Source organism: Pelodiscus sinensis, chromosome 5 (genome assembly GCF_052426305.1).
Source record: "Pelodiscus sinensis isolate ZL-2025 chromosome 5, ASM5242630v1, whole genome shotgun sequence".
Taxonomy (NCBI): Eukaryota; Metazoa; Chordata; order Testudines; family Trionychidae; genus Pelodiscus; species Pelodiscus sinensis.
This window is the reverse complement of record NC_143056.1, coordinates 117,700,752-117,771,998: the sequence shown is the minus strand read 5'-3', so window position 1 is coordinate 117,771,998 and position 71,247 is coordinate 117,700,752. Positions and strand designations below refer to the sequence as shown.

Here is a 71,247-nt window from a genome sequence, read left to right as displayed (position 1 = left end):
TTAATTCCTGAAAACTGTTGGTCTCCTAAGACAGTGTTTCTCAATGTCCATTCCCTAAAACTTTTAGGACTGTGGCTGGTCCCTGAGATTTCCCTGACACAGTATAGGAAGGAAACTGGTCCCTGGGATTAAAATGGTTGGGAAACATTGTTCAAAGAGAAAAGCCTGAGAGGCTGATGTCTTTTTTCATGGCGTCATTACTGCTAAACACCTGCTTGAGAACTCAGAAGATGTAACCTCCCTCATTCCACAGAATCACAGAGCTAGACTTCTTTGCCTATTTGAATCCTTTTCCCTCAGGTACAAAGACAACGTTCCCACACTCGTCCTCCTCGGCTTACACTCTAAATAGATAAAACTGACAAAAAAGTGGAAGGGGACACAGAGAAGGGAGGAGCCCAAAATCACACCTCTCTTGCAGAGCCAGGAATAAGACCTAGGTTCCCTGGTTCCCCGCTTTGTACCTCCATGTCACTGCCTTCCTATAGTTAGACGGTGCCCTGAAACCTGATCTCCACCGGAAAGGAAAAAGGCAGGCATTTCATTTCAGATTTTGTTGGGGAGGGGAGCCACTGTCCATGCTGTGATGGGGGGAGTAGAGCAAGAGCATGGTGGAGCAGACTGAGGACAGTGGCTTCTGCAGTGTTACTGAGCCGGCTCAGTACAAGTCAAGCAGTAAATTGGAGTGGGGTGCCATCTACCTTACCCCCCCTACAAACATCACTTCTTTTCAGGAGCTACTAAGGCACTGGAAAACTCAAGGTTTTTTATCAGACCACAGCAGTTAGCTGACAGGAGCACTGTATCTAATTCATATATAAAAGAAAAAAATAAATAAACATTAGTCTCGGCTCTGATACTAACATATTCTGAGATCTTGTGGCAAGTCACTTAAAGGACACTGGTTTATCCTTAAAATGTTAATATATAGTCTGACTTTGTTACTAACTCTGTGGGGAGAGAGGGAAGGAGGACTCCTGGGCTCTATCTTAGCTCTAGAAGGGGAGTGGGATCTAGTGGATTACAGCCTGGGACAGATCCATTTGGGCTCTATATAAGAACATCAGAATGGCCAGACTGGATCAGACTAATGGTCCATCTAGCCCAGTATCCTGTCTTCCCACAATGGTCAATGCCAGATGCTTCAAAAGGCACAAACGGAACAGGCAACCATCAAGTGATCCATCCCTTGTTCCCTGTTCTCAGATTCTGGCAAATAGAAGCTCAGGACACCCCCCCCCCCCCCCCCCCCGCCGCCCATTCTGGATAGTAGCCATTGATGGACCTATCCTCCTTGAACTTATTTTGGTCTTATTGGAACCCTGTTATAGTTTGGGCCTTTTCACCATCCCCTGGCAAAGAGCTGTGCATGAAGAAATAATTTCTTTTGTTAGTTTTAAATCTGCTGCCTATAAATGTCATTAAGTGAGCTTCTTGTGTTATGTTAGTGAAGGAGTAAATAATATTTCCTTATTCTATTTTTCTACACCATTCATGATTTTCTAGACCTGTAACATATCCCCCCCCCACCCTATAGTCATTTCTTTTCCAAGTTGAAAAGTCCCAGTCTTTTTATCTCTCTTCACATTGAAGCTGCTCCTTACCCCTCATCATTTTTGTTGCCCTTTCTGTGCTTTTTCCAAATCCAGATAGGGCAACCAGATATGCATGAGGTATTCGAGATGTAAGCGTACCATGAATTTACATAGAGACAATAGTACATTGTCTGTCTTATCTATTCCTTTCCTAATGATTCCCAATATTCTGTTAGCTTTTTAGATTGCCACTGCACATTATGCAGATGTTTTCCGGGAGCTATCCACAATGATCCCAAGATTCCTTTTTTGAGTGGCAACATCTATCTCAGAGCCCATCATATTTGACTGTATAGGTGGGATAATACCTTTCCATGTGCATTACTTTGCATTTCTCAACAACGAATTCTGTCTGCCATTGTGTTCCCCAATCACCATGTTCTGAGAAATCCCTTTGTAATTCTTTGCAGTCAGCTTTGGAGGTAAATATTTTGAGTCATTTTATATCATCTGCAAATTTTACCATCTCACTGTTTACCCCTTTTCCAGGACCTTTTGGCTGTGTCTACATTGGCCCCTATTCTGTAATAGGGATGCAAATGTAGCACTTTGGAATAGGCAAATCCTCGGGGGGATTTAAATATCCCCCGCGGCATTTGCATTAACACGGCTGCCGCTTTTTTCCGGCTTGTAGATAAGCCGGAGAAAAGCGCCAGTCTGGACGCGATCCTCTGGAAAATAAGCTCTTTTCCGGAGGATCTCTTATTCCTATTTGAAAGTAAGAATAAGAGATCCTCCGGAAAAGAGCTTATTTTCTGGAGGATCGCATCCAGACTGGTGCTTTTCTCCGGCTTATCTACAAGCCGGAAAAAAGCGGCAGCCATGTTAATGCAAATGCCGCGGGGGATATTTAAATCCCCCGCGGATTTGCCTATTCCAAAGTGCTACATTTGCATCCCTATTATGGAATAGGGGCCAATGTAGACACAGCCTTTATGAATAAGTTGAACAGCAGTGGTCCGTGCAGACCTCTAGCGCACACCATTATTTTTTCCTACTCCGTTTTTTAAGTGGAGTACCCTGCAATGTCTTCATGATCACCTAACAATCTTTCAATTACTTGAATGACAAGCTCTTTATTATCTTCATCATCCTGCCTCCCTCTGTTTATAAACAAACTCCCTGTCCCAAAGGCAAAGCTGGGAGCAGCATAAACTCTGTTACAGTTAAGAACTGCCTCTGGAGCTAGGCCCTGTTTGTTAAGTAGACCTCAAGTATGAAATCCAGGGGTTCAGTCTTTAGGGAGGGCTGCAGACTTCTCTAGTTACCCATAAATGATGCCCATGGAAAGAGGCTCCACAAAATAAGCTCTTTGTCAGATAGGTAGTGCATTACTGTTGTTCTATTAATTTCCCTCTCCTCTTTAAACTGCCATTGGCAGAGGAGTCAAAGGTACAATCAATATGGCTCCAGCACATACATTACGAACATGCAGAATTTATGTTCATTTAAAATGGAAAACAGGCTCTATAAATGCAAGGCTCTCAGAGACCCTGTGGTTCTCACACACTCGGTGTGATGCATCTATCAGAGGTGGGATAGGATCACCTGATGGGACTAACACATGGGAAGATATTAGTAAAACTCTGGACACAAAAAGGAGTCTACATTCTTCATTTCCCTTATGTCCAGAGATGCAGCCTGAAATTAGACTTCCAGAATAAAAAATTGACTGTGATCCCAGCCTCTCTGATCTACTGCCTTTTTGTGTAATTGGTGCATTGAAGGATTTGGCTTTCCCCAAAGGTCTCCTGTGATAAAAGTGCTGGTGATTGAAGTATGATCTCTTAACGGTAAGTGCTGATGCATCATTTATTAGTGCTTAGAGCTGGGAAATAATGGGTGGGGGGGAGGGGAAAGGAAGCTGAATATCCTGTGCAAAAGTCAAGGCCATAACATTTGCTTCTGGAAAAAAATATCATCTCCGGATCCAGGTTTATCAGGTGGTGTTGGTATCTGTGCTGTATTGTACCGATGCTGGTGCTGACATGGGTTTTCAAATTTCTCTACACTCACATCTAATCATTGCCTCTGCCCCCACATCCCAAAACACCCATCCATTCAGAAACAGGCACCCTGCTTCCTTTCCATCTGGCTGACCCTGGAGACCAAAGAATGCTGGGCCAAACCATCAGCTGATGTAAATAGGTGCGGCTTCAGAACAGTCAATAAAGTGATACCAATGCACACCAGCTGAGGATCCTGCCCACTGTGAGGGGGTATAAGTAAAGACAAGGTGTGAAGATACAAAACTTATATCAGTCTTTGGCTTGTATGTTGTAACCTGAGCCCCGTCCTCCCCAGGTATGTTTCTCTGAGGCTACGTCTAGACTGCACTCTTAAATCGGAAAAAGATACGCAATTTGCGCTATGCAAATTGTGTATATTTTTTTATTTAATTTCGAAAGAGGCTACACAGCGCCAAATTTTGAAATAAATCTACACAGCACCAAATTTTGAAATAAAGCGCTCTTTCAAGCCACCCCTTATCCCTCGCAGAACGAGGTTTACAGAGATGGCAAAAGAAGACGTCTGGTATTTCGAAAAATTTTTCAAAATAGCAGATGCATTCCTTGGATGTGGTATTTCTATTTTGGGATACTTCCGGTACCCTGAGTGATAATGTCACTTCTTTGGTACAGGGGCTATGGCATTTGACACATTTTGGGGTTACTGCAGTCTCCACACAGCAAGAGAGCTATAGACCTGTCTATCCACACACAAGCAGGCAGGCATGAAGACAAAGGCAGAACAGAAAGGGGAGTGTTTATTTCATTACTATACATCACAAGGGTATGAAATGTTTTTAAAGCAACAGTAAAGCACACTAACGGGCCAATTTAGCAAGGTATTTAAACATGTGCTTAGCTCAGCACAAGGGGTCCTAATGAAGTCAATGGGTGCACTTTTGTGATGTAAACAATGTGTCTTAAGTTTTCTTTACATTATTTAATGCAAGTTTAAAGAACAAACTGCAGGGACCCTAAAGCTTTCGGTGCATTGGCTACACCAGGAAAACATACAACTGTGGGCCCCAATAAAGAAACACCTCAGTTGTATTCAGAATAACAGCCCTGGACCTGCAGCCTCATGGACTCCACTGAGTCTCCACCCAGCATGGTGCTTCTTGAAGGACTGGGACCTAAATCTGCACTTCAAAACTTTGCATCAGGGGACAAAAAGGAAGTCGAATAGGACATTTACTCCAGTATATTTTCCTCATTCTAGCCTTTTCTTACCTTAAGGGAAAGCCCTGCAAATTGTAACAGAGATAGAGATACATGCAATAAGGTTGTGTAGAAAAGAGCCTAAAATAATATAGCAACTAATAAAGAGTGAGGTCTTTTATGCATCCATCCACACATACGCACACGCTCTCTCTCATCCAAAATAATTCTACAGCAGGTGTATCATTCTCTATTCAACTATAGAAGGGCTAAGACTACAGAAATGAACACATTTTCTCTTACATTCTAAAGGCCTTTCGCAGGGGAGTTCTTTGCTACATCCAGATGGTCTCCCATTCTCTCTCTTACGCTTCCCTCCCCATCATGGCCTGAAATATTTGTCGTCACTGTCTCCTTCCCCTTCCGTGACTCTGTCCTGTACCTCTGAGGAATGTTACATTTGCAGTTTTTATTCTGCCAAAGAACTGAAACTACTCCAGTGCTGCTCAATGACTGGTCCTTGGACCAATGTTCCCGCTAATCTTTTCCATCCACATGTGGATTTTTTCCATCCAGGTGTGGAATAAATTTTAGGTACACCGAGGCATGTGTGAATGTGTACTACCAGTAGAAATAAAATAACTTTGCTGTGGGCGCTCTGCTAATCTGCTAGGCAGCTTTGAATCTCTCCTGAGTGGCTGCATGAGTGCACAGCTTACAGGGAACCCTGCTGTGGCCTGTTGCTAGTTCCCAGGATCTCCCTGATGCAGTTTGGGAAGGCAGCAAGCTGGGCCTGGGTATCAAAAAGGTTGAGAAACTCTGGTCTAGTTCATCCCCTGCCAGAGCAGGACTGTGCACCACGGTCTGGTTCAGTGTAGTTGTGTCTATTATCTCAAGTGAGAGGGGATTACGTCACTTCCAACAGGAGGCCATCCCACAGACTGACAGACCACTGATTCCAATAGAACATGCGGTCTCCTGATTTTCAGTGTATATTTTCCTTTTCCTCAGTTCAGCCTAATTCTCCTAGCCATCCACCCCCTCCCCTGACCGCCACATCAAGTCTGTTCTCACACTGGGGCTTTATATCTTCACACAGGCTGTGTCTACACTGGGCCACTTATTCCGGAAAATCAGCCGCTTTGCCGGAATAAGCTGCGAGCTGTCTACACTGGCCCTTGAAATTCCGGAAAAGCAACGACGCTCTACTGTACAAAATCAGCTGCTATTCCGGAAAAACTATTCTGCTCCCGCTCGGGCATAAGTCCTTATTCCGGAACACTGTTCCGGAAAAGGGCCAGTGTAGACAGCCCAGTAGTCTATTCCGGAAAAAAGCCCCGATCGCGAAAATGGCGATTGGGGCTCTTTTCCGGAAAAGCAGCCTGCCAATGTAGACGCTCCTTTTCCGGAAAAACTGAAAACGGAATAGTATTCCGTTTTAAGCTGTTCCGGAAATTCATGCCAGTGTAGACACTGCCACATTGAGGCTGGCCTGAATCTGTGAAATGCTGAGTCCCCTCCATTGGCCCTGGGGCCAAGATCAGGCAGGATATCACCACTGCCTGATATTGGTGTAGAAGGAGTGACTTGGCCACTTTTCTTCCTTATCAGCAAACATTTCCTCTTGGGGTAACTAGAGGGCATTTACAAACCTTGCAAAAAAAGCAGAGAAAGCCCCGTTTCACTCCATGTGCCTGCTAAGGCTTCAGTCTCCTGCTCCAATCTGGGCTATATTTGTTTTTTAATCAACGGTTGGTGTAGGCATAGAACTATCTGGTTTCATTCCCTTCCCCCAACATGAAATCTTGTCTCAACCTTCTGTTGTTACGGTTGCTTGGTGGGGGGAGAAGCATCCGTGTTATTAAAGCAAATTTAAGCTAATGAACACCAGGGGGATGCAGGAGAGAGAGAAAGAACCAATTAATTGGCATGTGTGTGTCCATCCCAAGAAGTGTTCTGTGGGAAGCGAGACTTCCATGCCACCCTTGTTTGATGTTGGCAGTGGCCCTGAATTGTCCTTGGGACAGCTGTGGCAAAGGAAATGCTCAGCACGTATATAGTCCTTTACATTCAATGCACTTTACAAACAGCAGTGTGTTAAGCCTCCTCACATCCCCCGCAAGGAAGTGGGGGGCATTCTCATCTCTAGTTTGTGGATGGGGAAACTGAGGCACAGAGCAGGTAAGGGATTTCCCAAGGTCACCTGGTGAATGGTATTCAAAGTATCAGTAGTCTAGGCCACACTGGCTACCCAGCAGTGTTATTTCGGAATAGCGTACTGCACATCTATACAGCAAGCCCGTTATTTTGAAATAAATTCAAAATAACGGGCTTCTTACTCCAACTTCTGTAAACCTCATTTCACGAGGTGTAAGGGAAGTCAGGGAAAGAGTGCTCTTTTTGACATAACTGTCGTGTGAGCAGCACCAAAAGTTGAAATAAGCTATTTCGACTTAAGCTAGGCAATGAGTGTAGCTCAGGTTGTGCAGCTTATTTCAAGTTTAGTCCTGCAGTGTAGCTGAGCCCACTGTCTCTGCGGTAACAGAGCCCCCCAGGGCCTGGTTGGTTCAGAAAGAGTCTCCCTAGCATTCCTGTGGAAATCACAGTCAGTGGCATTAGATGGGGTTAATTGATCTGTTTCTGTGATGAAATCCCTCTGTAGGCTGGCCTGGTAAAAGCTGCCTGCCTAAACACATCCACTAGATTCTTGCTCCCGAGGCTATCCAAATGATGACACAGTCAGGGCCACCCAGGAGCCTGGTGCTTGGTCTCATTTGCATATGCATTTATCTAATTGCTTTTATGGGGAAAAATACCCTCCTAGCCCTCAGACTCTCTCTTTCTTGACAGATGATTAGAAACTGCTTACTGAGTCAAAATACAGGACTATGTAGCACTTTAAAAACTAACAAGATGGTTTATTAGATGATGAGCTTTCGTGGGCCAGACCCACTTCCTCAGATCAAATAGTGGAAGAAAATAGTCACAACCATATATACCAAAGGATACAATTAAAATTCTTCGCCAAAGAATCAATGCCCACAAAACAGATATTAGACAGGATCACAAAGAAAAAACAGTTTCTTGCCATTTCAACCAGAAAGGACACTGTCTCAATGACCTAATCACATGCATCCTACTTCAGAAGACATTCAAATCTGCACTTGAAAGGGAATCCTCTGAACTGGCATTCATGCTAAAATTCGACACTCTCCGCAGGGGACTGAACAAAGACCCCAACTACTTTACCCATTACAAAGATAGCTTCCCCAATTATCACCTCTAATACCATTAACTCACAGACATCTCTCCTTCCCCACCTCTAATATCATTAACTCACAGGCATTTACCTTCTTCCCCTCCCTCCCCCCCCCCCCCCGCATTCCTCCTCTGTTCTGTAATGTGATTTGTCCTTTTCATATGTGTTCACTTTTTTTAATTGTATCCTTTGGTATATATGGTTGTGACTATTTTCTTCCACTATTTGATCTGAGGAAGTGGGTCTGGCCCACGAAAGCTCACCACCTAATAAACCATCTTGTTAGTCTTTAAAGTGCTACATAGTCCTAGAGATAGAGATGTGCTACATAGTCCTGTCTTTTGTTTCAGCTACACCAGACTAACACGGCTACATTTCTATCACTGCTTACTGAGTGACTTCCTCAGCAATGAAACCCTGCAGCCCAAGCTGGGAAGAGTCCCAGAAGGTTTGTGGACATGCAGGATCCTGTTACCTTCTGACAGTGTTACCTTACAGACAGGAAGAAGTCTGGAGCCCTCAGAGAAGAGCAGCAGGCTGGGCAAGTAGCCTCTTAGAATCAGACTCTGACTCCATTTCTAGGATGATCCAGCAAAGCAGAGAGCAGGACACAGGCTGCAGTCTACAGGCTAGACATCCCTGAACTACTGCACTCTGTACGCTGCCTCCCAGTTTGTGCATCTAATTCCATTCCTCCCGTATGATGGTTTTCCATCATTGTAGTGAGCAGACCTTGTGTTCACATTCCTGGCTGCTCTCCAAGGCTGCCCTTATGAGTTAGCTGAAGCAAAATGCAGGACAATGTAGCACTTTAAAGACTAACAAGATGGTTTATTAGATGATGAGCTTTCGTGGGCCAGACTCACTTCCTCAGATCAAATAGTGGAAGAAAATAGGCACAACCATATATACCAAAGGATACAATTAAAAAAAATGAACACATATGAAAAGGACAAATCACATTCAAATCACATTATGAGTTAGGGAACCCCGGGCAGAATCAGGCCAGGAGCTGCTTTCACAATATCAAGGGAAGGAAACAAGTGGTTTCATGCCTTGCTGGTCCCACTGCTAGAGGAGAAGGCGAGGCCGAGTGGCAGAACTTGCAGAGATTGGGATGAGGGGACAAAAGAGCTGGGGCACAAGTGGCTGGCTGGTGTGTTTGAGCTTAAAGCCAGTCCCACAGGTCTCTCTGTTCCTCCAGTTTGCACTGGTGCTATGTGATTCCTTCTCTTTGGAGCTCTCCCCATCCCCATCCTCCAGACATCACGCTAAGGACCAAATCCTGCTGAATACAATGGAAGGACTCCCACTGAATTCTGATTTAATCTCACACACACGTTCTTAAAAGACTGACTTCCTTTTCCACTATTGGGCCAGATCTTTGACTTAGCATAAATCACCGGTGCTCTCCTGCATTCAGTGGAGTCACTGATTTACACCACTGGAGGCTCTAGCCCATGCCTTTAGCTAAGTTCCCTTATGTACAACCACAGGGTGCTGTGTTGTACTGACCTGGGAGGCATTAGCACACTGAACACAGGAATGCCAGCCAGGATTCTGTTCCTAGCTCTCACATGGACTCCTTTTGGGACCAGCCCCAAGTCACCTCAGCCTCAGTGTTTCTGTCTGCAAGCTGGGGATAATACAACCCCCCCCCCCCCCCCCCCCCCCCCGCCCAGCAGCAATATTGCCAGGCTGAATTAAGTTAGATTTGCAAAGTGCTGGGAGGCTGCGAAGTACCTCTTAATATCATCATACACCCTTGCCCGCGGCAGCCTATCTGCAGTAAGGATTCCCCAGCGCCTCGAAGCCCTCTCCTACAGCGATGGGTGTTGCCCCACACAGATCTCCAGATGCTGAGAGATTCTGGCTACACAGGGAGGAAGTTATTGGTCCTTCTACTAGAAAATCCAACTGTGTTAGTTATCAGAACTAAGGACACTATCACCAAGCCCACAGCCTGAGTGAGAACTGTAAACCTCCCATCACTGCTTATCCCCCTGGCCAGATTCTTCTGTGGTGCCCATCCCCTTGGTATCAGAGCGCCATGGATACCCACCCCATGCACAAAACTTTTCCATTCCACAGATCTTCGCCTCCCTGGGTATGATTAACGCCACAGCGGGTAAACGGGGGTTGCTCTGCTGACTTCAACAGCCTAACGCCGCTTTGCATCAGCTGTGGCTCGACTCCCCATGCAATCTGTACTTACTTTCAAAGAATAGGCCAAGGCGATGAAGCCGAGGCAGCAGAAGTTGAGGTATACGAAGTTGAAGATGGACCAGAGATAGTAATCGTTCACCTCGGTGGTGTCCGGGTAGATCTCAATCACGGTGGTGGGGTTAGTCATTGTCTTCTTCTCCACCGAGTGTTTGCACTGGACAGCTGGCCGCAGGCTGTCCCCTTTGCAGCTCTTGCTCTCCATGAAGCAAGCAGCAGAGGCGGGTGCGAGGGCGGGCGACGCCGGCTGGATGGCAGGGGGCTTGGGAAAGCAGGCAAAGCCCCCCTCCGGGGGGGGTCTCTGGACCCAGAACGCTCCGTCAAAAGGACACGGCGGGCCCAAGGGGGGGTCCTGTGTTCTCTCCGTGGTGGCTGGGGCCAAGTGGCAAAGCGGTATCCTGGCGAAGTGAAGTCCCCTGTGGAAGATGGGGGGGTGGGGGGAAGGAACCCGACGGGGATGGCAAGCAGGGGAGGGGAGTGAGGAGGCAGAAGGGGCAAACCCGGAGCGGGAGAGGCGCGACAGGAGAGACAGAGGGGCAGAGGCGAGATGGGGGAGAGGAGAGAGGGAGCCGGTGGCGGGGAGGGGGCGGAGACAGAGAAGAGTGTTTACACTCCTGGGCCACAAAGGAGCATTCTCCCGCACACTGAGCGCTCTGTTGTGCGCAGCGGGGGCTCCGCGCTGCTCGCCATGCAGCTGAGCGCCCCGGCCCCTGCAGCCTGCTCCGCCCCCCGGACCGGCCGGAGAGTTCGAGGCGCTGCTGACATGCCCCCCGCCGCCTTCGCCCCTCTCCCCGCCTTTGCGGTAGCCCCCCAGCAGTCACCTACGTGGCTCTGCCCTCCTGGGGCATCTCGCCCCCCGCCGGATCGGGGGAGAGCGGCCGCTCTGGCTTCTTGGAAAGCCAGAAAGAGGAGGCAAGAAAGAACAGGGGAGGGGGAGGGCAGGCGGCGGAGAGAGTTTCCAAACAGACTCCGGGCCCGCGTTACCCTCCCCCACCCCGTCCGCCTGTCCGTCCAGCCATCCATCCATCCATCCATCAGGGCCCTGCTGCTCTCCGGCCCATCCCTGGATCGAAGCTGCTCGCTGGGGGGAGGAGACATGAGTGTCAGTGCAGCCGGCCGTGCAGCCGCCGCAGAGCAGCCCTGGCTTCGCGCGCTCTCTCTGTTTTTCTATTTTTATTTATTTATTTTGCTGAGTCCTCCGCTCCCTGGGATTCCTGATGCAACTGATTTTCCCATTGCCTTTCACCTGTCAGCAGTTTTTCCTGCTTGGCCAGCCCCCAGGCGAGAGGAGGGTGAGGGGGGGACCTGGGAAGAGGCTGTCTCTTGCTCCCTTCCCCATCCCCTTAGCTGGGTAATTAAGAGGAACCATCTGTCTCTAGCCACCCTTATGTCCAGCCATCCGCCCCCTCAGAGAAGATGCCAGAGGAGAGGGTGAGGGATACTCACAGGGAGGAAGGCAGCCAGAGAGTTGCTGCATCTCCGGCTCAGCTCTGCCTCCGGCTCTTAATAACCAGAGTTGGCGGAGGAGGGGAAGCAGGGGTGGGGGCGTGAGTGGGAGAGGTAAGCTGGCATCCCCCTGAAACACACAGTGCCAGGTGCACATGCTCATGACAGGTTCTGGGCAGGCGAGCACCACTTCATCTCAGTCGCGGATGCCCCTTCCTCATGCCCCCCTAAGCCCAGAAGCACGACCTTCTGGTTCATGCTCCCTTGCACCTACCTGCCAGGAAAGCACATCTCCCAGGCGTGTAGCTCCAGGGCGCAGGCATGTGTGCACATGCCTGCCAGGAAGATCGCCGCACACAGATACCACCCGCAACCCCCACAGAGAGCTTTATGGAGAGATTTTGGTGCAGCCTGAAATATGGAATGACTGCTGCGGCCTCGTTCAAACATAGACACACCATGTGGGGGCTGTCTGGTCAACCCAATGCTGGGAGCACAAGTCTCATGTGATGAGGATGTTCAGTGGAGACAGCAGCGTTGTGGGTGTGGGTGTGTGTGTGTGTGTGTGTGTGTGTGTGTGTGAGAGAGAGAGAGAGAGATCCCCAGGCCAACAGCAGCTGTAAAGCATGCAGGAAACAGTGGAGCGGAGATGTATGGACATACAAAGGATGGGAAAAAGTGGGAAGGAGATCTGGTTTTCTGCGTGTATCTCTTGTTGGCATGGGTTCAATTAAATGGTTCCCATCTGTGTTTTCTACCTATCCTGAAAGCTACATTGAAACAACCTGGCTCACACAACTTCACAACTAATGACCGCACTATAGGGTGGCCAATGCAGCAAGGTAATGATTTCCAGATGATCCAGGAGAGGATAAAGCACAAAGGTGGTGCTTCAAGGCCACTACAAGAGGTCTGCGGAGGTGGATTAGACATGGCAAAGACATTGCATCCATTTCTCTTTGGCTGGGGGCTGCAATTTATGGCATTGAGTGGCACAAGGAAAGTAGTAAAAACGAGGGGATGCGCGTGTTGAAATGATCATTAAAAATAGAACCGTAAGGCCCATCAGTGGTAACGTTATGAGAGTGGTTCACCAGTGCAGCTTCTGAAGTAAAGTTCTCCTGAGAATAACACAGAACAGCTACCAAGGAGAAAACAAAGAGGAGAAATAAAGAGGTTATTAAAAATTAACAGCAGGAAGCCACAGCGTTCCACATGAGGCTTAGTGCTTTCCATACAAGTATTGCCATTTATGATCTGGAAAAGGAAATGTGCAATAAGGTGGCAAAATAGTGCAGTGACATGCAAGTACTGAGGTAAGTCAAGACAAGAGAAGGTGGGATCTAACAGCCAGCTGAATGGGCAGATTCTGATTACTGTTGACCAGTGCAATGTAATTTGCAGTGTTGTAGCTATGCCACATGATCGTTCGGCTCTGAAGAAGCGTGGCTCAGAGGGCTGGCCTCGTTTGCCAACAGAAGTTGTGCCAATAAAAGATATTCCCTCCGCCGCCTTGTATCTCAGTGCAACGTTATGTACCTAGAAAGGAATCACCTGAAGAGCTCACGCATAGGACCGGGTTCTACATTAGCTTTATTTCTGGAAAAATACCTGGTCATTGTGGACAGTTGACTCAAAACCTCTGCTCAACGTGGAAACAAAATGTTATGATGTTTAAGGAAAGGAGTGGAAAATAACATTGAAAGGTGCTAATGGCTGCCACCATGTGAGCCTATGGCTACGGTCTACACTACATTAGCATTTTTGTCCAGAAGGGGTATGGGGAAATAAATCACATCCCTTACTGACAAGTTTCACCAACAAAAGCACGGCCGTGACAGTGATTTGTCAGCAGAAGCCGCCCTCCCACCAACAGAGTTACAGCCGCTTGTTGGGGGTGGTTTAATTATGCTGGCCAGAGAGCTCTCTCTCTCTCCTTGCCATAGAGCAGCTGCACAGGAGCCCTCACAGCCACAGAAAGGCAGCTGCACTTCAGTAAGTTCCCTAGCCACAGCCTTAGATCCAAAGGCAATCACAGGACTCTGTAAAGCCATTCTCAACCCTCTCAATAGAAGGTGCAATATAGTTTCTTTATGGGCTTAAAAACAACTGCAAACTATTAGGTTGGAATTACCCAAGGCCAAGGTGAGACCTAAGCCATGTTCATTGGGGGTTGCTCCTACTGTATGCACGGGGAACAAGACTTTAGTGCACATTCTTTGTAAATAAACATGATTGCTTCTTCCATACCTGTGTTTTATAGTTAATTTCTCCCCCTCATAATACAAATTTGAAAAGTCCCAAGTACTGGACCAAAGGGCAACAATATTATTGTGCCATACCTATGAGTAGGATGTTCTCATTTTGAACACTGTGCTCAGCGCTGATCAATTAAAAAAAAAGAAGAATAAATAGAAGGGGATAAAATACAGGCAAGGAAAATGATGTGACATGGGGAGACTTCAATAGGAGAAAATATTGGAAAGACTGGGATAGTTTAGAAGTATACAGAAAACAAAGGATATGCTATTTAATACTTTGTACAATTAACCTGTGAAACTCACTGCCACAAGGTATCATGGCAGCAGGATTCATAAAAGGATTAGTCATTACGTGGTGAATGAGAATATCTATAGACACCCTTAGATAGGGAAAAATTATAAGGGATAAATTGGAGGGAATTACAAATTGCCCTTTATAGCATTATTTGCACCTTGCTCTGAAGCAGCTGGTACTTGCAACTATTGGAGACAGGATACTAGACTAGATGGACCACTGCTCTGAGCTGGTGATGTAGTCCTTATGTTTCTATATGGATCAGGCCATCAGCTCACCAGCATTTGGAGTGCAACCCTCCAAAAATTACTCTGTCACTCACTCCTGTGAAACCTAGAACTTGTTCTGAGGAAAAACAAAGAAGGAGGTGAGGAGAGAAAACTGGAGAGAAATGATGGCACTGTGGAAGGGGGACTGGTGGAGAGACAGGACTAACAAGACTGCTGTGGAAGTCAAGAGGAGAGAATTAAAGGAGTGGGGGCTGAAGGAGAGGCTGGCTCAGAGAATGGCTGAGAGAAAAAAACCCTCCGAAGGTGAAAGATGGAGTAGGGAAGAAAGGCCAGTTCCAGACATGTTAGAAAGGGCACGAGAAAAAATAAGCAACTAACGGAACTGCAGGCAAAAACCTAAGCTGGAGAAGAAAACCTAATGACTAGGAAGAAGAGGAGAGAGCACAGCTAAGGAGACAACGGTTTTCTCTTTGCTAAATATCATGGTCCATTTGCTTTATACAATATTCTGGCCTAGTAGCTGGTTACTGTTAGAAGCTGAGGCTGGTTTCCCTCCAGCGAAGCGAGTCTGGCGTGACATGTGAGGTAAATTAGGGGACCTGGGTTTTTTTTCTGTGAGAAATCTAGATGGAGAAAGGGATGAGCTCTGAGAATCAAAGTGGGGAAATTTAGAGCCGCCCAGCCATGAGGCCCAGCCTAAGGGCAAGGCAAGCAAGGGGGTTGCCTTGGGCCCCGTGCCGCACTGAGCCCAAATACAAGGGGCTGCAGATGGAGCTGGTGCTAGACAAGCTGGTCACCTGTGTCACTGTGGGGCTGCTGCTGCAGCTCATCTTGCTGGCCTTTGTGCAGGAGATTTCCTTAGGTAGCTACCCGGCCAGCCCCACAGCCTGACGCCCTGCCACTGCCGCAGCCAGGGTCCCCCTGTTTTCCCCGGTAGGCATCTGGGCTCCAGCCCGGCTACATTGGCAAGATGCTGGGAGGGAGGGAGAGGGGGGGCTGGCTAGGCTTACATGTTTGTTGGCAGCTCTAGGCTTGTTTGGTCCTAATGAGCTGGGATGCAGCCCTGAGCCACTCACCCTTCTCCCTGTCTGCCACAGATTGTGTTTGATCTGTATGGAGGGGAGAGTCACACAGCTCAGCAGAGAATCTGACCTGGCTAGTGTCTTGTGGAATATATCCAGTGGGTGACTTATGTTGCCCAGGTTGGACTCAGTTGGGTTTGACAAACTAGAGCATCCACCAGCTGGGCCCTGCTGTCAGCGTGCCACCTTGGGCCCTGCAAACTCTTTGGCTCGGCCTGCCAGCCATAGATACCTCCCTGTCACCAGACAGCCTGAACCCTTGGTGCTGCATGGCCTGTAGTGCATGACAACTCCTCCCTGCAGAGCTTCCCAAGCATTGCACCATCAGCTGGCCCCACTGTCATCACAGCTCAAGCGCTGGGGTCCCATGTGTTGGAGACAGCGTTCATACCGAGCAGGTGGTGATGAGGAAGGAGAATTCTAAGCACCAGCTTAGAGTTACCCTGGCTTGCCCCAGTGAGTGACCACAGCTTGTCCCCGGGTACACAGGTTATCCATGCTGGACTGATCCAGCTTGTAATTGGACAGTGAGCTATCAGACTCCCCCAGGCTCCAGTGGGTACAGGTGAGGGGGAGGAGGCTCAAGGGTAGCCTCCATTCCCCCTTGAATGCTTCTCCGCAGTGCTGCTGCTTTCTCCTGCCCCTGCTACCTGGGCAGGCACCTGGTCTTCCTGCTTGTGCCCATAGTGCCAGCCTCAACCAGCAGGGAGGAGTCTCAGCAGGGGAATCCCTAACCCCTGGTCAGAGTCCTGCCAGCCCTATGTGAGAGCTTGAGAAACCAGCTGCCGCAGGAATACATCCACAGACAGGGGCATCTGACAAAAACAACTCCCCAGGGAGCCATTTGCAGTTTTCTTCTTTTCCAGACTCTAACAAAAAAGAAAGGCAAGACATTCAAGTCCCACCAGTGGGATGCAGGCCTGAGAAAGCCTGCCTTAGGGGGTCATTAGGATAGGCTACATGGCACGGCTGTTTACTACCACCGCAAAAGAGACTGTTTACCCGGGTGTGGCTGGGGAGGTGTGATGGGGGTGAGTTGATACCTCCTGCCCAGATCTGACTCCATTCCTTTGCAGGGAGGTGTTCTTTTGTGTCAAGGTGACAGCTGAGCTGTGTGCTGAGATTGATGTGGAAAGCAGCACCTGGAGAAAGCAGCCAGCAGCAGCCAGGGCTGTATTTCCATTAGAAAGCAGGTGCAGATGCCATCACAAATTATGTGAGCAGAGCCCCAGAGCTGCAATCTCCTCTGCTGCAGCTCCCATTTCCACTTCTCACTAATATAAAGCCTACTGTGTTTCCCTCAGGAAGTCAGAGTTCCTCTAACAATCTAGCACAACTGCTATATGAGGGTGTGTTAACACGGCACCCGTAGCTCGAAATAAGCCACTCAATGTGATCTAGGCAAATTGCATAGCTTATTTTAAGTGTATTTCGAAGTAGCTTATTTCAAAATTTGGTGCTATCTACATAGTGCCAAATTTTGAAATAGAGCGCTGTTCTGAATCATCCCTTAGTCCTCGTGGAACGAGGTTTACAGGGACGTTGGAAGAGCGCACCTGTTATTTCAAAAGCTATTTTGAAATAATGGGCGCACTGTCAAGATGCGGAAAACACTATTTCGGGGAACTGGAAGCATCCCAAAATAGTGCCGCAGTGTAGACATACCCTAACTGAGCATTTACATTTTACAAGAGTCCATAACGTGCCATCGGGCCAGAAGATGCTTAAAATGCCAAAGGCTGTCTGGTACCACAAGTTCAACTCCCAGCATTGACTCGTGCCTTCCTCCCTCCTATAGAAGCCATAGGTCTGATTCTCAGTTACCACTGTCCCTGTGCTTAGTGCAGGTCTGGAGGAGAAGGGAGCTGGGCAGCTTTACACTGTATTCATACTCTGTCCTCCAGGGTTATTTCTGAGACCTACCTGGCCACCAGTGAAAGTTAGATCAGCCTCAGAGCTGCTGTGAGCTTCACCTCTGCTTCCCCTCGACCCCCTATGGTTCACAGGAAGTAAAGAATAGCCAGAGAGGGTACTGCACCTTTGCCATTCCCCTTCCCTCCGATCCACACAAAGAGCTGGGAGTGGGATAATAGCAAAACTCTGATGCCAGGCATGTCCTGGCTGGAGAAGCCCCTGTAAAGTGGGTAGTCTCAGAGGGCTCTTTCCATCCACTGTAAGGTCCCTTTATGCTGCCAGTGTGTACCTGAGAATTGGGGATGTAAAATCCAGATGAGTTAACTGGTTAAATGTTAAATTTAACTGGTTAACTGATTAAACAGGGACAAGTGGGGGGTGGGAGGGGTGTCATTCCAGACCACTGGGGCAGCCCCAGCCCACCACAACCAGGCTGGAAAGGCCCCTGCACCGTGGGCAGGGGCTGCTCCAGACCCAGAAAGCTGGGGCAACCCTCTGCACATGGCAGGCTGTGAGCTTGAGGGCTGCTCCTGGGTATCAGTTAACTGTTACCCAGTAGTGTAACAGTAAGGGTGATGCTTACTGTGTAACCAGTTAACTAGTTACCTGTTCATATGCCAACTGAGACTGGAGTCCAATATGTTCCATGGAGCTTACTACATATATGTGGCTCTTTTAGATGAGACTTTAAAAACCAGAACCCTGTCTGCTCCGCCTTGGTGCCATAGCACCACATAAATGTGCTTATTGACCCTATATTCCATGGCTAAATAGTCACCGCTGTATAGTACACAGGCACCAGTCCGGAGGTGGGAGCTTTTGAGAGATGTTGCATGTCCTGTAAACAAGGCCTGAGCCAAAGTTCACTGCAGCCAATGCGACTCTTTCATTGATTTCAGTGGGTGTCAGATCAGCCCTGTAGTTCGCAGGACACATTGGGATCTCTTCTTAATTATTATTAATTCATAATCTTTCAAGATGGCAAGTACTGTATAATCTATCACTCAGGATATCATCATTGCCTGGGTCCTCTTATTATTGCACATAATGTTACATACTTGACATTGCCAAGCATTAAAAAGTCATGAGTTAAGCTGAAAAAATTATGAAATTAGCTTAAAAATCATAAGGGTTTCCTTTCAATTCCATTTGCCTCCTGGTTTCTGGGGTCACATTTTCAAGCTTTTCTCTACAACTTCTTCAAGGGCTAACGATCTACTTTTTTACAAATGTAAACTGATATTATTTATATTTGTAATGCCTAGGAGCCCTGGACATAGACTGAGACCCCAGAGTGCTAAGCACTGCACAAACACAAGACTAAAAGAAGATCCTTCCCCACATTCTCCTGTCATTGCTTGATATGGGGGGAAGACTTTTAAATGATTAAATATTGTGAGACTCATGACAGAATCAGGAGAGGTGGCAATGCTGTTAAACATTAGACTTCCCTTTCTAGAACCAAAATAGCAAACTGGGAGAAAACCAGCCATACCAGGTCAGACCATAGTTCTGTCTCGTCCAGTATTCTGTCTTCTGACAATGGTCAGTGCCGGGTGCCCTAGAGCAGTGTTTCTCCACCTTTTTTTATAAAGTAGCCTCTTTAAAAATATATATATAATTACACCCAGTACCTACAGTATTCAGAGACACAATTTTTTTTTCTACCATTGCAACACATTTGTTTAAACAACTTAATCGTAGCCAGGCGGGCGATGACATTTTTGGGTGTAAAAAGTACAAAAATAATAAAGTGCTGTAAAACTTAAAACAAAAATTCAGTTGTCTTGAGAGAAGTCTGACAGGTACGTCAAGTACCCCTAAGGGTACTCAGACCACTGGTTGAAAAACACTGCCCTAGAGCAGTGATTCCCAACCTTTTTTATACCAAGGACTGGCAAAACTGTTCACAGACTTTGGAGTACCAATAACATTGAATTTGCATATTCATCATGCAAATAATGAATATGCAAATAAAATGTTATCAGTTCACCTATGTACCCCATCTCTGTCCCCCTGAGCCGCCACACAGCATCTGGCTTCAGCCCCAGCAGCTGCCGCAGCCCAGCAGCCAGCAGTTTATGGCCCAACATCAGTCTGTGGATCGATGGTTGGGAACTACTGCCCAAGGGGGAATGAACAGAACAGATACAGGAGGCCCCCAACTTGCAACACGATTGGTTCCGGAGGACACGTCGCAAGTTGGGAGGATCGTAACTCAAACCTGCATTTACGGTAGGTGCCGTTGTAAATGCAGGCCGAGGTTGTAAGTCGGGGCTTTCCAGCCCCTTCCGCACTTACAAAAATGGTTGTAAGTGTGGGGGGGTCACATCTCAGGGACCTCCTGTAATTGTCAGGTGATCCATCCTCTGTCACCTATTCCCAGCTTCTGGCAAACAGAGGCCAGGGATACCATCCCTGCCCTACCCAAGTGAGTTAGATAGACTGAATTGCTCAATTTTTCACGGGTGGAAACACAGTAGCAATACTATGGTGTCCCTTTCCTCCCACTATTTGAAATTCTCTCTTCTGAATTCTGAGCCTGCTACACACAAATATTGTTTGACGTTTGGAAGGGCAAAGCCTCCTCTCTCCAATGCTTTCTCTCTCCTGTCCTCCAACTTTTAAGTTGCATTCTACTTCTCTTCCCCTCCCAAAGGAGCCTAAAAATAAAAAGAATCAAAGAGGGAAAAGAAAACACCAACCCCATGACAAAAGTGTTCTATCATTTGTTTTTAGTAAATGTAACCTTTCTGCCAGGTAGCACCAGCAGCAGCCGGGGCTGGGTTCAATATCTAGGGGTTCCTCTCCAGCCATCCAGCACAGAACTGGTTTGAGTCACACCCAGTAACTTGAGAAATTCACACAATACCCCTGGGCAATGCTTCCCCACTCGCCAGCACAGAGTCTGTGCGTAGAAAAGAAAATGTTAATAAAAGGGAGGGAAGTAACTTGACATTATTTGGGGAAACACCACAGAGTTCATAAACTAAAACCACAAATAAAATTCCTACATCAGATAGGTTGGGCCGTGTCCTTTTCCTCTTAGGTTCTTAAGCCCAGCAACCTGAATGTCCTCTTCACATGCCCAACTCTTCTCTGCACCCCACTCAGAATCATTGCCCTTGGTCAGGGCAGACCCAGAATTCAGAGGTACATCCACAAAGTTCACCTCCCATCCTGAGTGGGGGGAGATAAAGAGGCATCTTACTCCACTGGTCACTCCCCATCTATCTGCTCACTGCTCTCTGCCACCACCCTGCGGGTCATTCGTCTCACCTCTCTGCTGCTATCCTGCAGGCCGCTCATTATGTTCCTCCATTGTCACCCTGCTAGCCACCTGTCTTACCACCACAGCTCCACTGACTACTCCTTGCCTCTCTCCCCCGCCACTCTCCTGCCCGCTCATCACATTTCTCCAGGACCGCCCTGCAGCTCATCACTCTCAAGTGATTTCAGTTCCCACTGATTTCAACTTTTAGCAAGCCGGATAGAAGAAACACAACTCCAACACCATTAACATAAGAAAGAGGCACCTAATGATGCCTATTTAGAAGCTTCAGGGGGTAGCTGAGCTAGTCTGTACATGTACAGGATAAACTTAAGAAACAACAAATGGTCTGGTAGCACTTTATAGACTAACAAAACATGTAGATGTATCATGAGCTTTCATCTGCACAGTCCACTTTTTCAGATGACCAGAGTTTTGAGTTTAGGATTTGCGGACCCAAAATAAATAGGAGAGAAGGGGGGGGAAGGAAGAGGTGGGAAACAAGTAGCAGAGGGTATGAAAATATCAAAGGGAAAAACAAGTAGGCAGAACTGATGATACCATCTACATGTATTGTTAGTCTATTAAGTGCTACCAGACCATTTTTTGTTTTTTAAGTTGATGCCTATTTAATTTGTTCTCTGAACAGTGCAGGAGATTGGGGGAAGGAAGAAGAGGGGAGGGGAAACAGTCAAACCTGTCCAGGCAGGGTAGACATATAGCAGTGGTTGGCAACCTGTGGTCCGAGGACTACATGCGGCCCACTGGGGTTGTGTGTGTAGCCCAGGAGACATTTTTTTTTTACTATTGTCCCCACACAGGGTTGTCAGATTCTGCTGGTGTTTGTCTGCGTAGTTTTTTCCTACTGATATTACAAAAGTGACCCCACTGAATGCAAGGATATGGGATTGCACACAACATTGACTGTAAGAGCCGTGCGCTCCCTCTGCATCCAAAGTGCTGCTACGGTTCAATCAACACCTCCCGTAAATTCTAGGTACGCAAGTGCAGTTAGCAAAATTGCCCTATCCCGAGATACAAGCTTGTGGCCCATTGAGGTGAAGGAGGGCCATTCATTTGGCCCACTCACTAGCCTAGCTTGCCTCTTACTGACATATAGCCTCCTGACCAGAATAAGAATAGCCATACTGGGTCAGACCAAAGATCCATCTAGCCCAGTATCCTGTCTGGCGACAGTGACCAATACCAGATGCCCCAGAGGAAGGGATCACAACAGGTAATCCTCACGTGATCCCTCCTCCTCTATCACCCACCTCCAGAGAAACAGAGGCTTGGGACACCATTCCTACCCATCCTGGCTAATAGCCGTTGATGGACTTAATCTCTGTGAATCTATCTAGCTTTTTTTTTGAACCCTGTTAAAGTTCTAGCCTTCACTGCATCCTCTGGCAAGGAGTTCCGCAGGTTGACTGTGCTCTGAGTAAAGAAAAACTTCCTTTTGTTTGCTTTAAACCTGCTGCCTATTAAATTCATTGGGTGACCCCTAGTTCTTATATTTTGGGAATAAGTAAATAACTTTTCCTTATTCACGTTTTCCATACCAGCCAGGATTGTATAGACCTCTATCATATCCCCCCTTAGTATCCTTTTTTCTAAGTGAAAAGTCCCAGTCTTTTTAATCTCTTCATATGGGACCCATTCCAAACCCCTAATCATTTTTGTTGCCTCTTTCTGAACCTTTTCCAATGCCAATATAACCTTCCTTCACCCCTCGCCCCTCATACAAAGTCCAGCCCTGCTTAGCAAGGCTCTCTCTGCTAACTGTGAGCACTTTCCTTTGGAAGAGATTTAGCACAGTCCTGCTTTTCTGAGTTACCACAACATTACAAACATTGGTAACATACTTCAACTATCCCTACATTTAATACAAACATAGCTAGTTCTGGGTCACAGACTAAGTTGATTACAATGAGCAGAATACCACTCCAGCTGCTGAATATCTAACAAATCTAAGCAAAGCAAGAGCAAACTGTATTTTCATAGATACACCCAGGGTCTCTCCCCACTTCCTGCTAGCAGAAAGGGGCATATTCTCCTGCTTTTGGAAACTATTTTTATGTAAGCAACAGACAGACACTCAGGGGCAATATCTAGAAGATGGAGAGAGTTGTCTCCATGAACATGAGGCCAGATCTTCCATTCATTTACAAGAGTTCTACCCTAGGGTAACTGCATTTACTTCAGCTGATTCATTGCTCAGTATTTAGTAGTTCACAGCTTTGCAGCAGGGACACCAAAGGGTGAATTGGACTCTTGGAGCTTGGGTAACATATTGGCTGTTCCCGTGCATCCTGTATCCTTTGTGTTAGTGGAAAACTTTCATGCAGCTGAAGTTATCAACCAAGTCAAATGAATTTAGTTCTGGAGAGACAATGCTGCAAGTGAGGGTGATGGCAGGCGAAGGGTAAATCAATGAGATTGTTTGTGTTAAACAATTCATGAAATAATGTTGCCATGCAGGACACAGGTGGTGCGTGACTAGTGTTGGGCACTGAGGCACCTGGCCAGCAGGGGGAAGAGAACCTTGTCCCAGGTGTGAGTGAGGCCCCTGGAAGCAGCATATTGGGGCATTAGATCTTGGGTATGCATTCTGGAGCATTTCAGGGTGTTTTGACACAAGTATGGGAATGATCAGAGCCTCACAGTGATGCAGCTGTTACAGGTTGGCTCCTCTACAAGACCAAAATTGCACTAACCACCCCACCCCCTGCCTCCATCTTGGTGCTGTGGGCCAATTCAATACGTCTTGCCTTGGGGTTCAGTCACAATGCAAGTTACACACACATTTTAAAGCATGAGTGTAGTAGCATGCCACCGGCACAACAAGTGTACATCTGGGAACACCGCAATGGGGCGAGGAAGCATCCAAAAACTCTCTTGGGGGAGAGGGAGGGAGCACCTGGTTACACAAACTTCCCTTCCCTCCCTCAGCGGGCTCCATCTCTTTCTTACCTTGTCTCCTGAGGACAGGCTGGAGTGCAAGCACGGGAGAGCCAGCAGGACTCTGCCCCCTTCTAAGGTGATCTGAGGTCAGGTCTGTTCTATCCCCAGCTTTGGGAACCTCCCCTCTCCTCCGCTTTCCCCTTCTTGTCACTTTAACGGCCTGATTTTCAGAGGTGCTGAAAATGAGAACTCAGTGTAGGGTTGTCAATCATCCAGGATTGTTCTGGAGTCCCGAGCAATTAAGCGTGACCTTTAATTAAAGATTTGATCATGTGATGACATCTCCAGGAATATATCCATCCAAAACTGGCAACTTTACCTCTGTGGAAGATCAGCAGCACCTTTGAAAATCAGACCATTGTTGTGACCAGCCCTTTGCTCTCCCCTCAGTCAGCTGTGGTCCCCCTCTTCCTTTCCCATCTTGGGCCTCTCTTCTCCTTCGTTCTCAGCTCTTTCCCACTTCCTGGAAGGGAGTTGGAAACACTGTGGCTGCTGCAGGTGGAGAAAGCATTCAGCGCAGAACCCACAGCAAGGGAACAGCCGCCTCTGGTGGCCATAGCATCTTGGAGGGACAATACAAACAAACCTGTTTTCAGTCCCAGCTGCTTGGAATAAACAGCGTGACCAGAGGACCCATGGAAAAAACCCCAGTGGCCACCAAAGGTAGACCGCTAGACTGTATCTATCCACTGTGGCGACCAGGGCAGCAGTGGGCAATTGGCAGCCTACTGGTGTTCTACAAGTGGCCCGTGAGACATTTTGTTTACCATGGCCCATGTGCAAGGTTACCAGATTCCACTGGTTTCTAGCTACGTAGTTTTCCCCCTACCCGTGTTACTAAAGTGACACGCATGGGAAGCAAGGGGATGTGAAGCGCGGTGTGTGCTGGTTGTACACAACACTGACTGTGAGAGCCGGGCGCTCCCTCGACAGCCAATCAAAGCGCTGCTATGGCTCACCTGGCACTAGTCACAAATTTGAGGTACACAAGTGCAGTGAGCAAAACTCCAGGGAGATCAGCTTGGTTACGACAACCTTGCAGCCCAGAGATGAAGGAGGGCTACTCATGCAGGGGGTCTGACAGAACTGCTGGGCCCCCAGGCAAGGTGGGGGGGGGCACTGGCTCCGGGCTGCTGGAAGGGGCAGGGCTGGGCTAGCCTCCCCTCACTAGCCCATCAGCACCAGGCTCTGGTAAGGATTTAAAGGACCTGTGGCTCCAGCTGCCACCCATTGCTACAGTATTAGCAATGGCGGCAGACCAGCCTGGGCCCTGTGTCCCCTCCCCTGGTTGGTGGGCCTGCACTCATGCGGCCCGCTCTCAAGCCTAGGTTGCCCATCGCCAGTGTCAGGACAAAGATGAGCTGGGTAGGGAAAGGAGGCGCTATGGTGCTCGGCCAGGTTGTCTTTTACTGGCTCATCTTTTTAAAAATCAATTACTGTTATTTGTCTAGGACCAGGACCGCCTCGGGCTAGGTGCTGTACAGGCAGTCTCTGCCTCAAAGCATTTACAATCCCTTTTGTATCGAAGGGCTCTGCCATCTTGACAATCCCGTTTCAAAAGTCACACATCACTCCCTTTGTCGCTAATTACACCAGAAATAATTATTAAAACCAAGCCAAACAAATGAACTCCCCTAAAATATAATAAACCTAATTCTCCATTTCCTTCACGGTGTGTTTATATTTTTGCATTTCTCTCCACTTAGGCTCTGAAATGAATATTAGCCCAGATTCTGCACTGCAACTGGATCCACACGAGCAGGCTGCAGTGCCAGTACTAATGTCCAAAGGACCAAGGCTTTAGTCAGTTCTAACCTGGCTTATAGCCAGTTTTGTAATGTATTTGGTCATGCACTAGCCCAAGGCAGCAAAATTTGGGTTGCAAACACCGCAGGGAATGTCTGAAACCTAACAAGCAATCAAGTAAATCAAAAGTAAATCAGGAAACCATTCGATTTTGTTTAAGGGTTTTTTTTTTTTAAGCCTAAATGATGGACCTGTTTCTCAGGTACTTGCAAGACAGTCCCCCTTTAGGTGAGTTATTTTCTTCAGCAAGGCCTACCAATCCTAGCTCTCCTTCAATGTTAAATAAAGGTGACCAGCAGAAGAAAGATCAAACTAAAACCACAGATGCAATAAGGCATGTTAACATCACTTCTCTGTCACTTGCTTCTATCTTTCTTCCAAAATGTAACTGGATTGGCCCCACTTTTGCAATGAGTTCTGTAGTGATTCATCTGAGAAGCTCTTTGCAGGATTGGGCCTTTAAAAGTTCTTTGAGGGAGATACCCTGTCCTCATACTGATAGTAATAAACAATCTGACATCTTGTTTCCCGGGCTGAGTATTGGGTATTCAGCAGGTATTTATGGGGACTCTATTCAGCCCATAAATGTTAAAGGAAAAAGTTCATTTTGGGATTAAGGCATACAGCCTTCCTGGGTGACCGTCGCCAAGTCACTTAGGGTGTGTCTACACTGCACTGTTATTCTGGAATAACGGCTGTTATTCTGGAAAAACAATACTAGCATCCATACAGCAACTGCATCATTTCAAAAGAAAATCGAAATAACTGAGTGCTTTTTCCAACATTGGTAAACCTCATCCCTCGAGGAATAACACCTCTTCCAAAAAATCTTGTGTGGACGCTCTACTGCTGCTATGTCGAAATAACCCCTCACCAGGGCCATTCTAAAGTTATTCCTCCCCCGTGCCTTCTGGGGCTCTAAATAGAGGTAGCACATCCACATTAGGGGAGCCTGCCTCAGAGTAAATTTGAGGCTTCCCTGTAGTGTGGGCACTACTTCAAAATAAACTATTCTGGAAGATCTTTTTTTCAAAATAAAGTTGCAGCATAGATGTACCCTTAATCTCTTTGTATCTCAATTCCTCATCTGTAAAATGGGGCTATTGCTTTCCTTTGTCATGACTGTTTAGTTAATAAACGCTTCAGAGCAGAGACTGAGTCTTATTGTACAGCACCTAGCCAGGCCGGGAGGGGGGGGGGGGGGCATTTTTGCAATTTTATTTGGGGTTTCTACATACCACCCTAATACAAAAAGTAATAATATGGGGAAGAGAATCAGCACATAGGATGGATTTCTTTTTATAAATTTGAAAAAATTAATAGTGCACTTCCTAACTCTAAAACCTTTAGTGTGATCCCTATTTTATTCATCCTTTAAGTGAGGCACAAAGACATTGGTGCGTGACTTGTCTGTCGGCCCACAGTAGCTCATTGACAGAAACCAGGATTATAAACTCAGGCTCTGATCTTTGGTCCTAGGCAGGTGGAAGAGGTCTGCTTTATGTCATATCTCCAGCACGAAGAAGTCCTAACGCTGTTACAATGGATCACGATGCAGTGGTCTTATGGTAGGTGGCTCCTTCATTGTGTAGAGTCCATGTAATATTTTTGGGCGCCTTTCGGAGAACCACACAGTGGGCGTGGCTGGGTATTGCTCTCCTTTTCACTGTCTTATGGCCAAGAGGCTCAAGAAGTAGATGATGGGTGTTTTATTCTCAGCGCTACTACTGGCCTGGGGGAGAGAAGGGGGCTTTGGACCAGGCCCATCAGCACTCTAAGTTCACAGGGTCCTCTACTCTTCTAGGTACTGTCCCCTAGCCTCTTAGAAGCCAGTTTGCTCAGTAGCTTGGCAATTCCAAACCACTAAAAAGAAAACAGGCACACGGTAAAGGGGGGAAAAATACATTTTCATTTCAATTTTCTATAATAAACGAGACAAGAGTTTTGACAGCAAATGAGATTGCTCAAAAAAGAAAAACAGTCAAGCAGCAGTTCAAGCTCTCTTTGAAAAACACAAATAAAAGAAAAGGGAAGAGACTGATTTCAGAAGCTCCATGATCTTTGCACTGCAAATGTGTTGCATTAAATAAACTGCGTCCCCAGCCTGCCTTAAGGTGCATCTTTTAATTTAGGGCATCACCATGGATCAAACTCTTCCCGCAGGTGTAAACATCCTGCATGTCTGATACAGAAATTAGCTCAGTGTTAACATACAGTTGACATTCTACAGCATGTACAATATAAGGCATTATATGTTCAACAGCAATGTCTGTACAATGGTGCCTTCTTATAATGCACTGTGCCTGATTTGAAGGGGTTAACAAATCGATCCTTAATCCAATTTGACCTTGGTCAATTCCCTGCTAGAGAGTTACCATCTTCCACCCAATCTAATTAACAGGCATCTGAGAAAAGTTCTTTAAGTCAACCTATGAGATAAATTCTTCAGCTGAGATAGGATTTAGCAACACTTTAAAGAGCTCTGGGCACTTGATCAATTTGCAAACAGGACTCTCTGGAGGACAGCTGAGTCTTTGTGTTTGATGGTTTTTAGGAACAGGCTATTGTTTCCTAGTTAGGCTGTAGCAGATGCCTTCAGGTTCTAATCTGAGGCTGCAGCTGAAGAGTGTAAACAAACAGCAGGCAATAGGAGGAAGAGCATATTCATCACTCCTGGGGCTGTGCAGCCAGAGACATATATTAGAGCTACTACATTCACACCAGTCACAGCTGCCTCAGGCAGCCCCTTCCAGGTGTCTGAGGAAGAGTAATGATTGCAAGCATTAAGTACACACAAACAACACCCGGCCCAGTCTGAGCAGCAGAGGCAGTTATTAAAGTCTGAGCCAAACACTGCCAATTCCTAACAGGTGCAATGGACTTGAAAAGGGCGACGCTCAGCAGGCTGACGTGACGTGACTCAGTTTAGATCTTTCCCCTGAACGGCCCTTGCTGAACTGGCAGCCCCTTTCTCTCCCCAGACAGCAGGCTCAAGGTTGGCTAGGACCTGGGGGAAAAGAGCGCATGTCTCCTAGTGTGATTAGCCTCCATTATGCCCCCAGGCATAGGACTGCACTCACTGACAGCTGCTCCCCAGGGGGAAGCCTGGCTCCCTTAAAGTCAGTGTCAAAATGCCCATTGATTCAATGAGGACAGGATTTCATGTTACTGTACGTTTCTCCCCTTCCCCTCACGTTACTGCTACCCTTAGTGTTGCACTGGTTCACAAGAGGGGAGGTTCTGGATCTCTAACCCCTTTTCTACTCTCCACTTTGTACCATGGCTCATGCTGGATTAGACACTTAGGGGCCAAGCCAAAGCCCACTAAAGCCAATAGGAGTCTCTCTGCTCACCCCAGTGGGGTTTGGATCAAAGCCTTGAATAACCCTGCTAAGCTCACTTCCCCCCCTGCTTCCTCAAAACCCAATTTTAACTTCCTTCTGTCCACCAATCCCCACTGGCCGTCCCTTCCCCAACCACTACCCTTCATTTGTTTTGTCTAAGGGCCCAGCTGGGAGAACAGCTTTGCATCCACAATTCCTGACTCCTGGGAGAGTGTGGGTCTGTGCGCATGACCTTCATAAGCTCTCCAGACAGGGCAACGTGCCTCTCTCTCTGTTGCCCAGTGTACGTTTACAATGGCTGCTACATGGCTTTTTAAAGGAAAAGCAAGCTGCAGTTCTGAATAGGGAGTGTAGAGTACAGCTGAGCTGGCTTCCAAATGTTTAGAGTTTTGGTAAAGAGAAACATCTGGATGCTTCCCCAAACCTCTGCTCTGGAAGTCTTGTAAGCATCTCTCAGGAGAGTGAACAGTCTCGTTTGATCAGATCAAAAATACCACCAGGACAATTTTCAAAAGCATTTAAGTGACTTAAAAGCACCTAATCCCCATTGACTGTCTACAGGACCTAAGGCTTCTAGGTAACTTTAAATGCTTTCACAAGCGCTTTAATGCTTTCACAAATGTTACCTGCCAGATAACAGCTCTGGACAGAGTCAGCGAGGCCTGAGGTTTGGGAAAAATTAAGGAAGAAAAGACCCCCATCCAACCAAACTATTTCAAACCTCAAGAAAAGTTTGGGTCTTCTTTCATCTGAACTGATTTGCTCAGCCCTACGCATAAAGACGGGCCGTTGCAGATATGAACTCAAACACCACTATCAAACCCTCCCATGGTCCCCTTCCAATTTCTGCTCCCTGAGGATTCTACTGGCTGGAGCCCCTATTGTAACCACCCCTGCCGAAGTGTCTTACCGGGCAGGGATGACACCATGCCACATTTCCTCTGTGCTGCCACGCCACAGGAAACACAGCTCATGGTGTTTGGATTCTAAACCTTCCCCTTGTGCATTTTAAGGGCTGGCTCATGCAGTCATCTCCCTGGCACCCTCCTCAGCTCCACAAGCGAAAAAGAAAAAAAAAAATCAATCGGTTTCACAAGGAAACACATTAAAGCAGCACAAGCTTATGAAGAGCCACTAAGCGATTGCTGCTGTTCTTCACGGGACTCCCATCAGCCATAAGAAAAACTCAGCTCCCTTTCCCTGTCACTGGTTAGAGAAGAGGAAGGGGAAAGTTTTCTGCATCTACATATAATCCTCCTCTCACCCACCCAATACAACAGAGCATCCGTTCCCAATGTGGGTTCTCTGCAGGAGGAGTGGTGTCACCACATGGATCTCATAAGCTGGCTCCCCCATTTGTGAGGCTGGCGCTTGGAGACATGAGTGGGCATTGTGCAGCTTCAATAGCTCATCTATAAAATAGAACTGGAAGATCTAACAAGGCAGGGGCTACTCTAGATTGAGTGATCAGCTAGAGCTCTCTGATTATCACTTACTCAAAGAAGGGTTATTACGAGGGCAAATTATTTTTTTCCTTTTAAATATTTCAAATTTAATTCATTTCATATGCTTTCTAACCCTGGTACTCACTCTCTATAGTGTATGTATGTGTGTGTGTGTGTGTGTGGCAGGTGCAATGGGGAAGGCACTCAGACACACTTGGCAAAGCCAACAGAGTCATTATCACGGTCAAACACAGTGTAGTAGGGGCCAATGAACACATCTCCCAGGATCCACAGCGGGCCCCCAGGAGGTGGGATGTCCAGGGCTGAAAAGCCACTCATGCAGATGGTCTGTCCCTGGACAGTAATCTACAGGAAAGAGAGAGAAGGTCAGTAGAAGGACAAGTCTCTCATCCCTTCCCCCAGCCTCCCACATGCTCTCACATAGGGCACTGATTGGTGGAACTGACTCTACATGGCGTGAGGTATTAACAGTGATTAATCTAACTATATATTTGAGAGAGTTTGTCTGCATGTCTGCCTGTTCAAGAACACTTCTAAAAACGGTAAGAGCTTGGACCACCAAGCTTCCTCTCATCAAAACCAAGGATGGTAAGAGGCAGGCAATCCGCTAATTGCAGAGCCAACAACATTTTTATCGACTACATGATTGGTAGGCTTCCTCAATCCTGGCTCGCATCGGGACCAGGACCTACCCCTGCTGTGGCTCTGCAGTTTAAATGTAGTAAGAGCCAGGTCCAGTAGCCCGTGGCCAGACCGCTGGGACCTCCCTCTTCCTCCGGTGGACGGGGGCTGCTGCTGGACCAGCGGCGAGGGCCCCTTCCCCCACCCCCGGCGGGAAGGCAGGTTGCACCTTAGAGTGCTGGGGAGAGGGAACCAGCTTTTTAAGTACCAACTCCTGCTTCCCCACCCCTGCTGCTTCTGATACAGAGGCAGCAAGGGGTGCATGGGGAGTGAGCAGTAAACTCAGCTGCTCACATCCCTAATCAGAATTTAAAAGAAGTCTCAGCATCTGTTTGTGCCAGGAAAAGTGGGATGTACCTGGAATGGGATTACTTCTCATATAACCCATACAGAACAGAGACCGAATCACCAAGCAGATGAAAGGGGCTGCCCAGGGGTGTACCCCCCTCTCGTCTGGGACTGCCCCAACCTCCTACCCCGCCACGTACCCTTTAGGGAGGGCGGGTGGGACAGTCCCATACAGGAACATCACTGGTTGGTCCCCTTTGTCAGGGAGCAAGGGGAAGTGCAGAATTTGCTGCATTCCTCATTCTGCCTCAGGAGCACAGGGAGCAGATGAACCTGGACCTATGTCAGTCGAGGAACATGCACCCCTCTCCCAGGCTCTGCCTGTTGGAGCTACAGCAGCTATGGAGAGGTGCTTCTCACCTGGCCCCAAGCTGCTGCAGAGAGAGAGCTGGGGTAGGCCTCTCTCCCCAGGGCAGCCTGCATCCTGAACCCCTCATCCCCAGCCCTACCCCAGAGGAAGTATTCAAATCAAGAAAATGTTTAAGATAAGGACCTGAGCAACATTGGGTAAGTCTTCTAGCCACCAATATTTATCATGTCAAGCACTAGCCTTGAGCTCTCCAAACCTAGTGGTAGATGGACTCCAATAGCAGATGAGGTGTTTAAAGAGTCTCATAATGTCCTGTCCATTTCTACCTCATCCCCGCTGCCTCCCTAGTGTCCTCCACTGCAGGAGCATGTGGATTTACTCAGCCATCTCCTGCTACTGGAGCAAGCCAGCGGAGGTCTGCATTGCTCCCTATAGACCCAGCAGCTGAAACTCGCACCCCAATTCTTCAGACTCCTGCTTCTCCTCGAGACGGGCAAGCAAGCGTCCCCTCAGGAACCGCAGCACGTGGAACCAATTCAGACCAGCGTGGGTAATGTCAAACTCTCTGTAGGGTAACTGCTGATGTAGCCCAGAGGAAGCGAGGGGCGAGTCGGACCCTGCAACAAGCTCTGGGCTGAACCTGCTGTAGGGCTCACGCTTTGGAGTCTTGAAGAGAAGCGGCTCTGAGGAGGACTCAGAGCCAGGCTTGGCAAGCAGCTAACCTTGCAGCAGTGACCAGGCACTATCGAGGCAGGGCTCACACGGGCATGGAGGTGAAACCCCTGCTCTACTGCAGTCAGCCAGCCTGCTCCTGGCTTCAGAGGGACCAGGATTTCACCACCATGGCCCTGCCTCCTATACCGAGGAGAGACCAGCCAGCATAGGAGAGGAAGCTGGGTTGCAGACTCACCTTGAAGACGTACTGTTCTCCGGTGAGCGCGTAGGGCTTCCCGCCGAGCACGAGAGAGACGACAGGCAGGGACGGCACTTTATCGCAGGGGATCACGTACTGGAAAGAAAATGGCAGCAGCACACTGAAGAGCAAGACCTCGTGGGCACAGAAGAGACTCTGGCTGGCAGGCGTAAGGAAAGGGGGTTCCCTATGGGAGATGCCACACTGCTCCTTCCATGCTCAAGGTGAGTCTGCAACCCAGCCTTCTGTGTGTAAGTGGCGAGCATGCCAGGCAAAACTGCCTGCTTGGCCCCACCCACACTCTGACCCCCGTAGGCATTCTGGGGAGGAGAGGCGGGGGCTGTGCTCCGCCCCCCCTCTCCATGCTACAGGGCCAGGCAGGCAGAGACTGTGGGCCACGCTGCATTGTGAGGCTGGGGGGGGGGGGGGGGGCAGGGCCTGAGCAAAAGAGGTGGGGCTGGGGGTGGAGTTGGGGGGCTTGCCTGCCCCAGACCTAACTTTACTCCCCCCCCCATGCTTCTGTGGATTAAGGAATGGAGGCAGCTTACAGTCACTAGCACCCTCAAGCCCTAAGGAGCTGCTAGCTGAGCCACAGGTCCTGTCTCATCAGAAGAGCTCAGCACAGGCCACTGCACAGAGATCCAGATAGCTAGTGGGCAGACTAGCTTAGAGGTGCGGTGGTGTGGGAAGGAGCGGAGAAGCACCCTGGACTGAGAATCTGGAGACCTCGGTTCATTCTCAGCTCTGCCCTGATCTGCTGTGAGACTTGAGGCAAGTCACTGCACCACTCTGCCTGGCTCCCCTCCCGCCCTTGGTCTGTCCCGTCTCCAACTCCGCTACAGTGGGTGCCTCGGAAAACCCCTCCCTCAAGAGCTCTCTGGGGAACAGGCTATTTTACCAGATGCCCATGTAGTGGCCTAGTACAACGGGGTCCCTAGGAGCTGCTGAACTATCATGAATAAAAGCACAAGCCACCGGATGAGCAGAGCAGGGGCTGGGCACAAATACAGGGGTTCAAGTCCCTCAATCCCAGGGCCAGCTAGCCCAAAGTTGCTCTCCACAGACCGAGTTGTGTCAGTGGGGCTTGCTGGGGGACGTAATGATGAAGTGTTGGTTTCGTTGCACCACTGGGGCGATCTCTCAAGGGCTTGTAACTAGGGATGCTAGATAGCGATTAACTGAGCAGTCATGTAACTGCACAAAATACGATCAGTTACAAGTCTATGTGATAGTCCCTGGGGGCAGGGCTGGCAGCCAGTGTGCTCCCAACCCCACTCCTGTGCAGACTAGCATCTGCCTGCCACCCCAGAAGGAGCTTGCAGTCTAGAGGCATGTGCAGTAGTGTGCAGGACAGACCGACATGCAGGTAGAATGCTACCACTGGGTTTCCGGAGCTATGAGCCGGGGGACGGTAGGGGGGACAACTTGTGTCATATTAATCAGGAGGCTTTCCAGAGCAGGAGACAAAGGCCTCTGCCAAGAGACCCTTGGGCAGAGCACACAGTGTGGGGAAGGCAGGCAGAGATGCAGGGAGGGAAATACGAAAGCTGCAAAGCATGCAGAAGCCAGATGTTGACCCCTCTGAAGAGGGGAAGCCAGTGTAGAGATTGCAAAAGGTGGGGGCCCCAGCATTCTGGAATATTCTGCCCTCCCCAAGTTTCCAAGTCACAACCCCAAGTTTCTCTGCCCAGGTTTACCTGTCCTTTGATGAGTGGTTTAGCCCCAATGGCAGCCTGCAGCGCCTTCACCTCCTCCGTTGGCCCAGTAATAAGTGAAGTTCCCGTGTCCACAATGGCTTCACAGCCCCCTTTGCACAGGGTCAGGCTGTTGGCAACATCCACTCTATGAGAAGAAGTGTCCCAGACTGCTTACAAAAGGCTTTTGTTGGCATTCAGGTTGCAAATGTGAATCAGTTACTTAAACAGAGGGAAAAACCCGACCCCTTAACAGTATAAAAGAAATCTGCAAGCCCGTGTAGGGGAATGAAGAGTTAAAACTCCCTGAACATGTGGATAGATGGAAATTCCTAGGTCTTGATCCAACCAAGCACTTGAGCAAATGCTTAACTTTAAGTAGCTAGCCCTGCCACTTTCAATGAGTGCACACATGCATCTGAAGTTAGATAGACTTTGCTGGAGCAGGGCCATAGCAGCATGTGTCCAGACACTTTTAACTTCTGCCTAGTATCCCACAGCTAGCTGCCTAGTATCCCACAGCTAGCTGCCTAGTATCCCACAGCTAGCTGCCTAGTATCCCACAGCTAGCTGCACCTGTTACCACCAGGAGTTACCAGGATGAGGACACTGAAAGCTGCATGTCCTTTGGCACTTCCCCAGCAGGTATCTGAATCCATTTCCACAGTGGTTTGCGCAGCAGAGTGTACCATGACGGAGGGCAAAGGGTTAGAAGGGTCATGGAACATTTCCCACTTCTAGGAACTACATTAGGCAGGTGAGATAGTGCCTGGTTTGGCCTTTGCAGAGGTTAAGCATCACAATACTCAGCACTGCCATAAAACCTTTAAGTCCGGGGTCTCAGTGAAACTTATGCTCATGCATCTGAGGGAAGAATTTATCCCATTGCCTTCTGCTGCCCTCCACTTCCCGGGGCTAATTGGTTGGGTGTGATAGGAGATTTAGGAGGGTCCAGTCCAGATATGTGCATGGGCAAGTGCAAGAGGCAGAGAAAAGGCACACAGAAAGGGAGGTGGAACTTACTCATCCATGTGGACCTGCCAGTATGCCTTGCGTGTGACATTCACCCACTCTAAGTTTCCGGTATAATACTTGGGGTCAGTGCCCCCCAGAAGCAGCTCTCCTCCGGGCTGAGCTTGTGGGTCCCTGAAAGAGACGAGACAGAAAAATCAATTCAACTGAAGTGGGCGGGAGGAAGACGCTGCTTCCGCAAGCATGCTCATCTCAGGCGGGATCCCCTTGCGCTCATTCCCCAGGGAGAGAGAGCAGGCCACCCATGTTGGAAAGGTATACAAATATTAAGCTGCCACCACGGTGGCTTAAGCTGTGGGGAGAGTGGCACTGTAAGGGACTCTGGTACGGCCCAGGCTAGCGGAGGGCCGAGCCATTCTAGAACAGCCACACATGTTGTTGTGGGCAGGGATTCAGCTGATCAAATGGTACGTGGTCACTGCCTGACTATCATGGCCACTAGTCCAAAGAACCCAATTCTCTGGGTTTCCTCAACTTGGACTTATTTCACCGCAGAGATTGCAGCCGAACGGGTGTGAGGAATGGTCGTTCCCTGGGATTTTTACTTACAACTAAGCCAGAAATCCCCAACAAGACATATTTAAGCCTAAGAATCTCATCTCTCCTGGGTCCATGGAACACCGTGCCCATGTCTGTAGAGGTGGCGATGGAGCCAGTCAACATCTTCTCGTCAGGGCCTCTTGCTGCCATGATTACCGTCCTCCCTCTGTATTGTTCCCCCCCCCCCCCCTCCACAGCCTCTCCTGGCCCTCTACATTTAACTCTCCCTCTTAGGGAAAAAGCCCCTGAATCTTCCTTCCCCCCACTCTGGCTTCAGACCAGTGTAGCTCTGCGGAGGAACTCCCAGCTGACACCGGTGCAAGGGAGAGGAGAGTCAGGCCTAGACTCCCTCAGCACGGCACGCCAGGGATGCCTGTCAAATGTTACATGGGTAGGGTTGATGTGAAAGAACCCAGAAGGAATCCATGACTCCTTCCCAGTCCCAGGTTTGACTTCCAGCCAACCTATAAAACAGTGCAGAACTCTATCCACTATCCAAAGCCCCATTCCTCTGCACCTTGGGTAGCCATCTGGTGTCCTAGGCCCTGCCTCAGAGCAGGAGGACAGACTAGATGGCCTCTGGAGGTCCCTTCCAGCACTACAGTGCTATGACTATTAACTGCACCTATGCACAGTGGGTGTGAAAAGTGGCATGACCCTATCCACATTGCACAGGTGGGAGCGACTGGGGTGCTGAGCAAGCTGCAGGCTTATGGCTGCAGGAGTTTGGGCTGGGATGCATGAGGGACTCAGGGCAGGCAGGCTGGGAATGTGATGGGCTCAGGACAGATTTGCAGTGTGTGGATGGTGCAGGAGTGTTGTGGCAGAAGACAGGGGATGTGGGGGTGCAGGAGTTTGGGAATGTGAGAGACTCAGGACAGGGAGTTCCAGTGTATGACAGGCTCAGGTTTGGGTCTGGGGGGTGCAGGAGTGTTATGATGCTGCAGCCAGATGGGGGCTTGGCCCCAATTGGGGGCTTGTTGGCCAGGCTTCATTTTTAAATAAAATATGTCAAACACAAAATGTTTTAGCATTGTCTTTATTTATGAGAGGGGCAGAGAACCTGTTTTGAGTCAGGGGTCACTGACCCATAGAAAAAAGTCATTCGGGGCCACACAAGTGAGATGCAAAAAACCCCCCAACCGCTCCAAAACCTCCAAGCCTCCCTAATGTGGCCCCAACTGTGCTGGTGGGAGTAGGGGATAGGGTGCAGGGGCAGGGTACCCATGAGGGAGGGGGGGGTCTGGACAGGGGGAGGGGACAGAGACAGCTGGAGCCAGTACTTGGGGATCCCGGGTCTCAGGAAGCACACTGGCTGCTCTTTCCTTCCCCTTCCTTCAAGCACCCCACCCCCAACTCTAACCCAATCCCCGTCATCCCCTTCCCCAGAGCCAGGCGTGCCCCCCCCAACCCAGTCCACTTCCCCAGAGCCAGGCACCGCCCCCCCAACCCAATTCCCCCTCATTTCCTGTGCTCTAACCTAATTCTTGGGTCCCGGAGGCAGAGCTGCCACGCATCTCCCTCCAGGTGCTGGAGCATGGGCGCTGAGCAGCCAGCATGCCATGCGCCCCCCCCCAAATCAATACCCCTCTCCTCCCATCCTGCAGAGCCAGACACCTCCCCTCCCTGTTCTAACACAATCCCCCACCCCCCACAACCTTATACTTGGGTGCTGGAGCCAGAGCTGATGCTCCCACTGCCACACGTATTCGGGATGCCACGTACACCCCCCCACCCAATCACCTTCCTCTCCCCTCCCCTCCTCCAGAGCCAGGCATCTCCCCCTGCTTTACCCCAAATGCCCTCCCCCACTAACCTTATGCCCAGGTCCTGTAGCTGTCGCTGGCACTGGAGCCGCCGCGGCTGCACCCAGAGACCTCGCCACTGCCTGCTAGCACATGCAGGCAGGGACGCTGTGTGCAACCTGGCCTGCACGTGCAGGATATGACGCAGTGCGCTGGGGGCCGTGGGCGGAACGGCACAGGCTGTGAGCACGTATGCGGCTCAGTGGCCTGGCCATGTGAGTGGCTGACCTGAGCAGTTCTGGGTTCCATCCCGGTTCCGTCAGGAGCCGCAATTTTTTTTTCTTTGCGGCTCACGAGCCGCGGGATACCCACTGCTGCACTACACTATTACATCCCTAATGGGAAGAGAAGAGGTGGCCCATAGTTTGGAGACAGCCAGACTTCAGATGTCTCAAGAATGACTGCCACAGCCCCACTGTGTCACCTGTTGAGGTAGAAGGAAAAGATGTTCTTCTCTATCAGCTTCTGCAGTATGACATTATCAAAGAAGGGTGTGACTTTGTCCACAGAGATCTTCGGGAAGGCCATGCCCATGATCCCGTCAAACTTGGCTGCGATGAAGGTGATGCCAGGCTGCTTAGTTGCTTCACCAAAGACCTGGTCCTTGACAACCAAGTCACCAATCTGTGGGGGAGTGGGGAAGAAGAGAGAAAAATCCATCAATATGGTTAAAAAGAAACCAATCTTAGAGTCCCAAGGTGGGAGAAAGCACGGCCCTGGAAGAGAGGGTGGACTCAATGCAGTTCTGGCTAGATAGATCCTTCCTCTCAATTCTGGCTTGAGAGAGACACTATGGGTGGGTCTCAGGCCAGATGGCTATGCTGCAAGTACAGGCCATTGAAGAGGTGACTTATCTAGTGCAGGCAGACCGACATTGGGCTCTCTTAGTGCTTCCTGAATTTAGGGACAGGAAATGCTTGTGCTACCTTCCCTGGCTCAGACTAGCTGCCCTTTTTCTTGGCTTGCCCCGTGCCCCACCCAGTTGCTCCCTTTTGACCCCTCCTCTCAATCTGGATTTAGTGCTTAGCACAATGGGGTTCTGGTCCATGGCCTGGGAGGCCAGGCGCAGTGATGACACAGGTCATAGTAACAATGAATCCCACTGTCTCCCTGGCTTGCATCTCTGTGCTTCCATGACCCTGTGCTTTCCTGGCCTCCTCATGCCCTCAGCATGTGCTTTGGTGGCTTCCTCTCTGCCCCACACGACCCTGCATGCAGTCCTCTTTGCGCTCCCCCTCTTCTGGTGTCCCCCTCCCACACATCTCCTAACCTGCCACAATGACTGCCACTCCTATCCCCCCCCCCCCCCCCGCTCCCCTGCTTTGGGAGAGTCACACATTAGTGAAGAGATTAGAGCGGCAGCTAGTGTGGCCAACTCCAATTCCAGCTGGCTCTCAGGCCCCATCCCACCACCATTATCCTTCCTGTCTCTGCTCTCTGCCCCCACACATCTGGCCAGGTACTCAGCCCCAGAGCTTCCGCCAGCCCTCTCCTGGCTATCCCTTAGCTGAAGTCACCTCCTCCAACCCTGCCCCTTCTGACAACCATCTCCTCTGGCTTGATGGCCTCACTGCTCTTCCACATCGAGGCACGTCCAGTGGGTGCTCCCATGCCGACCACATCACTTCTGATCTTTTAGTCCTCCACTGGTTTCTGGTCACTTACTGCATTGTATTCAAAGCTCCCACAGAATCCTACCTCCACCTGCCACTCTCCCTTTCATTCCCCATGCTACTCCTTGCCATACCCTTTCCTCCCTCCCCTCTCAGCAGCCACCACGTTGCCTCCTACTCCCAAAGGACCTTCCGTTCCCCATTACTGTCTGTTCTCCAAAACCAAACCCCCCATCTACCTGTCTAGAATCTGCATCCATCCTCCTTACCCACTGCTAGTCTGCGCCACACGTTTGTCTGCCTGCTGGGATTTGGACTGCATGTCCCGCAGGGAAAGGAATGCTCCCCCATCGTCATTTATAGCTCTAATGATGCCCCTTAAAATTAGGATCCCAAACAAAGACAGCAGACATCTTGGATGCTGATTCCCACAAGCCCCAGGAAAACAGACACATGGTTGAGGGGAGAACTGAAGCATGGGTTGGGATGGTGGGAAGGGTGAAATGGCAATCAGACTGATGTGAACTCAAGGCCAGATATCTTGCCAGACACACAGCTAGATGGGTGAAGCAGTAGGAAATCATCTAGCTCAGTATCCTGTCTTCTGACAGTGGCCAATGCCAGATGCTCCAGAGGGAATGAACACAACAGGGAATCAAGTGATTCGTCACCTGTTACGCATTCACAGCTTCTGACAAACAGAGACTAAGGACACCATTCCTGCCCACTCTGGCTAATAGGCATTGATGGACCTAACCTCCATAAATTTATCTATTTCTTTAAATTCCTGGCCTTCAGAACATCTTCTGGCAAGGGGTTCCACAGGTTAACAATGCGTTGTGTGAAGAAATGCTTCCTTTTGTTTTAGGCCTGCTACTTATTAATTTCATTTGATGGCTCTTAGCTCATTGGCAGCATTACAGTGAGATGTATGGGACTGAAATGAAAAGCTCAGCCTCTCTGCCTTGACAGCGGAAAATAATCCCTTGGAAAGGACTCAAATCCCATTAGGGTCTGATAGTGACTCACTGTGCCATTGCGAAGGACGCGTACAAGCATCGTACTTTGTAGCGTTCTTATCTGAATGGACTAGGAGCATTTTTTTCTTTCACTGTGCAATTTGCTTCACAGCAGATAAAAGCCAGAGAGCAGGATGTGGGGCAGAAAGGACGCGAGTGACACATCCGGCAATGCACAGAGAAGGGGGAGGCATTTTCAGAAGTGACAGATGCATTACTGCAGCACTGCTTCAGTTTTTAAACAGCAGCAATAAGCTATCTGAAGGGCCAGCTCCCTACGCGGGAACGATGCTGATTTATGCCAGCTCAGGAACAGCCCAAACGCTTGAAGCCAAGTCCGTATCTTTCACGATTTACCTGGCGACATCCCTGACCAAACAGTTATGTACACGAGTAACTAGATGGCCCTGAGTTATCTCCTTGAGCATGACGTGGCCTCACCCCCGCGACGGTAGCTGCAAGCGCCAGCCATTGCAGGATCAAAGCATCATTAGCAAAGCAAAGGTGTTGGCTTACAGAACTTCCCCTCTCCAAGTCACTTGTTTGGCGCCCAGCCAGGTCCATAATGACCAAAAATCATTACTAGCTGATGGCGGTTTGATGGCCTCGCTCCAGCTCCCTGCAGAGAGGTGTCACGCATCACATCCGGCAATTGGCACCCTCGTTAGCAGCCTCAGCAGAAAGACCAAAAACTGGAAGGGGCAAGGAGGCGGACGGCCAAATCCTCAACCGGAGCAGGGAAGGGGAGCGCCAGTGACTTCAGTGGAGTAGGGCCGACTGATCCCAGCTGAGCATCTGGCCTTGAATTCTCCCTGCTACCTTCCATACCAGATCCACTGCGTGGCTGAGGCCCTCACTGTGCAGGGCTGTCAGCATAGATGTGGGAGTGCTGGGCTTTCTGTCCTGTACTTGTGAAGCACCCCCTAAGCTCCCTGGGACACTAGAGCCCCCATGGCAGAACTCGGAATCACTAGCACTATGGGAGGCAGGGGTGTCCCTGCTCCAAGGTTACTTGGAGTGAGAGTCGCATCACCAGCAGGAAGTACCTGGATGTGGAAAGCTAACTGCCAGAGCACGGGAACAGGCATCCCAGGAAAGCTGCGGAATCCTCCTCGGCAGCTTTTCAGACCAGCTTGGACAAACTTCTTGAGGGTGGTCTTGGTTGGTCCTGCCTTAGTGTGTGGCTGGAAGTCCCCACCCACCCTACACTTCTGTGACTATTCCCTCTCCTGGAATGTGTCTCTGGGGTGTTCCATAAAAGTGCTAGATGCCCAGAACTCCTGTTTAAGGGCAGGGGTTGGGGGCAAGCAGGGCAGGGAAAGACACACCACACCAGATCCACAGCCTGGCAAACTGACTTGGACGGAGCTCTGCTGAGCCGCCCGCCTATGGCCGGGGCTCAGACACTGGCAGCGGCCCTGCTGGGCATCTCGTGTGCATCCAAGCCTCTCTGACTTCCATAGGAGGTCCTGGTGTGCAATGAATGCAGAACCAGGCCCAGTACAGGGAGCTACTTAGGTTCCCAGCATTTCGCGCCCCACCTCCGAGAGCACCAAGAGCCCGCTGCAGTGCGCCCCTGGCTCTCAAACTCGGCTCCTCATGGAAGTTTACTTTGATCACTTCTACACACAGGCTGCAGAGAGCCCTTTTCTCCCTCAGGCAGGCAGGCTCAGGAACAAACTAATTAAAAAGAAGGCATTATAGTGATAATTAAAAAAAAAAAAAAGCTATAATTTTCCTTCTGACTCATTTTGTTCCCTCCATTAAATCGGAGAGCATTGGAACCTACCAGCACAATCCCATAAAGCCTGCTGCTTTGGATCACCGCCCCACTCCATCACTGGAGCAGCTCCTTTCAAATTGCCTCTTCATCTCGCCAGTCACCTGCCCTCAGCTGCCCCCGCTGTTCTCTCCCTGCAGTCCTCTAATCCCACTAGCAGCCGCCGACAACCCAGTGCAGACAGCAAACATCTCTACTGGCTCCAGACATTTCTGTAACCTAACAGAAGCGGTGCATTTATGGCTGAGTGCAAAATGACTTCATCCAGGGATTATTGCAGTTGCCAAATGGGGTTTGAGTGTATCCTAGAAGCTGCAAGGTTGCAACAGAATGACTAGGGCAAGGCTGGGCAATAAGACAGAGGCGGTTTGCTAGGGTCAGCCGCTGGTTGGGCCGCTGCCATTTTATTTACCTGCACCTCTGCAGGTATGGGCGATCACAGCTCCCATTGGTCACGGATCACCGTTCCCGACCAATAGGAGCTGCAGGAAGTGGCACAGACCAAGACACCACTTCACACGGGCCAGGAACAGGGGCCCATGGCCAATGATTAATTTACCTGCACCCCTGCATGTACAGCAAACAGTGGCAGCCCAGCAGGGGCTAACCTTGATGAACTGCATCCGGTCCACAGGCTGGTGATTGCTCACCTCAGGACTAGGGTCCCGCTCGCTCCCTAGAGTTTAATGTTGCAATGCCAGGGATGTATGGCAGGCCGGGACAGAAAGCCAGAATGGAGGTGCAAGGATAGTATTGGGCTCTGCAAGTCTCCCAAGATCAGTGAACTACTTGGGGATGGGAACGGGGAGAGGAAAGATCTAAAGCTAGTAGAGGTCTAAGCTGGTTCATGGTGGGGTGGCAAATCTGCTCGCCTGTCTAGACCATCCTGACAATGATTCTGAGAAGGGGGAAAACCTCACTAATGGGCTTCATCTGAACTCAATGCGCGTCTGGTCATTGACTTGGGATTTATTCTGCATCAGAACCCAGGGTCTTCTCTGTCACTTATGGGGATATCCCCGCTGCAAGTCAAGTATTTCTGCACTCATCTAGAAAATACTCGGGCAGCGGGGAGTCAGAGTCTATTCCAAGCTAGATGGGAAATTCGATTCAGATTGTTCTTGTGCTCAGTGAGGGAGGGAGGGATCCCTTTCTTGGGACACCAGCAGACTTCATTAGCCAACGCTTTTCAACTGGGACAGTCACAGAGAAAGCCCCCAATGGATTTCTGGGCATACTTAAAACAGGGTTCAGATAGATCTGGGCTACTATGCAAGTTTAGGTCTCTCAAGCCAGCACTAAGGACTAAAGTCCAGATACTCTGTGGTCTACAAGTGCATAACTTGCATTGATTTTAACACCTTTGAGGATGTGGGCTGCAGTGTTCCCTCTAAGTCATGGGTTCCCAAACTGGGGGGCGTGAAGAAATTCCAGGGGGGCCCCCTAAGGCAACCCCCCCAATCAAGTTTTGCTGCCCTGGTCAGTTCCTTTCCCCCTCCCCACTAAGTTTTGCTGCTATTTTTTGGGCAGCAGGGGTGTGGTGCTGAAAAGAGGTGTGGTGCGGAAAAGTTTGGGAACCACTGCTCTAAGCTGAGCAGCAGCACAGCTTGACAGGTGATTCATCAGCCCTGCCCAGTCAGCCAGCTTCCTGCTCAGAGCCCTGGACCTCTGACTAGGTGGGGCTGCCGCACAGCTTAGAAGAAACACCTGTGGGCTCCCATAATTTGGAAGCCCAAGTCCCAATGATTTTCCACAGGACTTTCACTCTCCGTCACAGCTGTGCTGTTAAAAGCCCGGAGCCCATTGAAGAGTGAAGAGCAATTTCCAGATCTTATTGTTCTAGGTGCCTAACTTGACACACTCTAAAAGAGCCTGATTTTCAGAGGATGGATGCACTTCCTGGGCATCAGATCCCTTTAAGCTGTATGTCAGGCACACCTCCCCAGAGTTTCTACCAAGGGTCAGGATCAGTGCTGTTCAGGCGATAGCAGTACAAGCTTAGCCCTGACCCTGATATGATGGAGCCACCTGTAGCGGTAGTGGAGTTTAATCTCCATTCTCTCTCAGTGCTTTAACCTTGCTAATAAGAGCTGCCAAATGCACTGTGGACATGAGTCCCTGGGGGAGCTGGATTGAATCTCCAACAAAGGCTCTGACTCAGCAAAGCACTTACGTATGTGCTTATCTTTAAGCAGCAATGGGACCAGTCTTTCCTAGGGTCTAGAAAACTGGACTGGGAGTCAGGAGACCAGGGTTGGTTTTATTCCTAACTACCATTGGCCTGCTGGATGACCCCTCCCTGTGCCTCAGTTTCCCCCTTCCAACACTGACCTCCTCTGTAAAATGCTTTGAGAGCTGATAGACGCATTAGGTATTACAAAGTGCCAGGGAAATCAAAGGTAAACACCTCAGTTCCCAGCTCAACAAGAGCTCACATGGGTTGCAGAAGAGAAGTAAAATAATTACTAACCGCCACAGTATCCTGGCTGAGGAATCCTGATAGGCTCCCGGTTCCATAATGGATGGCGAAATCGGTGCCATTCTTCTGGTACGTACTGGATTTGTCTGAGTTGTATTTGTGATGTATCACTGCAGCAAGGAATAGGCACAGAGGAGGTACATGCAATATTAACACTGCTCAGCAATTTATAGTGTGTTGTTTGTTTAAAATGCTGGTCAGGCATTAGCCAATTAACTAAGCAAAATCTCAAAACGTTGAGGATAGATAGATATCAGGAAGGCCTAATAATGAAGTTTCACAATCCAACTGCAAGGTGCAATAGGGGATTATCATCCCATTTTACACCGGGGGAGGTAGTGGAGAAGCAGAGAAGTAAAGGTTACACGAAAGTCAGCAGTGGAACACAGATCAAGAAAGTGAGGACTTCCAGACTCATGACCCAACGCTCATAACTTAGTCTGCCCTACTCTTAGAAGTCCATGCATGTTGAAGGAGAGGCTAAGCAGAGCCCTGATTCTTACATATGCCAAATCTGGAATGCCTTACAAAGCATCTCTGACAGGCAAGGAATTCAATTATGAGATCCAATGTAGCACTTCAATAGGATTTGGCCACAGGATTTAGAGACTAGACTACACATGGCTGAGGTGTCAGGGGACATTAGAAACCACCCAAGTGATGCTCAAATCACCGTAACTGCCCCCAAGAGGAAGATGCTTTGTGCTATGGAGGATATGGGTGAATTTAAGTATATAGAGGTATTAACACAAACATTTTATATTCACTCATTGAGATCATAGTTTCTCTTTCTTAAAGGTGATCTGGAGAAGATCTTTTAAAAAAAAAATGGTTTTCTGCCTCTTTTGCTTCTTCACCTGGAAAGCTTTAGTTTAAAAATAAAATGAAAAAAAAAAAAAAAAAGGCAGAGAAAGGGGGGGATGGTAAGAAAGAAGAGAGTCTTCCCCCAGACCTATTTGTTCTATACCTTAGGACAGCGGTCTCCAACCTTTTTAAGCACAAGATCACTTTTTGAATTTAAGTGCAATCCAAGAGCTACCTCAAACCCAAATACTGTTGCCCCACCTCCTTTGTGTGCCTTTTCTGAGGAACCACCCCTGCTCACTCGATCCTTCCTCCCTCACTTTCACCATCTGGGGCAGAGGGTTGGGGTGCAGGCTTTAGTCTTGGATTAAGGGATTTGGAGTGTGAGAGGGGCTCGGAGATGAGCTCGGGGCAGGCAGCTAGGATGTAGGAGGTGGTTCTAGGTGCAGGCTCTGGAAGGGCATTTGGATGCAGGGGCTAAGACAGGAGCTTGGGGTGCAAGAGGGGGTTCATGACTGGGGTAGGAGTATGGGATGTGGGCTCCAGTGGGGCACACCTTACCTCAGGTGGCTCCTGGGTGGTGGTGCACTGGGGCTAAGGCAGGCTCATCCCTGCCCTGGCCCTGCACCACTCCCAAAAGCAGCCAAACTCCATCCCAAGTCTTGTTGTGCCCCCTCTGCTCTGGTGAGAAAGTGGGAGGGGGGGAACCTTGATATCAACCCCCGTCCTCTGCCTCCCCTGCCCTACAGAGAAAGCAGGAGGCTCCTAAGGGAACAGCTCCCAGGCAAAGGGCAGGAGATGAGCAGCAGTGGGAGAACAGACAGCTGAAGTGCTGACACTTGATAGCCTTTTGACCAAGCCAGTCAGGATCACCTGTCAGAGGCTCCAAGATCTACCAGTAGAGCCTAATCTACTGGTTGGTGACCACTGCCGTAGGAAGACCCGGGATTTTATTTCTTCTCCTGTTTTGCTCAAGGACCTAAATGGAGGTTTCAGCAGATATGAATTTTTTTAAATTAAAATCCCAGAGACAAGAAGTTAGTAGCAACATCTTTGTTCCCAAATATCTATTCATTCCTGGAGTTAAATAGGTCAAAAGACAAAACAAGCCAAAAAGACAGGATCACTGCCTAGCACCTTGTATATAATCACTTATGTCTGTGCAAACAATTCCAGTTTGGGGGCATTTTACATTTGCTTTGCATGGGAGTGAAATGAGCTGGGTAAGATGCACATTGAGAATCAGGACCACAGAGCTACATATACAGGCTAAAAATCTTTCCCTCTCCAATGCTTGGCTCTCTTATCCTTGGCTTTTGTGTTGGCACTGTTTCCCTAGTTTTCTAGCTGTGCAAAGTCTCCAAGATAGACCAGTCCTGAGTCAGAGTCTCCAGCCTAGATGAGACCCAAATCTCCAATATAGAAAAACAAGTGGGAAACAAACCCACTTAAAAATATCCTCCTGCCAACCACAATACATCATAAAAGGCACAAGTCCAATACACCACCCCACCCCACTTTGCAGGTCACCTTTCATGTTTGTGTACTTGCTGGCTCCATTTTGCTTAAGTAGCACATTTGGTGGCTTTTAAAAGGCATTTTACCACAGTTGGGTTTGACACCTTCTTTGTGGATTTATTATACTGGAACATCCCAGGGTGAAAACCTTGTAATTTATAAGCCTTTGTTTTAAGCCACAACATTCTTCTAAAAGCAGTTATTAATTATGGATCCATAAACATGTGCATGCACAGTCTATGCCGTAATAAACTAGAAACTAGGACAGTCCGTATCGGATCTAGCAAGATAGGCTTTTTTGACAGCACTAAGCAATAGGACAACACAGCTATAATCTGGGGACATGGAATGGCTCATTACCCAGTCAAGGTCATTCAAAAAAGAATTAGTGTGTAGAGGAGCCAGAGAGGGGGAATGAAATGAAGAGGACAGAGCTAGGGGAGATATGGGAGAAGGAAGGGTCAGCAACTCATCAGCACACTAGACCAGGACCCAGGACCCATGGGTACTAATCCTGGTTTTGCTGGTGACCATGGGCAAAGGTGCTTTGCCTTCTGTGTCACACAAAATGGAGATAAAGATACTGACACCTCCTCTGTAAAGGGTTTGAGATCTACAGAAGAAGACTGAGGCAAGAGTTAGGCATTATTGCTACTTTCTATTTCACTCACTCCCGACCACCAATACCACTTCTCCATTTTAGATTGGCCATCTGCCTAGACTTTCCTATTTCCTGCTCCTTTGTTCAAAGGGGGTGCCAGCGCCCAGATATCAGCCCTGTGCTCCACTAACGGTGTGAAACTCATCACAGGATATGAAAAAGAGCTTGCGCTGGTGAGTCTGAAAAGAGCAAAATATCAACAAGAAAACCCCTGCACTCTCCAGGCCCGTGGAGCAGGACAAAATTAAGGGAAGGGGAAAGGGGTCTCTTCTTTTGAGGACCTAGTGGCCGCAGGTACCAAAGACAGGCAACATCTCTGCAGTCCCAGAGCTATTTGTGTCTAGCTTAGCCACGCTGCATCTGCCTAAGCTGGAGGAGCCATTCTGCAACCTGGCAAGCAAGCAAGAGCATTAAAGCATTCTGTGCATCACCCGGATCATTTCCTTGCCCCGCCCCACCCCAGGCCAAGAAGTCTGCAGGACAGACATGTTTGGAGGCTTCTGGTTGCTTTCTGCAAGCCAGGGATTTTCAGATTCTCCCTGGCATGGTTGGACCTTCAGTCCCTCTTTGGGGCCTAGCCTGGATAGGTGAGGAAACTCAAGGACTGCTGGAGGTCCGGATGCCAGGCAGCTCTGCAGCACAAAAACCACTTACAGCATGCGATGTCCAGGAGGTGGCAATGAACAGAGGGCACCCAGAGGTTGGATGAGCCAGTGTCAAAGACCACGGTGAACTTTTGCGGTGGGGTCCCAATGCCAATCTCGCCGTAGTACTGCGCCTGAGGGAGGAGAGAGAAGGGAGGGGAGAGAAGAGGCATTTTAATATAGGTACAAGTTTCTGGTGATAAGCAGGTCATTGCCATGGGCTCTCGCTCAAAACGTCATCAAATAGGATAACCCTGTAGTGCTGATGCATACACAACCTTGCAGTAGGTACAAGAGTGCAACCCAAGTAGGAGCGCGAAATGGTGTGGTGGTCCCAGAAAGGAAAAGGGGCCACCACAACTGGTTTTCTGCATACAAGAGCCAGGGCTGGCATTAAGGGGGGGGGGGGGCAAGCAGGGCAAAGCTAAGTTGCGCAGGGTTTGGCTTAAGCACCAGGCTGTGGAGCATGGAGCCCCAATGAGTCTAATGCCAGCCACACTTGGCGGAATCCCTGAAACTTGTGCATGGTCCCCCCCCCCCCCCCTCCCAAGGGGCACCAGAGCCCTGGTTGAGGAACACTGGAGTGGACAAGTGCTGGCGGGAGTGAACTCATAATCACTCCAGTACCAGCCTCTTCCAGCAGGGGTCACTTGTAGGGGAGCGTTGAGCATATTAGCTACTATGTGTGGGGAACTCAGAGCTTCTCCAACCCCAGCCTCTCCCGGGAGGAATTTAGGGAGGAACTGCAGTAAGTTCCAAAGAGCCTAACTCCCACTGATTTCAGGCCTATGAAAATTGAGCCTCACCCAGCAAGAGTCACTGCAAGGAACAGCAGAGTCTCCAATAGATACAGTAGCACCCAAATACGTCACAATGTTGCATGCTGGGCAGGAGTCTCCCTCTCTCCTCTCCTCAGGCCACACAGCGACAGAGTGCTGGAAGGAGGGCCGGGCCTGTGAGGATATTCTACTGCAGTGGTTCTCAAGTCATGGGTTGGGACTCCAAAGTGGGCCGTAAATTTGGGGGCCTGTGGGATCACTTGGGTCGGTTTAGACTTGTTGGAGCCGAGGGCCAAAGCCCAAGGGCTTCAGCGCCGGATAGCAGGGATATAAAAGCCCATTTAAAAGGTTAACCAGTTAAACCACATGTTTAACCACCTGCCCTCCCGGCCGTATGGTAGGCCCAAGGCTCATCACACTGCATGGGGGGAGGGCAGCTGCTCCAGCCAGTCCACATACTGGTTAACCGGTTACCCCAGCAAGCATGCCAGTAAGGCATGATAACTCCTGATGCCCTGGAGTTTTAGCTTCCCCATCCTGAGGTGGTGGGGTTTGGGCAGGCTCAGGCATTGGTCCCCTCTCCGAGGCTCATGTAGTAAGTTGTATCATCAGAAGAAGATTGCAGTGCAATAAAGTTGGAGAATCTCTGCTCTGTAGTACCAGTCATAAGTTCTGGGCTCTGTTCCCAGTTCTGCTACAGGGTTCCTGCATGACCTTAGCCAAGTCACTTAATCTCTTGGTACTTCCATTCTCCCCTTTTGAAACAGTGGCAATATTCCCTTCGCCTGTCTGTTTCTCACTAGGTGTTTGCCCAGCACCTAGCACAATAGGGTCAAGGCTTCTAAGAGCTACCACAACACAAACAGAAGGAAACTCATCAGCCCACACCTGGACGTTAACATTTCACTGAGTGAGGCAACTTCCAGTTATATTTTTCCGCTTCTTAAAGTGTCTGTCTCATCTGCTGAGCATCTGCAGTCAGCTCTTACTACAGGGGTGGGGACCTTTTTTGGGGTGGGGCTGCGACGTGGCCCCCGACTAAGGAGAATGGCACTCCCCCTAAGCTCTGGCGTGCAAGGGGAATGTGGGGACCCAAGCTAGTCAAGTTTGTGCTTTCCAGCCCTGCAGTGGGGGGCTAGAGCACCAACACAGGCTCCCCAATGTTGGGGGGGAAGGAGAGGGGGGCGCTGAGCCTCAGGGGCCTGATCCAGGCAAGGTGGGGGCTGCATCTGGCCCGCAAGCCTGAGATTCCCCATCCCTGTCTTAGCAGGTAATAACATCAGGAAAACTATGCATGAAATAGAGCAGGTCCTTCTAAGTCAGTATGTGAAGCCTCTGCCTTTGGTGCTCTGCTGGGTGCCTGTGAATGGATATGGGGCTGTCCCCACTCAGCTCCTCCCAAGCAGAGCAAAACCGCACAGATCAATTCATCCGACAGATGGAGGCACACCTCAGTGGAGGTTTTAGCCTGCCCAGAAAAGCCTGGCATCCTGCTGGTTTCTTACCTGCTCAGTCTCACTCATTTTAAAATACACATTTACATTTTAGAACATTTAAAACACAGCATCAGTGCCACAAAAATGTGCTGCCCCCCAAAAAGCGCCGTGGGCATCCATCTCCCTGAACTTTTGTTCTAACCCCCATATGCAGGGCTGCATTACACTTGCATGTCCCTGTGGTAGATTTCCTAGGTTAAGGCCAAGTTTTGGCTCTTTTGAAGTAAGTTTCTAACCTGTATGACAGTGCAGACAACCTCCCCTATGTGAACCAAGCATGCAGGGATGCAGAGCTGGCAGAGGCTGTGGATAGCCAGCTCTGGTGCCTCTGCTCTGCCAAGCTGCAACAGAGTGACTTGGCACCACTGCAGTGCCCATTTGCATTGGTGCCATTCCAAGAATCAGGTCAGATCCAGTCCTGCCAACACTGGACAACACTTGTAAGAGCATATACAGATAGATGTAGCGTAGCAGGGAACTTCCAAGCACCATTGCAACTTTGTGCATGAGAGAGAGAAAGGCTCAATTTTCCTTCCAGCAGGCAGGGGATAGATAGTACAGTACGGAATACACACCAATTATACCTGCCTGGATTGGTTTGAAAGAAGCCCTTGAGCAGAGATCAAAGATTCCAAGAAGGACCTCCAGGTGTTAGACTGGCTTTTCATGTGGGTAATGCCTTTCCATCCTTCTTATCGGTCTCTGGCTAGATAAAATGGGTGAAGTAATATCTTTTATTGAACCAACCTCTGGCAGCAAGAGACAAGCTTTCAAGCCTACACAGAACTCTTCTTCAGATCTTTGGCTACTAGTATTATTCCAGAGGCACACAGACATCTGGAAAGATTTTCAACCTCTCTTTGAGAGAGAGTGGGAAAGGGAAAAAAAAAGTCAGGAATACTCAGAGACAGGATGATTTATTTATTCATTGGAGGGAGGGAGGCAGAAGGAAAGCCAAAACAAAAATTAGAGGGGAAAAAGGTAGAGAAGTGGCAGAAGGAGAGAAAAGGAAGAACATACGCAAATGCTGAAGACACCTTGCTCTATTATAGGACAGAAACAAAAAGGTGGAACAAAGCCAAGAAGGAAATAAAAGCTATTACAAAAGAGAGAGATAAGGTGAAATATTAATTAGAAAGCCAGCTGGCATGATGACAATTACAGTGCACAAGAGTCCTATTCCTGCACAGTTCAAGGAGTGGGGAGTAACAGCACAAGTATTTCCCACCCTGGCTGGCAGGCTAGTAGGTAATCAGAAACTTTCAAGTGTCAGGTGTAGAAGATAGTTGTGGAAGCCTGGGGGAAGCCAGGCGTGAAGGAAAAGACCCCCACCCCTTGTGCCTGGAGCCAAGAATGGGGATGGGAGAGGTGTTGTCAGTCTTGTGAGGAAGAGCTGCCACAGCAGTTTAGAAGCAACCTTGGAGTCTAGTTTATCAGCCAGCAAAGCCTGGGAGTTGGCTGGAGGCACTGGACTGCAGAGCTGATGAACACAGAGATGGCAGTACAAAGTACAGCCAGTTAGGCAGGGTTGATGCTCCTGTTCAGGCAGCATCCCCTGGCAGTGGCAAAATTTTACTTATCCCAATGGAAGTGACTGCAGGGGATGGGGAGGGAAGGGAAGGGCAGTCCCCTCCCAGCATGCTAAAGGCAGAAGAAAACCGAGAACGGAGGCAGCTCATAGGTGCAAGGCACACAGATGTTCTCAGGTTGCTTTTACTGAGACTCTCACACTAAGGGGCATGACTCCATGCCCTCCTAAACTTTCTTCCTGGTGTCAGGAACTACTGGGATTGGGAGGGCTAAGGAAAGCCACAGGGAAAGTAGGGACTGCTATACCAGGGGAAGGGGGTAAAATGAGGTTCAGCTGGAGCTGCTCATCCTCCTGCCTGGACTTGGAACCCCACGCCCTCCGCCCACTGCCCCCACACTCTGGAGGCAATAGGACCCAGACAGTGACTTCTCCTGGCCCTTCCTGCCTCATGTGGTCTTGGGGAAAACAAGCTGCAGTGAGGAATGAGCCAGAGACTCAAGTCCAGCTGGTAGGAGCACCTGCTGACGCAGCCAGAACAGGCACCTTCTGAGTACCAAGAACTCTTTTTGCCCTGGGCCGATTGTGTGGTCAGGCCCTTCTCCCAACCTGCACCTGTCTTGTTTTATTTAGATTGCAAACTTGCTGGGGCAGGCACCATCTGCTACTCCGTGTCTCTACAGTGCCTAGCAGAGTGGGGGCCCCATTCTTGATTGGTCCTTAGGCACTGCCGTAATAAACATGATTAATTGTAATAAGGGAAAGCCAGGCAACTTAGAAGTCAGAGCAGTTTACAGGATCAGGACCTTAAAAAGGGAAATTTAGGACATGGGTTCCCAAACTGGGGGGCATGAGGCCCACCCAGCCTCCTCCCCTTCCCCGCCCCCATCAATCCCCTCCCCAGGTTTTGCTGCTATTTTTGTTTCTCCACCCAGGTCAGTTCCTTTCTTGTTTTGTTTTTTGTTCAACAAGTTTTGCTGCTGTTGGGGGGGGGGGGGGGGGAGGCATGAGGGTTTCCTCAAAAAAAAAAAAATCAAAAAGGGGGCGTGATGCTGAAAAGTTTGGGAACCACTGATCTAGGAGGAAGGGAGGTCAATTTTGCCCTCATCTCCTATCCCAAACGGCTGGCACATCCCTGCAGCCCCTGAGAAAGGCAGAGCAGGGGGTCTCCACATGCTGCCTTTGCATGCAGACACCACTCCTGCAGCTCCCACTGATCAATAAACGGGAACCATGGACAGTAGAAGCTGTGGACTCACAGCCAACCCTCCCTACCTTCAGAGGGTCCCTTATCCCGCCCTTCTAATGCAGGAACCAGGTCCATCCCTGGGGCAGCGGGTGTTGGCTGCCCAACTGCTGCATGAGTGGGATGAAGCCCAACACCCTGTGCTCCAGAGGCTGAATGCCTTATCCCCAAGTCCACTCCACCTCCTTACCTTCGGCGGGTCCCTTATGCTGTGTTGGCTGTCTGGTCATTCCCAGGGATGATGGGTGGGAGGGGGGGGAGGAAGAGGGGGAGAGAGACTTGAGCTGCTGAGGGGGGAAAATGGGATTTGAACCCTACACCCCCCAAGCAAATACCTTATCCCCTAAGCCACTCCAGAACCCAGCCTGTGAAATTGCTTTGTGTAGCCACCTACATCAAGGATGTGTCCTAAACACTTAGAGCAGGTTTGTAAGGCAGCTTGGATCACTACATAGTTAGTGACGCATTACACCAATGGGAAGGCAGCAGTGCTCTAGGATTATTGCTACAACTCACCAAAAAAAAAAAAAAATTCACCTCTAGCGTGCAGGCAAGGAGGGATTAGCACTGAACATGTGGCTGACTGCATCAGTGTATGGAATCTGGCGCAAGATCCTCTACTGCCTTGTCCCTGGAGTGGCCATTTATACTACCACCAAGTGCTACCCAACCAGAACACCGCACTAGCTTAGACTGGGGTAGGGTTTGTGCAGGTTCTGGGAGAGGGTTTAAACAGCCACGCAGAGACAGTCTTTCCCGCAACAGCAGTTCTGAGCGACTGACCAGGAGAGCCAATTACACGCAGCATGATAAGAGGCTGAATGGAGGTGTAGCCAGAGTACCACAGGGAGGCTGAACAACATGAAATGCTCTGTTGGATGGATTTAAAAAAAAAAAAAGCGTGCACGCCTTATCTGAAGGAGTTTCACACATAAGAACTCATCTGATCTGATCAGAAGAGCCCCCGGGCCAGTTTTCCATTGGCTCGCCAGCAATAGGCTGACTTGCATTCACAAGGGAAGGCATCATGGATGGGCCAGTGAGTCAGCATGTATTCTGTGTTGTTTTTTTAATGCCTGTCCAAACCCAGCACACCTCAAAGGTCACACAATAGTGGTGGTGAAGATTTTCACTCCTCTGCATTCTTCCCCTGGGGAAAAGGAGACATTAGACAATGACCCAAAGATCAGCTTACTTTAATATCAGAGGAGGAGGAGGAGGGCGGCTCTGGGTTGATGTAACAAAAAAAAAAAAAAAAAAAAAAACCACCACAACAACAACAACCAAAGGAGTCCTGTGGCACCTTAGAGATTAACAGATGAGATAGATGAGGCTTTAGCATCAACACCTTAACTGGAACCAAGTCAGGAAACCCAGTTACAACATGCTTGTTCCATGACCTGATTACATTGTAGATACAAGTTGGCACCACCAATACGTAACCATGTTGTAATTGGGTCAGGTGACAAAAGTACCTGACTGGATTAGAAGACAGACACGATTACAGAGAAAAAGCTTCCAGTCTTTTTCCTCCACTCAAGGATCTTTTAAAGCATCCTTCCATAACCCACAAATGCCTCTCTACTAAGAGTGACCCATTTCTACCTTGTCACTGACGGTCACAGTCATGGTCAAATCCTCACCACGTAATGAGCTATTTAAACTCTCAGAGGCCAGCCAGAGCACTGTAAATGCCTAATCTGTCAAGTCAGACAAGCTGATGGGGGAGGACAGATCTTTAATTGGACCAGCTTCTGTTGAGGAGAAAGGAGTTTGAGCTACACAGAGCAGTTCTTCACATTTTGGTCACCATTGCACGTTGACCTAAAGATATTAGTGACCAGGTGGGTGGAAGAATATCTTGCACCAACATAGTTACCACACCCCTGCAAATAGTAGAACGGACAAGAAAAGCTGTGCAGACACCCCAACTTCTGAAGAGAGCTTGAACTTTTGGAATTGAGCAGAACTTTCAAACACATGCTAATCCTTGCAGGTTGACTTTGCAGCCAATCCAGTAAAGTACTTCAGCACACAAGCAGATTACTGATCCCAGTAGGGCTGAGTGCATGCTTAAACTGAAGCACATACTTGGGTGCTTTGGTGGGACAGGCTCTGCCACAGGATGAGCTGGGCCTATATGGACCTGTGTCTTCAGCCACATGACCCCACCACCTGATTGAAGTAGAAGCTAGAATTGGGGGCTGGAATCTTTGATCAACTCAGCTCACGCTACAACAGGGCCACAGAACGTAGACTCAAAGGGTTATTTTAGGTTCTACTGGCTACAGTGGAACCCCACTGGGGTGTTCTGGTACCTGGGAATGGCAGGACTGCAGCAGTACTCTAGACACGCACCCCTTCCGTATGCCATGCCTCTGTGCTGGAAGTCAGACGGGTGACCCACAGCTGGCCATGCCAGTTCCATGCCCATCTGCAGATTCTCAAGGGGAAATCCTTAGGTAGCCGGGTAAGTTGGCTGTCAGATTGCTTGCACTGCTCAGTTGGTGCCAAGTGTCCTTCATGTGAGCCATGATCGGCCAACAGTCTCTCCTCAAGGACCTCAACAGCTAAGTGGATAGACCAGAACCAAATACACTGTAGACAACACACAGGAAGTGCTATGTGCTTTAATACTGATGAGCTTCACGGCAGAGATACTTGAACCCCAGAACACAGATATACTGCTTCCCTCAGCCAGTGAGGGTGTCCTATGTGTAGGGATGCAGGACTAGGTTGACACACTTAAAGCCACGATGAGACCACCTGGCACGTCATTCTCAGGACACCAGACATCTCAACGCCTCTGTGATGCAGTCTCCATTGCACATCGCACCCACATGGATACTTCGGGTAATGAGGTTTAGAGGGTCCTCCAATCTCTTAGCACTTGGGGTGGGGTTCTGGCATGCCAGTGGAGTCTTCCTACATTAGGGCTAAGGCACGAATGTCTCCCCCTCCCCGAGTTACTTATCTTGGAAAGGGAAAAGCCCAAACAAGCCACTAGGAACCTCACAAAGCAGACTTGAAAGCCATGCTGTGTCCACTAACAGATGCAGAGTCTCCCCCGAGGGACAGCACTGGGGGCTATTCTGTGGTATGAGAGAGCCAGAAGCTCAGGGAGAGGGGAATACGATGAGTCAGGGGAATACGATGAGTCAGGGGACCAAGACTCAGGGCAGCCTCTCAGAGAAACTTGGGCAGGATCTTCTGCCCATCTAACAAGGGGACAATGGCCTAAAGTGGGCTGGCAAGTGGCAACATGCAGGAGAGTGTGTTTCAGGCGAACGGGTGGAACCTTGTTATTTTTAACTCTTCAAGCATAGGGCATGCAGAACTGAGTGGGAAGGGGAGGGGCAAAAAGTTGGAGGTGGGGGTGGATTAAGAGACACAAGTGATACCATATATGAGCAGCACAATGATTCCTTAAAGGTTACAGATCCCCTCCCATCCAGTGGCTGTGCTTATGCTCTGTGCACTAGAAAGGACAGTCAAGTCAGAAGTACATGGCTACTCATCATGCTGACTTGTATTGTCTCATTATTTCCTGTAAGTGCCCCTGCTGTTGTCTCCCCTGTGGCCTCTTGCCTTTCTCTTCTGGGTTTGCACAGTGCCTCGCACACAGGGCTCCTGGTCCATGGCTAAGGCTGCAAGGCGCTATGGCAATACAACACACACACCCGAGCTACCCCAAAGGCCCGCTGTCTGTCCAGCTCCTGGGGTCCAGCGTTCTGGCCTGACATCACAAGAGGCGCGCACCCAAATGCCCCTGACTTTATGACTTAAGAATAAACCAAAAAGGGGTTGAAATCATAACTCGCACAACAATTTGCAGACAGAAAACCAGCCTGAGATGCAACTTCGCATCCACTCCCAACAAGCAAGAGCTGAAAAGGAGCATAAAGGGCTTTATAAGCAGCAGCCAAACATGTTTCGGAATCGCAGCCCACCGTTGTGCAATCCCCACCTCTCTCTGTTTCGAAATGGCTGATTAGCCAATCGGCCCCTCCTTGCTGATCCCAAGGGAGTTCCTACAAACAACCAGGTGCCTAGTCAAGGGAGAAAGAAACTGGAAACCTGACAAGAGCCCAGGAGGCTAGGGAGTGCAAGCCAGGAGCTGCCAAGATATCCCAGTTCCCAGGAGAGCACTCCACAAACACAGGACATGGCATGTTTGGTTGTTCACAAGTCCATGCCTCCAGTTCTTTGAGCTTGAAATTCCACCTGTTTTGTAAGAACCATGGTGGACTGGGCACTGAAATGAAGAGGCCTCAATTTTGGGGTACCCACCCTGAGGCTAATTTTCAGAAGTGCTGAGCACCCACAAATTTAACTCAAGTTAATAGGCGCTGCAGGGGCTCAGCAAAAACTTAGAAGTAAAAACCAACCAACCAACCAACCAACCAACCAACCAACCAACCAACCACACACACACACACACACCACGACCCCATTCCTCCCAAAACAACAGACCAAAAAAAACCAAAAATCCCCCCCACACACAGGCCACTACCTTTAACTTACAGCATCCAAGTTAGAAAAGTTTGGCGTAACTAAACAGACTAACTACACAGTTGGTTAGACATAAGGTCTGGAAAGTACGAAGCAGTGAGTGGCAAAAGGAAATAGGCAGTGGTGAGGCTACAGCACAGCTGTGGGGGAGGTGGTGTGATATGAATCAAGAGCAGAGACATGGGAGGTGGGGGGTAGAGCTGTGCTTCCGCTCAAGGATCTGAACAGGAACTTGAAGTTTCTGGTTACATGAAGGATAAATAGGTAACTCTAGAGCCGTGGTGTCCAATGCGCTAGCCACTAACGGCTACTTGACCGGTTGAGTGTGGCTAGTTCATTACTGCAGTCAATTTATTTCATCTATGACTCCCACTGGATTGACTGCTCCCTGCCAGCCAGCAGGGCGACATGCCCTAATATTATAATGAGCATATGTACCAATGCCCCTTATTGGATGGAGGACTATAACCATGTTTCATGAACCCTATACTGCTAAGAGCTAAATTAGGTTCCCTTATTAGTCCAAGAGGGGACATTTCCTTTTGAAGTGGGTTCTACAGATTAGAACCCTCAAGATGTACACCATGGCAGAATTCACAGACACTGTTACAATACGACACTGCAGTTAGCCAGACCGTTCTTGCGCTACCAATTCCCACAGCTTTATGTGCAACATAGAGGAGATCTGATCCATTGCTAACGCCTACCATGTGTTTCTCCAGACAGGAGTTGAACTGAACCCCTCTCCAGCATTCCAGGTACATGAAAGTTCCCTAGCGAGGTTGAAAATGGATCTTCAGGAAACTGCCTAACTTTGTTCATTAATGGAACAATTTACTACAAAGACTCTCCTAATCTTCCCTCTCTCAATGTACTTGGCGTGAAGGCTATTTTCTCAGTCACCTCAGTGTAGCTTATTTCAAAATTGGGAGCGTCTACATGGCACTTATTTCGAAATAGAGCACTCTTCCTCCAACTTCCCTTGCTCCTCGTACAATGAGGACTACAGGAGTCAGAGTAAGAAGTCCTCCAGCTTGACGGTATTTTGACATTATTTCGAAATAACTGCCTGCTGGGTAGACAGACTAAGTTTATTTCAAAACAACATTAGTTATTTTGAAGTAATGTTGCTGTGTAGACATACCCTAAAAGTGCAATGGCAATTATGTGAGGAGACAAACAAACAAACAAAGATAGGAGCAAACCCAGCTAGTATGCTTTGATGGAAGGAACGCTGCACTCCAAAATATATCCAATGTTTGACTAATGCAAAATGGAACATTTTTTTCTGAATTCCTTTTCACTTGACCCTCATTACTACAGTTTCCAATATATATGCACACATGTATCATCTATCTGCCTTGCAGTTTTCTGGAGGCCCAGTCTCAAGTGCACTCAGCAAGCCAGACTTTCCAGACAGCTCATGCCCAGCTGGGGCCAGACTTTCCAAACAAGTCGGTTCCCAGCATCAACCTAAGTGATTCTTATAGACTTAGGCTCTGATCCAGCAAGTCCTTTAAACGTATGTTTAACTCTAATGGAGCTACTCAACAGCTTAAAGTAAAGCATGTGCTTATTTGCTTTGCTGGATCTGGGCCCTAAACAGCAGCAACAATTCTTTTCAACCACAGAACTCACAGCACTTTATAAAAGAAATCCATTTTATAGATGGGAAGATCACTTCCCACCTTTATTCCCCCACCCCCCACATCATCCAGCAGCTCCTGCTGTGACCACACTGTACTTAAAGATGTTAATGTAAGGTAAGGAGGAGTATTTGGGGATGGGAGCGGAGGAAATATTGTTTTAGGTCAGCCATAAAAATACTGGCATATTGTGGGGGTCATCTGGATACCCACAGTAGTGCTGCTGACTTGAAGGTATACATTGTCTCCAAACCAGAAATGAAGGGTGAGGACAAAAGTGATAATATGCAACCAGTGTCTATTGCCCCATCATGATCAACCAGAACAACTCTGTGTTCTATACTTGGCTCTCTCAAATTCCAATTGAGTGGCCACAAGGGGCTTGTCTACACTGGCAAGTTACAGCATTGCAACTGTCTCATTCAGGGAGGTGGGGGAAAAACCCCTCACCCCAAGCAGAGCTAGTTACAGTGCTGTAAAGCACCAGTGTGGACTGTGCTCCGGCACTGTTCACTACTCTGGTCTGGAAGTAGTTTACCCAGAATGCAGAGAGAACTCTCAGTGCTCTGCTAGGGCCACAGAGCCATGTTACAGCACTGTCCCAGCTGTGCTTTAAATGTCAAGTGTAGACAAATCCAAGGACTAGTAATACTAACAGCTACCTCTCCCTCCTGCTTGAGGCATTCAGTGAAAACAACAATTTGTTACACCCTTTGTTGGGCATGACAGGCAGTGGATTGTGGAACCACAAATCAGCTGAGAAATTGAGATATCTGCGTACAAAGGAAAAAGCTTCTACTGACAAATTATAAAGTCAGGGTAATTAGTAATGAGGCTGAGAAGAAATAGGTTGCAGAAGCAGTAATGTCTATTTTAAAGCTCTCTTGGGTGTGGCAGTGGCTTTATTAAAACTGTCAATGTTGAACAGCTGTAGCGCATCCTCCAAACTGTAGCTCTTCCATTCTGCATTGCATGGCCTTCTCCTCCCCCTGAGGTCAAATGAGGTGTTGCCATTGACTTCTGTGGAAGTAGGTCTGGACACTAAGGCTCAGATCCTCAAAGGGAGTTAGCCCCTTATGTCCAGATTACCTAATCCCCGCAACAACTCTGTAAAGTAGGTTTTAATCATCAACATATGGGCAAAGTTTGGTGACAAAGTTTGGTAGAGTAGACAAAGCCTTAAACTCTCAAAACCATGAGAATGCACACTCTGCAGTGTGAATTTAGTCATGAAAAATACCCAGTTTTGGTGATAAAGCCTTCCACACCTACGAGAGACTCTTCCCCTCCCTTTACTGTTGACAAAGGGTCAGTGTAGACACATTTATTTTGCCCAGAGAAATGACTTCCTCCAGTATCCCACAATGCCTGCCCTGATGGCTGCACCCCTCTCCTTTCAAAGCTCCAGGAAGTAGCTGACAGTTGAGTGTGCTGATGCATTTGGGGAATTGGAGTACTCTTGTTCTGCCCTGCACTAGGAACACAACAGCAGGCAGACTGCTGTTGCATGGGGAGGCTGGAGAGACTGATATGCTGCTTTGACATTCCTCAGCATGCAGAGCTCAAAGAGCTACTCTTCATGCTACCCCAAGAGCCGAGGAGGCTGGGGGAGACCTTGGAGGGAATCCCAAGATGTGCAGGTGTAGATACATCTCTGTATTAATCGTTAGTCTCTGTATTAATAGTTTTCATATGAGTGTGGATCATCTTCATATAATCTCAGTGACATTTTTAACTTGGTAATTTTTCATATAGAACATAGAAACTTTGTATTAAGTCTTGGTCACTGCTTAAAAAACAAACAAACAAAAAACACCCCCCACACACCAAACAAACAAAGGTGCCAATACTCCAGGGGAAAAGAGTTCTGACTGGAGGTGCTGGTACTGCATCTGGAGGTGCCAGTACTGTGTACCGCACAGTACAGTCACAAAAAAGCACTGGTCTTGGTAGAATAGTCCCTAAAAATAAGGTAAAAAGAATCTTTGTACCAGAATAGATCTTTCCCTTTTTACTTAAAGGATTGCCCTGTTAAATGAATGAGATGCAAATGGATACGGCATGAAATGCAAGCACCTCAGGACAGTTGCAAAGGTTGGAGAGGGGATAGAAGCCAGATCTAAGGACAATGAGACCTGCTAAGTGGGTTGATTGAAAGAAGACTGGACATGTGGACGGCCTTAGGAGTCAGCAGCAAGTGCTTGCTTTTGGAAGCCCCCTCTTTGAAGATGAACGTGGCAGCATTAAGACAACACCCAAAAGGCGCCATAGACGACTAACTGACTATACATAGGATAACCCAGATTTTGCATATGCATGAAAATAGATTTGCATGGGAGGGAAGTACAATAAAAATCTAAAGTATCTTGCAGGAGGACCCCAGGGTTGTGTCTTGTCAACATGGATCTGGATAGATGGGTTCCACCCCTATTGCACGTAACTCACCTGGCCAGTGCTATCAGAGGGAGCAACAGACTGGTAACAACAAGATGTAGTGTGCTGTGTGTGTGTGGGGGGGGGGATATATATCATATGCATGTGTTAAGGGTTGATTGCTATACGTATTACCAATAAGTGTCCCCCCCCCCCCCCGAAAGATCCTATGCAGTACTTCAAGTACACCACAGGTACCAGCTCAACATTGTGCTGTGGGATACATACCCACAATGCATTGCTCACCCTGTTGATGATGGTGCCCTCTAATATAGACAATCTGTCAGAGGGAGCAAGTGTGAACACCCTCTGGTGCTTTGTTTTGTCAGCTGTTGGACAGCAACACCAGCCTTATCAACAAAACTCTGTAATGCAGTTGTCCCTGACCTAGGAACACCTTTGGTCCAGACCCTGTCAGGGGAAGTGGCTCTGCACACAGAGGTTCCCCTTTGCTTCCCATCTGGGAGAGAAGAGGAGGGGGACAGTGACATACTGGTCTGGAGGCTCTCTCCCCACCACTCCCATAGCAGCGGGGGACATGGAGCCACATGTGCCCCTGGGAGCGGGGTGCCAGGTAAGTGCCGCACCCCACTCCTCTGACCCTTATCCCCCTCATGCACCCACCCTCCCTTCCAGACCCCATGCCCCCACTTCCCTTTATTACAGCAAACACCCATGATCCAGAAAATTGGGAAATAGGCTACACCAGATTATGAAAGAGAAGTTCAAGTGCAGTGCAGACAGAACCTGAGGCAGGGCAAAGGGGTTGCTGCAGAACAGAGACACCTAACTTTGGCAGGGCGAGTTTCCTTGGGAGTAGAGTCTGCAAACAAACAATGTCCATGGGCAGGGACATATCAAGGGGGAAGGCCTGAGCGTGATTCCGTATTCCCAGCCAAGCACCAGGCACTTGAGATTTGCAGCAGGATGAGTCGGTGGTCACTGTGGGCAAGCAACAGCTGCTTTGTCCTGCTCTGTGTGTGGTGAAGAGGTGCAGGTGACAAGTTTGCAGGTCAATGGGAACTCTTATGGCCCTGGCCCAGGGAACCCCTGCAATTCCACATCATGTCCCACAGAGCAATGAACCTGTACAATCAGCTGTGGTACTTACATCCATGTAGTTCTTTAGGGTTTCCGGAGTGGGCTCCCCTACGCCAGGAACACCCAGCTTGTATTTCAGGAGTTCGCCCATGGCATTCAGATCGGGGATTTCGCTCCCAGCTTCATTTAGGATGCGGCGAACTGAGGGGAACTTGGTCAGTGGGATTCTGTTTGGTAAACAAAGAGAAGCACAACGCCAGTTAGAGCAAGGAACCCTGCCAATGCCACACGATGGCATCCACCATCCCCACAGGTGGGGCTGGAGGCCACACAAAGCAAACAAACAATCTGCCAGTGCACAAGGAGCACTCACTTTACACAAATCTAAACCGTGCTGATATTTAATGATCTGAGGGACAGAATTTCCTTCCTCCTCCCCTCTCCCGAGGGTGACAGCACCTGCTGATCTGTGCTTAAAAATAAACACACACTAGGGCCTGTAGGGTTTTCGGGGACACATCTGCTGGTGCAAAATGGCACAGTTCCATGGAAGGGAACAGATCTGCCCGTTTACATCAGCAGAGAATTTGGCTCCTAACGACAGTGATGTTTACAGTGCAATTCCCAGGCGGGGCAAGCGTTGTTTTTCTGAAGCTTACTCTTGGATCTTATTTCTGGATCCTTAATAAGAGAATATGTAGCTCTTGGTGCTTTTTACATATGGATTTCAAATTGCTTTCTAGAGTGCTTTCCATTGATTTTTGTGGGCTTTGGACCAGGTGTTCCATTAGCAGGGTATACAGGAAACAGACCAGTCTCACTCTGAAGGGCTTGTAAAAGCTGCGTTTGGGGAGATGGCAGGAGTAGCATGTAGTGTTGTTCAGTTTGGAAAAAGGATTCCCTGTTCATCTGAATCAGGGAACCACAATATCAATCATCCTTACTGATCCGGCCATTGGATCCTACCATAGTTAACTCCTCAGACTAGCAACAACAGAAGAGAAGAAGTAGGTGCTGGCAGACCCCTAACTGCTAGGGATCTGCCAGCACCACTGAACTCCAGGCCCTCAGCCATTTCACTCAGATGGGGAAAGCACTGTCATGCTCAGGGCTCGTATTCGTATTCCTCTAATCATCTTCTGCAACTTCTAGTGCCAGTGGTTCTGCTCAAGAAAGTTGCCTGCCCCTTTGAGGTGTGGTAGCCAGCCTGCTCAAAACCATTCAGTCCCCTCTCCAGTGAGGCCATCCCCTTGGACACTGCTGTTTGTAAGGATGAGGTCAACTTCCTTCAAGGCTCTGTATTTCAGGTCCTGGCCACACTGGGAAATTGAACATGTCCTAGCAGCTGTCAAGCACCAGGGCTGTGCTGGTTGCTGGTGACCAGTAACAAAAATGTACTTTTGTTAAAACAGTTGGTGAAAATTGGTCAGAGTCCATAAACATCCAATGCACACAAGGGGCTTTAAATCTCCAGAACCAGGCAATTTACCACACACTGACTGCGGGGAAAGCTAACACTTATCTGAAGGCACTGTCTGTGTCAGTTATTGGCATTAGCCAATGTAGGGATGTTAATTTCAAGTAACTGATTAATTGAATAGTCAATGCATTTTGCATCAACTATTCAATAGGGCGCCTCTGCCTTTGAAGTGCAGCAATAGCTCTTGGGCTGTTGCTACACTTCAGAGGCGAAAGCGCTGTGTGGAACCCGGGATCAGCTGGGGAGTCTCCAGCTGATCCTGGGCTCCAAGGGGCACTGCCATTTTGAAACTCTGCATGCAGCCTGGGGACACGCCAGCTGGCCACTGAAGTGCTGTGACTTTGAAGCATCTCCTCCTCCTCCCCCACCTTGCTGCCTCTTTCTGATAGAGGCAGTAAGGAGGAGGGCAGGAGCAACTAGTCAACTAGCCTATCAGCTATCCCATAAGTACTTGCTTATCAGACAGTCAACTAGTTGTTCAAATCCCCAATTCAATGCAGCTAAAGAAAGTCAGTGTGCTGACAGAAAGCTTGAGCTTAGCTTACACAAGAAAAGGAAAATATACAGCTGGTTTGCTTATCACTACTTAGAACTCTGTAAAGACTCTACTGAGGTTGGAGGACAACTGCCCCTGCTTAGCACTCCCTAGACTCCTGACTCCCCGGGGCCAGATTCACTGCTCTCCTGCACTTCGCATAGTCATCTTCATGCCAGTGTTGTGCACACACTACTATTCTCATCTCAAAGCATTTTACACACACCTAGAACACTTCTGCATCACAGATCAAACAACAGATTTGAACAAGAGGGCATGTTGTTTCCACAACACACATTCTCTCTGCTCACCAGTTGCTTACTACCAACTAATCCTCCAGATTCAATGCTACATTGTTTCAGAGTAAATGGATACTCGGTGGGTGGCTTTTGCTTGTTTGTTTAAAATTGACACATTCACTATCAGTTTCAGCAACAAGATTGGGGGTGGGGAGTGGAGGGAGGGGAAACCCCTACTGACCACTAAATAATTCCTCAAATGTTAATAATCTTTCAGAAGATTTGCTTCTGTGAACTTCAGGCCCTGATAGCCAGAAGGGCTGAAAACCCAGAATTCCAGCAGAAGTCAAGTGCAAACCTCTTCTTAACAATCAGGCCCCTAGAAAGTTTTGCTCCTGTAAAAGGTCAATAAAACTTCTGAGAAATCGTCAAGATTTGAGGTTTAGCATTCAGGAATTTTCTTCCCTTGTCTTTGAAAAAGACAGGAATAGGTAACTGAAAGTTAACTCAAAACAGGCCTCCTCCAAAATACACATGTACTTTAGAATGATGCAGAAATGAATGTGGAGGACTTGCTGGTAGCAAGCGGCCAACTGAGCTGGACAGGTTTGCTTCCTTCTGGCCACATTCTCCTCACTTGTGCAGCCTCAACTCTAGCCAACTTCCATGGGGGCCAGGAACACTGAGCACAATGGCCCTGCTGAAAGGTGCTACAGAACCGGTAACAACACAGAGGGGCACACTACATGCACTTCTGCATAACAGGGAGCAAGACATTTAAAGGCACCCAGATGCCTCATCAGAGAAACTCCACCCAGATTGTGTACAACCAAAGGCATCGCCCAGAGGAAACCCATGGAAAAAGGCATCTGTGCATAACCAAGGACCAAATTTTAGCTCACGACCGATCATTTTCTTTTGCTTCTTTAGTTTCCCCTTCCACCGTCAGCAAGGGTTAGAAGCCAGGGAGACTGGCCCTTTGCTCTGGTAGGACTTTACCTGAGCCTGCAGCCAATTCGTGGAGTCCTGACCCCTGACCCTCCCTCCTCACCACTTATGATGGCAGAGAAATCAAACCTCCCATAAGCCAGCCATCCACACTCGGAAGAATCCCAGCCCCTGCTTGCCTCCCACCCTCCCCAGCTACCGCAGGCCGCCTGCCCCAGGCCAAGCACAGGCAGGATGCCTTCTCACGAGGGAGTGGTAGGTTTCCCAGGAGGCCTGGGCAGCTCTGCGGGGCTGTCCCCACCGGCTCCCAGCCCCGCTGTTTCCTAGGCTCCCCCAGCGCCCGCTCCCACCTGATCAGCGCCGAGCAGGAGCCCAGGAGGAGGGCCAGGAGCAGGGCGGAGGCGCGTGGTTCCATGGCTCCCGGCGTGGCCGCTGCTGCGCTGCGAAGTGATCCGGCTGCCGCCCCCTGCCCGCGCCTTTATCCGGGCAATGAGCGAGCGCTCCGGCGGAATCCTGTGACTGTCGGATCAGCTGACGGGGCTCCAATTGCAACCTGGCGTCACGTGATCGGCGACCCAGCCCGGGGCGGAGGCGGCGGGCGACAGGGTTTAACCCCGCGAGCGCCGCCGGCTGGAGGTTCGAGGCCGGACGTGCCGGCTGCTCTGGGTCTCGGGCGAAGCCAAGCACGCAAGCAGCGTGAGTTAGCTCCCGCCCCCCTCCGCCGCAGACAATCACGCGCCTGCCTTATTTTGCTGGCTGGGCCGGTTTGTGGGCCTTTAGGTTACAGGCCGGTCACAGGTTTGGGGCTTTTCTCTGCAGCCAGGAAGGCTCAAAACTTCATAATGAAAAAAGAAAAAAAAAAAAAGAGGAGGGGCTGGTGCGCTTGTAGGGCTGAGGAGAAACTCCAAACGTGACACGGCTTGCAAGAATTTGCAACACTGCTGGAGAGATTGGGCCATGTCTACCTCCCACTCACAATCATAACTTCCCTGTGGCAATCCATCACGGCAGCTGCTGGCAGGGCAAGAGAAGAGCAGGGCAGTATGTTGGTGCCTGCTCTGTTGGTCTCTCTTAGTGGATGCATAAGATGCCTTCAGGTAGATTTGAACCTTGGACCTCCGTGTAGAAACCACTACAGCTGGAGTGCTAGAGCCAGATAGCTCATCAGCTAGGCCAGCGGTGTCCAAACTTTTTTCAAAGAGGGCCAGATTTGATGAAGTGAACATGCATGAGGGCCGACCATTTTGCCTGACATTCTTTGAACCATTAAAATTAAATGAAAATTAATATTTTATGCAAAGTTTATTGCAAACGGCATACTTTTCATTTCATCACATGGATGACAAATCTAAACAGGTGTTAAATCACTCTGCCTTTCATATCTGAAGGCCAGATGAAAAAAAAATCCAGGAAGCTGAAATATATGTCAGGAACATTGTAAAGTACATTACATTTTCTTGGTAATAAAGGTTGTCTGTCAACTTTTAAGTTCAAAAAATATGAACAGGAACATAACACCAAGTATACATGTTGTGTCCAAATATATTTATAACTGATTTAGACCAACTGACATTAACTGAGATTTTACAATGTATTCATCTCAATACATATGGATTCGTTGGGGGGCCATAAAAGATAGATATTGCCAAATTACCTGGGGGGCCATATTAAACCGGAACACGGGCTGCAATTGGCCCACGGGCCGGACTTTGGACATGCCTGAGCTAGGCTATAGAGCTCCCTTGGTCTTAGCTCTGTCTGTAAGTGGTCTAAGTGCCACTGCATAGGACAGTGAAGCACATTAGGTGTGCAGGTTACATATGCACAGTTGGCCCAGTCATTTGACAGTGCTAGCTAGGGTTGCCAGGTTTTGAACTGGACAGTCCAATATTTGAGCTTTCTGTCTGGGAAACAAATTGAGAAAATATCAATGTCCGGTATTTTCCAAATAAGATGTAATGTAGATTGTGATGTAATGACAAGTGTGTCTGGTACTTTTGTTAAAACCATCTGGCAACCCTTGCCAACAGCAGCCAGGTAAAGAGCTGGTGAAAGTCAGTCAGCGGGCACTCTTCAAGGACATGCAGCATAGTCTGAAGTTGACTTCATCTACATTGCGGGTCGTGAGAGAACCCCCCTTTGAAAAGACAGGACACACTTTTGAAACCGGTTCAGGGATGAGCAGTGGTGCCTTTGCAGATGGTTGGGGAGGTGGCCAGAGAGTGACTGACAAGTGTCATCGCTGGTCACTCGTTATGCCAAGCAGATTCATATCTTTTGGTGGCATAAGGCAGTGGTGCTCAACCTTTTTCCATTCGTGATCTCAGGAAAATTTTTGTTGAGAAAAAAAAAATGCCACGGGAGCATTTTTTGTGGCCCCTTTATTTTAAAGCGCTGGTCTGCTGCCCGGAGCCAGGAAAAGAAAATGCAGGCTGGCTGCTGTGACCCCGCCCCCAGGAATACAGGCCACTGTGACCCTCAGGAAGACAGTTTGCGTATCACTGGCATAAGCAGGGCTCGACAAATACATTTGCCTGCTCGCCCGTGGTGAGTCGATTTTGCCAGCTGATGAGTGGGGGCGGACTGTCACAGTGGGCCATTGTAACAGGCTGGCCGAAGCTGGCACTATGGGCAGCACAGCTCCATCCGAGGAGGCGGGGTGACGGCAGACGATTTTAAAGGGCTGTGGCAGTTCGGCTCTGGCCACATGTCCCTGGCAGCTGCGCACGGCGCAGCCAGGCCCCTCTCCGCTGGCTCCAGTCCTGCCACGGCCCCAGCCCCCTTGCCAGCGAGAGACTGCTCCTGGCCGACCGCCCGGCTCGCTGCACCCACCCCACCCCACATCTGGCTCCCGCCGCCCATTCCCCACGCCGCCCCTCCACCCCGGATCCCCTGCTCTCCCTCTGGCTCTGCGCCACCCTTGCACTCTGCACCCTGCTCCCCCCGATCCCTGCCCCCCCAGTTCTGTGCTGCCCATTCCTTGCACTGCCCCTAGACCTTGATCCTTCTGCCCCTCCCGTTCCCCACGTCCCATTCCCCGTGCCTCCACCGCACCCTGCACACTGCTTCCCCCCTCTCCCCGATCCCTGCGTCCCTCTGGCTCTGTGCCTCCCTTTCCCCGTGCCACCCCTGTCCCCTCCCCCCCACACTGTTCCCTGTACCCCTCTGGCTCTATGCTGTCCCTGCACCCTGTTTCCCCTGTGGGTCGGGAGTGAGGGGTGCTTGTCCATAGGGAGGGGTTGGACAGGCCAGGGAAAAGGCTGCTGTGACCCAGCAGCAGTGAAAGGGGGAGTTCACTTGAAGCGCCTTTGCCTTTATGGGAAAAAATGAATGAAAATGCTATTTGCTATTTATAGGGCTAAAATGCTGGGACAAAAATGAAAACAAACAAACAAAAACCCATTGCAAAATGTAAACTTGTAAAAGAAAACTAAAAAAGTGTGTGTGGGGGAATGTTTTGCTTGGGGCAGCAAAAAACCTAGAGCTGTCCCTGGGGGAGAGGAAGGGGCTGGGCTGGGCTGTGGGGAGAGGCGGGGAGGGGAAAAATATGGGGAATGGGCTTGTGCTGAGGAGGGGGCAGGGGAGGGGAGGAGGTCAGGAGAAGAAGAAGAAGAAAGGGGAAGGCACCAAGGGACAGGGGTGCAGGAGAGACAAATCCCAGGGGGCCAAGTGGAGACAATGAGGAAAAGGGCAGGAGGGGAGGTGTCAGTGGCAGGGGGGACAGAGTGATGCTGGGAGAGGAGAGGGTAAGGGCACTGGGAGCTAGAGGGGGGAGGAGAAGGTGCTGGGAGAAGGCTTGAAAGAAGGGGTGGGCATGAGGAAGGTGGAGATGGAGCAATGCATGTGTGAGGGCACAGAGTCATGAGGGGAATGGGGGCAGAGGGTGCTGAGAGGGTGGGTAGCAGGGAAAAAGAGGGCAAAGGCAGTGAGGGAAGGGGGAGGCACCAGGAGGGTGCAGGTGCCAGGAGATTCTGGGGGTGAAGCAGAAGGGCAGGCACCTGCAGGAGATGAACCAGCACCAGAGGAGAGAGGCAGGGCAGGGGTAGACGGAGGTGTAAGAAGAGGAGCTGAAGAGGGGTAGCTCACATGATCAGAGTGGGGCTACTGGAGGAGAGGGCACAGGGGGGAGAGAAGGGCTGGCGGAGGGGGGCAGGTCTCAGGAGGGCTGAGGGCAGTGAGAAGGGCAGGAGTCAGGACAGCAGAGGAGGATGAGGGGTTGGGGGCAGCAGGCACCAGGGGAGCTGATGGAGCAAGGAGAGGAGACATGGCAGCAGAGGGAAGAGGTAGACATTTATAAGATATTTATTAATAACTTATTAGTAATTACTGTTCTTATTCTTATTAGGAATTTATGCCATTAAAAAAACACTTTGAGGGGGGAGGGTGGCGAGTCCCTTTTTTGTCTGGCGAGTAGGGTTTTCCATAATTTGTCGAGCCCTGGGAGAAGAGCAGCAAGTTGTCAGGTGTTTGACGAGAGCTGAGTACAGAGGCAAGTTGCTGTCCTCGTGGCTCTTGGCCAAGATTATGATGGAGGCCCCTTGCAGTGAATAAGGAGTGGTGGTGTGTTACTTAACATTGGCAATGGCAGTTAAAGTAACAATGTGCATTGCTTTTTAAGCACTACATTGAGCAGCCTCATGTGGGAGAAGCAACACCAGACAGTGGCGCATCCTGTGCTGTCAAGCAGCAGAGGGCAAGAACTGACCTTCTAAGCATCCCTCCCTGAGTGTAGAACTAAAGATGGTTAAAGATTGATTCAGTAGCTAGAAACGAGGCAGAGAGAACACTATGAGCTGCAGGCCAGCTTTGTGGACCATCTGCGGTGTATGCAGGGCTGTCCTTAGGATGTATGGGGCCCTATGCAGTTTTATTAAATTGGTGCCCCCAGAAAACCCTCCCCCAATTGCTTACACACACTGAGCTTTGTATGCAACAGATGTTGTGGCAGCCTGGGTGAGAGGCCGGGGGGAAAGGATAAGACCGCAAAGGATAGGGAGCCTGGCCTGTTACCTATCAGCTCTGTGTTCTTGAAGAACCAGGGCACAGTATCCAGCCCATCTGACTCATGGAAGACCTTCCCCGCCAGCCTCCGTTTGACCCAAAGCCAATGAGAAAAGGTTAAGGAAACTCCCCTGGTCTCATTTGCATCCAAGATGAAAAACTGAGATTTGAAGGCTAGAGACCAGGCACTGAATTCTGG

The 71,247-nt window shown here is 49.2% G+C and overlaps 2 protein-coding genes across 2 annotated transcripts in view; both read right to left on the bottom strand.

Annotated features, from left to right (window-relative positions):
• Positions 1–11,418, bottom strand: part of IFITM10 (interferon induced transmembrane protein 10) — an 18,315-nt gene extending 6,897 nt beyond the window's left edge. The window contains exons 1-2 of the mRNA XM_006134929.5: positions 11,070–11,418; positions 10,237–10,660 (exon numbers count right to left, since the gene is read on the bottom strand). Coding sequence (XP_006134991.1) covers positions 10,237–10,660; positions 11,070–11,092 — 447 coding nt within the window. The 5' untranslated portion in view covers positions 11,093–11,418. The remainder of the gene's footprint in view (positions 1–10,236; positions 10,661–11,069) is intronic.
• A 15,981-nt stretch (positions 11,419–27,399) lies between these two features.
• Positions 27,400–66,732, bottom strand: CTSD (cathepsin D). Its single transcript, XM_006134928.4, has 9 exons — positions 66,398–66,732; positions 62,916–63,072; positions 48,175–48,298; positions 44,529–44,647; positions 38,071–38,270; positions 35,293–35,415; positions 34,273–34,417; positions 32,573–32,671; positions 27,400–30,668 (listed from the first exon to the last, which is right to left on the bottom strand). The coding sequence occupies exons 1-9, from the start codon at positions 66,460–66,462 to the stop codon at positions 30,507–30,509; spliced, it is 1,194 nt and encodes a 397-aa protein (XP_006134990.1). The 5' UTR covers positions 66,463–66,732; the 3' UTR covers positions 27,400–30,506.
• Positions 66,733–71,247: the final 4,515 nt, after the last annotated feature.

Bases quoted from the DNA above. Each gene is read 5' to 3' on its own strand.
- CTSD (XM_006134928.4), bottom strand. From the start codon at position 66,462: ATGGAACCACGCGCCTCCGCCCTGCTCCTGGCCCTCCTCCTGGGCTCC. The intron at 63,073-66,397 runs GTGGGAGCGGGC...TTTACCAAACAG, and splicing joins TCCTGCTCGGCGCTGATCAG to AATCCCACTGACCAAGTTCC. The intron at 48,299-62,915 runs GTAAGTACCACA...CTCCTCCCTCAG, and splicing joins CCCTAAAGAACTACATGGAT to GCGCAGTACTACGGCGAGAT.